This window comes from Haliotis rubra, unplaced genomic scaffold, assembly GCF_003918875.1.
Source record: "Haliotis rubra isolate DU_JTF1 unplaced genomic scaffold, ASM391887v1 Scf462, whole genome shotgun sequence".
In the NCBI taxonomy this organism is placed as follows: Eukaryota; Metazoa; Mollusca; class Gastropoda; order Lepetellida; family Haliotidae; genus Haliotis; species Haliotis rubra.
The window spans coordinates 84,546-145,493 of record NW_025767149.1 but is presented as its reverse complement, the minus strand read 5'-3'; the positions used below and the strand labels follow the sequence as shown (position 1 = coordinate 145,493).

At 42.1% G+C, this 60,948-nt stretch overlaps 2 protein-coding genes across 2 annotated transcripts; one reads left to right on the top strand and one right to left on the bottom strand.

Moving 5' to 3' along the window:
- Positions 1-1,482: 1,482 nt before the first annotated feature.
- LOC124290329 (N-lysine methyltransferase setd6-like) lies at positions 1,483-15,315 on the bottom strand. The gene is given in 12 exon segments (XM_046727038.1): positions 1,483-1,662; positions 1,952-1,997; positions 2,934-3,033; positions 4,092-4,169; positions 5,533-5,631; positions 7,058-7,156; positions 7,677-7,911; positions 9,411-9,539; positions 10,809-10,846; positions 10,848-10,957; positions 14,572-14,716; positions 15,154-15,315. Coding segments are annotated over 12 exon segments (1,368 nt in total). The 5' UTR covers positions 15,289-15,315; the 3' UTR covers positions 1,483-1,508.
- Positions 15,316-15,437: 122 nt separating this feature from the next.
- Positions 15,438-32,031, top strand: LOC124290325 (ketosamine-3-kinase-like). Its single transcript, XM_046727035.1, has 9 exons — positions 15,438-15,555; positions 18,936-19,118; positions 20,588-20,671; positions 21,646-21,746; positions 22,734-22,893; positions 26,474-26,524; positions 26,688-26,829; positions 28,199-28,373; positions 30,870-32,031. The coding sequence occupies exons 2-9, from the start codon at positions 18,978-18,980 to the stop codon at positions 30,946-30,948; spliced, it is 933 nt and encodes a 310-aa protein (XP_046582991.1). The 5' UTR covers positions 15,438-15,555; positions 18,936-18,977; the 3' UTR covers positions 30,949-32,031.
- Positions 32,032-60,948: the final 28,917 nt, after the last annotated feature.

Genomic DNA, 60,948 nt, shown 5'->3' with positions numbered 1-60,948 from the left:
ATCATTGCTTTCAAAGTCACAGTATTGCCTGGTTCTGACTATAGATCATGTACTGGTTGGTGTCAGGTAGCCAGAATATTACCTAGTGTGATGTTAGAACAAGTTAGGTTTGAGACAAAAATATATATTGTTTAGTCTTTGGCATTGGGACCGCCTCCGTGGTGTAGTGGTTAGAACGTCCGCCCGAAGTGCGGAAGGTCGCAGGTTTCGATCCCCGACCACGTCATACCAAAAGACGGTAAAATATGGTACTTGTTGGTCCCTGCCTGGTGCTGGGCATTAATGGGTACAACAAGGACTGGTCGGCTCAGAGTCAGTATAATGTGTCTGAGTAGGGTATTCATGCTTCACTGCGGCATGGTATCTCAGTGGGCTAGCACTACAAAACCAGCTTAAGTCTGGGCTAGTACAAGCAGCCGCACATACCCATACACACGCATGCACGTCGTCATATGAGCGAACTATTCTCAAGCACGACGTAAAACCCAATTTCACCTCACCTCACCTTTGGCATTGGACTTGTGAATGGCCTTTAGGAGTTATTAAATTAAAAAATATACTACAGGGATTTTATGGATACAGGACTTTGAAGTTTCCAATCCAAGCCCACAGAATGAATTACTGCCACTGAAAGCAAGCACTTGTCTGGTCCTGGCTCTTTTTACGCCATATAGCTTGAATACTGAGAAGTGTGGCCTTGAACAAACAATGGTTATTCATGGTTAGATTCTGCTTGCATCAGAAGTGCACTGCCCTTTACACTACTGTAAAATAAGAAAGTAATATGCTAGACAATCTAGTGATCAACAATATGAGCATCAATCTAGGCAAATGGTAAACGATGTGTCAACCTGACCACCCGATCCTATTCGTCACCACTTAAACAAGCATGGGTTGCTGAAGATCATTTCTAAACCAGATCTAACCATGCTTGAAACTGATGATGCCTCAGCAAAATAGAGGATGGGTGATCATGTAACTGTAGCCCATTGGTGTAGCATTCCGTCCAGTGAGTTTTAGGACCAAGACTACGACTCTGATCATTGGTTTATTAGTTCTATGTCTACGCTTGTAAGATTTACCCAGGTAATCCCTGCACTTTTTAAATGAACTCACCACTACAAACAGGCATGCTGATAACGCAAGGCCAAACTCTATCGCTTTGACCAAAAATTCAGGTGGGTATGAGGAGAAAATACGAAAAATCCAATTTTATTATTTCACAGCAGGGGACACCAGAAATGGGCTTCACACATTGTACCCATGTGGGGAATCAAATCCAGGTCTTCAGCGTGACAAGCGAACGCTTTAACCACTAGGCTACCCCACCGCTCCTCATCCAAAGTGTTAAATACTGGCTACATTTGTTTCTGGCCTAACCCAAATACAGCTCACTGCCATGTTACTCCCATCATATTGCTGATATTTGGCTGCAGTCATGAAGTATTTACTGAGAAACGTAAATGCCACAGACACTGAATATCTACATAAGATCAGTTTATTCTACATTATGTACAACATTCAATTATTTTCTGTACAAGTTTCATCTGGCCATGGCTGGTTAACAAGGCAAACCGGTGTATTGTGGGTAATGATGACGGTGTGGTCTTCTCATTCTCTTCAAGAGTTGTTGAGTAACGCTGCAAACAGGCACTTGCACAACTGAAATAAGACACAGAATTGTTTTTAAAGCTTCAACACTGGCAAGACAAGCTCTAAACAACACTGTACAGGGTTAAAGCCTTTAACTGAAATAAGACTGACTTTGAGCCACAGGAAATTAATCTTTTGACTAAGTCCTATTGACACCATATCACAAAGAAATTTCATTTCTATTTTGAAATACAGACTATAGCTCATAGTAGTGTGCGCTGAGACATCCCTGTTCATACATCCTGATCCAGAAACTGTTGAACTACAATACATAAATATAGAGAAATAAACCACATACCTCGATAAAATGGTCTTCCAGCTTTCTGGAAGGGTTTTCATCTTTTCTGTAAGTAAACAGAGAAATGTTTCACAGAAATCTTTACCGCCCATCTTGATTAGATGTACTGATTGCTCACTCTCCTACCCAGAGTTCCATGCGGCAAGCCAGCATAGTATCTCTGCCACAGGCCAGAAAAATGTGACGATTCGTCACATCTTGCACCGTCCATTCAATATAATTTACATATTTCTCAACTCTTTTATTTTTGACGAGTCTACACAACTAATTAAACATCTTTGATAGAATGGTTTAGTTTCATTGAGAAAATATCCTAAAACATGTAACACTAATTCGATTTGCGTAGCGATCCTTTGTTTACATAGGTTGTACGGCTCCACGTGCTGTCATCGAAGCTGATGGAGAGCAAACGATGCAGCCAGTTTGATATCTAAATATGTACTGTCATAGACATTACTGTCGCAGTTGTGGAAGAATATTTATGTAACAATGTAAAACATTATGAAGAGAGCGCCGAAAAGCTTTCGTGAGTCCAGTCTCTTCTTATTATGAATATGCGCGTTTGATTACAAACAAGAGAAAAGTCTGGTCACGTGATATGCAAATTAGCCTGTGGCAGTGATGTTATGTTAAATCATCGCTGTGCCGGAGTGTGCTGATTGCTGATATCTGACTCATGAAACAGGCCGTTTGATTGGCTCTTGTAGACAAGCTCCTAACCCATCAGTCAGATAACTGACAGTGATGTCAGGAGTTTCACTGTACTGAGTGTAAGCATACTGAGAACATATGTTGTATTAAATCAAGATCCCTGACATTATATTCATTCTTCAGGATAAGCAATCAAAACAGTAAGAGATAACTGTTCACATAGCATCATTGTTTAACCATCAAGAAAACGTTATTTGTTTCCACAGACCCCAGAATTACTTTTTAATGACAAGAACGAACACTGTCTACAAAATGGCTCAAATATACATACCAAATGAAAGAGATTCATCATCCTCGTCATCACTGTCATCATCACTCCATCCATCTTTCTCCTGGTATTCCTTGAACGTTGGCTCCGTCATTGACAACACCTTCAACACAACAAAGTGACACGCATCAATATTCTTTCCCATCTAGCACATTTCCAGGGTCCCAATCCATAAAGCGTGTGTAGACTTACAACCTGTTGCAACTCTATAGTTTATCGTAGGTTTAGGAATGTTGTAGCACTGAACATTTTGTGGACTGGGACCCAGGTCTCCAACTTCCTCTCAGGTGAGGTGAGGTGAAATTGGGTTTAACGTCGTGCTTGAGAATATTTCGCTCATATGACGACGTGCATGTGTGTGTATGTGTATGTGCGGCTGCTTGTACTAGCCCAGACTGAAGATTGTTTTATAGTGCTAGCCCACTGAGATACCGTGCCGCAGTGAAGCATGAATACCCCACCCAGACACATTATACTGACTCCGAGGCGACCAGTCCTTGTTGTACCCATTAATGCCGAACGCCAGGCAGGGACCAACAAGTACCATATTTTAACGTCTTTTGGTATGACGCGGTTGGGGATCGAACCTTCCGCTCTCCGGGCGGACGCTCCAACCACTACACCACGGAGGCGGTTCTTTTCATCCATGTACACTCTTAGACCACAGAAATAGTCAAGCCTTTTTTTCACCCTTAAGATCCACTCAGCAATATTGCAAACATTGAAAATGAAACCTGACCAGGGCCTCTTTTGACAAAGCAACCTTTACTAAGGTTAACCTTAACTCATATTATTTAACAAGCTCTTTTTTGGTATAACGCGGTCGAGGATCGAACCCGCAACCTTCCGCTCGCCAGGCGGACGCTCTAACCACTACACCACGGAGGCGGTCTCCTCTCAGGTGTTTGATCTTGTTAACTTTTTTACCAAGTGAACCACATTAGTGTTATCTTGCCATTAACATCTCACTCACTTCAAAACTTGAGCAATCATCACAATCTTCCTATACTATAATCATAACTAATATATCTCAGATGTATACCTATCCTGCACTAAAATATATACCATCTCTTGCAGTACACCTGAAACATAATCCCTATGGAGATCCCCCAATAAACGAATCACATGACCCAAGCTGTACAAACAACCTGTTGTACCCACCTTCAGTGTGCTGTACAGCTCCTCCTCGGTCAGGATACCGTCGACGCCCACCACAAAAACATCGTCCGATGCAAGGTCCTGTAGACAAAGACAGACATACATGCAGCGACACACCAACATTGCTTGACTATGAGAATAATGCTCATGATGTAATGGCATGTAATCATTCTGTCATAAATTTTCATCCGTGTGAGGTGAGGTGAAATTGGATTTTACGTCGTGCTTGAGAATATTTCGCTCATATGACGACGCATGCGTGTGTATGTGTATGCGGCTGCTTGTACTAGCCCAGACTTAAGCTGGTTTTATAGTGCTAGCCCACTGAGATACCATGCCGCAGTGAAGCATGAATACCCCACTCAGACACATTATACTGACTCCGAGGCGACCAGTCCTTGTTGTACCCATTAATGCCGAGCGCAAGGCAGGGACCAACAAGTACCATATTTTAACGTCTTTTGGTATGACGCGGTTGGGGATCGAACCTTCCGCTCTCCGGGCGGACGCTCCAACCACTACACCACGGAGGCGGTTCTTTTCATCCATGTACACTCTTAGACCACAGAAATAGTCAAGCCTTTTTTTCACCCTTAAGATCCACTCAGCAATATTGCCAACATTGAAAATGAAACCTGACCAGGGCCTCTTTTGACAAAGCAACCTTTACTAAGGTTAACCTTAACTCATATTATTTAACATTGTGCTAAGGTTACCGTAGTGACTTAGGATTACCTTAGTGCTTTGTGAAAGGAGGCCCAGATCATTATTATAAATTTGGATGATCAATAGTTGAGTTTAGTTGAGAGTATTGTTTGATGGCTCAGTGGAAGCTACTAGTAGGTTATATAACCCGGGTATGCATTTCCGTAAACCTACAATAAGTCCTGCGATACAATACATCACAATACTAAAATTTTAGTCAAGACGATATATTGCCAAAGTATTGTGCAATTACAATGCGATACGATACGAATCCTGATACCAGGGTGGCGATACGATACTAATCAATAATTCTAACACCAACTATAAAACACGTTAAGATCAAAACAAAGGCAATTTTAAAGTATTTCGTCAAATTCTACCAGCGTTGTTCAATGTCCATTCGGAAATCAGATAATTAAGTTGACACAGACTTTGTGAATGTTGATAACATGCAAGCTCTATGTTTGACAGTTCTTGACACAAGAATTTCCAAGAAAACGCTTACTTATGAAGGAAAAATATGTGTGCATATATTTTAATCATCAAGTTTTTTTTCTCGACAGATTTCACGATTCGGCAATATTCGAAGTAAAACATTGACATATTGTGGCCCATTTGAAGTATCGTATCGGGATATACAACAATGTACACTTTGTATCAATTCACTGTATCGGCGGCCCATGGATCGATGCATCGATGAATCATCACACCACTAGTGTCAGTAAGGAGTACATCTCACCATGGCCTGCAGGAAAGCCCACTTGTCCTGCAGAAGCTGAGGGGTGTTGTAGTCCAGTTGTTTAGCTGCATCTAGCACCAATCTCAGGGGGATGTCAACCTGTACAGGAACATGGCAGATGGTGTAATGTTGATATAAGGTATCTCACTGAGTAAGCTAAAGGATTTAGGCCAACTTGGCCTGTCACATTATTGCATTTACACAGCCAAACACATGATGTCTGTTTTGCTTGTTTGTTTGTTGTTAGGTGAGGTGAGGTGAAATTGGGTTTATCGTCGTGCTTGAGAATATTTCGCTCATATGACGACGTGCATGCGTGTGTATGTGTGTGTGCGGCTGCTTGTACTAGCCCAGACTGAAGCTGGTTTTATAGTGCTAGCCCACTGAGATACCATGCCGCAGTGAAGCATGAATACCCCACTCAGACTCCAAGCCGACCAGTCCTTGTTGTACCCATTAATGCCGAGCGCCAGACAGGGACCAACAAGTACCATATTTTAACGGCTTTTGGTATGACGCGGTCGGGGATGGAACCCGCGACCTTCCACTCTCCGGGCGGACGCTCTAACCACTACACCATGGAGGCGGACTTGTTCGTTGTTAACCCCCACACTCAGCAATAGTTCACCTATATGGCAGAGCTCTGTAAATAGTTGTGTCTAGACCAGACAATCCAGGGATCAACATCATGAGCATTGATCTAGGCAACTGGAGTACGATGACATGTGTCAACCAAGTCAGTGAGTCAGACCACCCCATCCTGATAATTGCCTCTTACGACAAGCATGGGTTGCTGAAGGCCAATTCTAACCTGGATCTTTATGGGTATCACATACACTAAGATATGTGAGTTTGTTGAAGACTGCTTGAACCAGCTCAGATTAATTAGGAGATAAACATACTGTGTTGGAAAATCTAAGGTATATAACGAAATTATAATAGCTGTTTTCATTGTTTTCATTGCTATTAGTGGCGGCCTAAGAGACAGCTGGCAGTTCCGGCAATTACTGATTTGTGCGAATAATTGAACGCACGATGTAGTCTAAACTGTCAATTCCAAAAAAGCTTCATATAACGGAAGCTGTCAATTCCGCGAATTTGCACCAAGCGAAAAAAAGTATGTTTACAGTACCTCTGAATGACTTTGATTAACCAATCACAATCCTGTATTTACTGAAGTCATGGTAGAATGTCAGTTCTATACTGCCATCCCACTCAGATACCATACCACTGTCTAAATATGGATTCCCAACTCTTAACAATATACTGACTCCAACCCTACCAGTCATTGTTTTAAACCCTTGATGCTGAACACAAGGCAGGTAACAACAAACACAGTCTTTTACTTTCTTTTGCTTTCTGTGGCCAGGGAATCAAAACAAACATTCCCTTTCTGAGTGATCTAAATCTTATCTGAGCTCTGACAGTCTTTTACCTTCTTTTTGCTTTCTGTGGCCAGGGAAACAAAACTATAAAGGATGCTATCATCAGTTACAGAGAGACAGTGACAGAGACAGTTACTCACAGTGTCGTAGTGGTTGTTTGGGTAGGGCTCAGCAAAGCCGTACATATGGAGAAGATGCCAGTTGGCCACCTGCCCGTATGTGTTGAATACTTCTTCGCCCTGCAAAACATTAGCAAAAAATGTCAGCACGTGGCACAATCGGCATGGTTCAGTGTGGTTAAATAAAAAATAAATTTGATGATAAATGATAATTGAAATGGTTTGTTTTTATTGTGAATATCATTATAGTTAATCACTTAGTTTGGTTGAAAAAAAAATCAGAATAACTGAGAAATAAATTTCTTTATCCGCATTCTAGAAGTTTGAGAGTCAATCATGAAGCATATCACTTTATGAATAACAACTTTAGTTTCTTGCATGGAGTGACGTTTTTATGTAGATTCTTACACCATAAGCAAAACTTTTAGCATGAAAACAATGTAAGAACCTACCCTGAAACACTGCTCTATGCAATAAACAAGAAGTTGTTATCCATATAGTTGTAATGCTTTACAAAGCTTTGTAACCGAGAAACCAGATTCCATATTTTCTCTTTCTTTAACTGCCTGTCATAGTCAAAGATGTTCTGATTTAGTTCAAATCAAATACATTTCCACCAAACCAAGTATGATTTGTTTACCTTTTTGATATCATTAATAGCAACCATCTTCAAGCAGTCCTTCTCAAACTCCAGATTTGCATTATTCTTTGCCACATGATTCAAGATGTCTGCCATGGGCACCATCATGGGAGGGGAGGTAACTGTGTCAGCTTCATCTTCCTCTTCACCGTCCATTTTGACAGGCTCGGTGAAGCTGTAGGCCATGACAAAGGCCACTATCTTCTTGTAGAACTCAATGTCATCGTATAATGGCCTGCATGGATAAAGTCATTGAAGATAAAAATCATATGACTGTTACACACACATTTCAATCTCTCGTGAAAACATTTTCATTTTACTTCACTCAGGTCTTAAATGAAAATATGCAGTGTGCAACAAAACAAACATATGTACACCCTATTGATGACAAGTATTATTGAGTCCAAGAACTTCTTTATTATAGACATCCAGGATGCATACACAACATTTCAGGTTACTTCTTTCCTCTTCATCTCCTCATGATCATCTCCTGATGAGGTGAGGTGAGGTGAGGTGAGGTGAGGTGAGGTGAAATTGGGTTTAACGTCGTGTTTGAGAATATTTCGCTCATATGACGACTTGCATGCATGCGTATGTGTATGTGCGGCTGCTTGTACTAGCCCAGACTTAAGCTGGTTTTATAGTGCTAGCCCACTGAGATACCATGCCGCAGTTAAGCATGACCCCACTCAGACACATTATACTGACTCCGAGCTGACCAGTCCTTGTTGTACCCACTAATGCTGAATGCCAGGCAGGGACCAACAAGTACCATATTTTAACGTCTTTTGGTATGACGCGGTCGGGGATCGAACCCGCGCGACCTTCCACTCCCCGGGCGGACTCTCTAACCACTACACCACAGAGGCGGTCCATCTCCTGATGAAGACACATTAACAATTCCAAATGTCAGTGTATGAAATAAGCCAAAACCCCTGCCAGACATCAGGGCTTGTAACTTCAAAATGTTACCAGTCCAAAATGGATTTAACCAGACCAGACACCAAGATATGACTCAGATGTATATAACATTGCAAGTTTTTATTAGACCATCCAGCTGGCTAGCTGTAAATCTAGACCGTCTGTCTAAAATCTAACCTGTCTCGGGCGGTCGGACGGACCTTATTTCATACACTGCTAATGTCATTGTGACATAATGATATATCTTCTTTCCAGTGGTCCTTTGTTTGGGGTTCATGTATCTACTAGCATATCTTATAAGAAGATTCACACTGGACAGATCTCACTTGATTTGTTTCCAATCTTGATTTTCCACTGTTACTTTCCTAAACCTATTGAGCAGTTAGGGTGATTTCTATCTCACATCATAGTAGGACATAAACGTTCATGCAGTCTCATCATTACTGTATGCATAGCATTTATTTCATTTTAAAAGAAAAAAATTCGCCCAGACCAGTGAAGCACTCATAGGTCAAGGACACAGGGCATGGAAAGTTACGTGCATTCATTGACTTTGAAATATGCAAAAAACTGAGTCCTATCTCAATTGAAAATCAACATTTTTAAGCTAGCTGCTTCAAACTAAATGTATGCTTGTCAAGCAAAGGACCCCTGTTTGATTCCAACCATGGACGTAATATTTGAAGTCCATTTCTGGTGTCCCATGCCAAAATATAGCTGGAATATTTTGTCAAAGTGAACTCATACTCACTAACTATAATATTTCACTGGAAAAACTGAACCAAAAACATTGGATATATGTATTTAACCCACCCAAACACATCCTTGTGTTTCTGGATGAAAGGCTGCACAAGCTTCTTGAAGTCATGAGTTATGTTGACAAGGTCACGGTCAACTGCCTCAATCACACCGGTGCCTTTCAGGAGCTCTTCTCGTTCAGACCTGCACAAATGAGTATCAGCACATTATATATCATTCATACAGGCATTGATAAACAACGCACCAAAGAGAATCTTAACAATTAAACAAAACCATAAATATTTCAGGGATGGCAACAGGAAAATCTATTTTTGGCTTTAAACTTGATATTGTGTCATCGAACGGTGGTTCAGGATTTCTCAAAGGATTTAGACGATTCACAGAACTGATCAATTTGGAATAAAATTGGTGGAAATCCGCAGATCAGCGGAAAATTGACATCCCTGATATTTGGATAAAATACTGTGATAACTTGCTACAACCAAATAGTCAAGTCTGTCCCAGACAGTCGAGTGATCAACATCATGAACATTGATCTACGCCTAGGAATACAGTTACATGTGTCAACTAGGGGTGGGTATTGGGGAGAATTTACACATTGCGATATATTGCGATGCGAAAGCATATATTGAGATATGTATTGCAATATATTGCAAGATTTTTTTTAACAAAACACTGCTAATAATCGAGTTACTGCTTGAATTTATAAAGCAAAAACACTACAAAATATCTCTGCTTGATTAAGCTTTAAGAATAAAAACCCTTTTAATCATGACAAAATAAAAATGGAAATAATATTTGGCACAAATGAAACAAGGAAAAGAACAATTTAACATCAACACAGTGGTTACTAGTTTGAACTAGTTCCTCTACTCTCAAAAGAGCCCTGAGGTGTTAGACAGCAAGTTGACCTGGACATATCAGAGATCACTGGTCATTAATGAGTAAATATTTAAAACATTTTGATCCAAAACATTGCAAAACACTTGAACAAAATTTAGAACACAACTTCAAACCGAACTTAACAATCCAGTTAAATGTAATTTTCACCACCATCAATCCCGCAACCACCATTACCACAATCATCAACATCTTCATCACCATCATTATCACTCCATTACAAAAATCATCATCATCATCATCACACACCATTGCCACAAACATGCATGTCAAAATACCGGTTTTTTGATCAGCGTATCGCAATGCATGTCGTTTTCATATCTGAACTGGTACATACCGGTAAACCGGTTATATTGCACAGCCCTAGTGTCAACCAAATCAGCAAGCCTGACAGTGACCACCTGATCCCCTTTTTACTAACAATTGCTACCCACTTGGGACAGAATATTTTGCCTTGGAGCTGATGTACATAAACTCGTGACAGAGCTGTATGAGATAAAGTCTATGTCACCACTCCGAGGTGTGACAAGTGTGAGGTGGATGATGACTTACTGAGACCAGAACATAGGGAGAGTGAGCTCCTTGAAGTCGGGGGCAGACGTCCAGGTATGTCCTCCATCTTGACTGAGGGTTGTTGTATTCATACATCAGCGCAATTAGAAGGGGAATCCAGCCACTGGAGCTCTGTAGCTCGGCCGACCCTGAAACATATAGGTCATGTTACCAGAGCTCCAGATAAGATTTAGCTCATGTGGGTTCTGTACCCACTATAGTTTTTTTGGAGTGGGTATTATGAATGTTGAGTTGGTATTTCATTTTCCGTTACCCACTGCTTTCAAATATGTTCCTTATTTCAGTCATGTTACTCACCTAAGTATTATGTCATTGAGTAAGTTTACTAAGCAGGTATGTTCTGCCTTATGTCATACCTAATCAAAACCAAGTTAAATATAATGGAAATGATTTCATAAAAAATCACTCATCCTATCCTGACAGTACAACACTTGTCCTATATTAACAGTACAATTTGACAGCAATCGGTGTCTTTTTCATTACGCAAGCTATTTTTATAAATATATTCCGTACGCATTTGTTTTGAACTTTTTGCATATCTAACATTTTAAATGCTAATTGGTACGCAACAATTATTTTTCAGTGCGTAATCGGAAATTTTCAATGCGTATTTTACCCAGATAGGCAGCTTATCTGGTCCTCTGTGTCACTTTAAAAATTAGTGATGGTCATTCATTAGTCTGTGTTTAGTAGGGAATTTGGAAACCAAGTTATATGGATAGTCAACTTCTTTATTGCAATGACTATGATGTTTCGACGTAGGTACTAACACTGTTTTCAAGCAAGTGATACAAAAGAGTTGTAACATGGAGAATATATACATTGCTGCATAGTGAGTATATACAATTAACAAGGTTGATGTACATTGGATATCTGATTAGTGATTTGACTTTGAGAAGTGTAGGGTGATGTACAGAGTGATTGGTTGTGATTAGATAGGACAGTCCATGGCAACAGATAGGACAGTCCATGGCAACAGATAAGACCAATCCGTGGCAACAGATAGGACAATCGAGTGCAACAGATAGGACAGTCCATGGCAACAGATAGGAACAATCCATGGCAACAGATAGGACAATCCATGGCAACAGATAGGACCAATCCATGGCAACAGATAGGACAATCCATGGCAACAGATAGGACAATCCATGGCAACAGATAGGACAATCCATGGCAACAGATAGGACAATCCATGGCAACAGATAGGACAATCCATGGCAACAGATAGGAACAATCCATGGCAACAGATAGGACAATCCATGGCAACAGATAGGACAATCCATGGCAACAGATAGGACAATCCATGGCAACAGATAGGACAATCCATAGCAACAGATAGGACAATCCATGGCAACAGATAGGACAATCCATGGCAACAGATAGGACAGTCCATGGCAACAGATAGGACAATACATGGCAACAGATAGGACAATCCATGGCAACAGATAGGACAATCCATGGCAACAGATAGGACAATCCATGGCAACAGATAGGACAATCCTTATGGCAACAGATAGGACAATCCATGGCAACAGATAGGACCAACTCCGTGGCAACAGATAGGACAATCGATGGCAAATAGATAGGACAATACATGGCAACAGATAGGACAATACATGGCAACAGATAGGACTGACTGACTGACTGAGTTTGGTTTTACGCCGCTTTTAGCAATATTCCAGCAACATCACGGCAGGGGACACCAGAAATGGGCTTCACACATGGTTGTGATTAGAGGTTCAGTTTATACAATGGTGAGTTTGATATACAATGATATGGTAATTAGTAAGTAGGTTGAAGTAATTTCTATTTGTTTTGTCACTTACATAAATTACTTACAAGGTGAAAAGTTTAAAATGCAATATGCCATTTTTTTTAGAACATACTGCCTGTGATAATTAACCAATAACTCAAAATCTTGACATCCATGAAGACTAACAAACACACATATTCATTATGTCTTTTAGCGGCATTTAGAAGTTGTTGATGACCAAGATAATTTATGGACTTAATCTTCTTTATTCTTTCCCACACAAACATTTCGGGATCATTACAGATCCCTTTATCAGGTAAAATGACAGAATATTCCATCTTTGGACACTGGTGTCTTTGCTGTAACTGTAAGCATTGTAACCAGAAAGACCAAGCTTGCAAGGGAAAAACTACCTTGGGATAAAGTAGCAGTTGTTTTGTGAATGTGTTCCAATTTTTAACAAGTCAGAATCCTGATGCTCTTTAGTAGTCCTGATACGATTCATTCACATATTCTGAACAATTTGTTATTCGTGGTCACTAAAATAAAAAAAAATTTACAAATATCTTCTAAAAAAGAGAACTTGGAACGGGTCTGATATTTATCAAAGTGTGATAAGCAAAATGGAACATATACAAGTATACTACTACTTTAGGGTACTGTCATTAGGCTATAAGCTGTATTGTAATGATGTACTAGTATTGTTTTTTTCATTTCACAAAAACATAACATATTCATGAACAAATATTTGTATCATTTACCCTATATTCGTGAAATATATCAAAATCGTCTCAAAGTGTATTCAATGCAGTTCTAGTCTTTAGGTATGTAGCAACTGTGTCTGAACCAGATATTTACTGCTAGCCACAGATAACTCTCATTTGTGAGTCTTTTCATCTGAGGCTGGGACATAAACTCACTTTGAAACAGCTTTGTATTGCATATGTATGGCTAAGGGAATTACAACAACTTAGTGAGATGTTATAACTACACACGCTAGTAGAAAGTTTAATATCCATCCTTTTAATGCCCAGTATTTGAATAAATTAATTAAGTTCCATGCTGATGGGTGCCTCATTTGACTATATTGATACTGCAAACAGCTTTTTGAATTGCATCTTGTACAGAACTGTAACCTAAATTCGTGGATAACCTTGATTCGTGGATCGTGGAAATAATCATGCTAGCTCGTAAATTAAGCCTCGACTGACGTCACGAAGCAATACTTCTGATGTACATACAATGCCACACCTCGCTGACAAAAAAGTTCCGAATCTCTGCATTTCATGCAAGTACACTTAATATAATTGTCCAGCATTGAGATAAATAGCCCCAGATCACTAATACCACCATTACCAAATTTTATTTTTTAAAAATGTCAAGTTAAAAAGATCCCATTAGCTCCAACATTCTCACTTCTCGTCTGCTTTCCTTGGTGTCAATGCTTACTGCAGTTGTATGTCGTACATAGTGATATAAAGTAAACGACTACGTAATCCATGAAACAAGGTGACGTCACATTTTGTGGGCACACGAATGGGTGATGATTGCAATGGCTTCTGTAAACAAACGTTTTATTCACCAGGGTCTGAAATAACTTTAAAATTGCTAGTGTACTCCGGTACAGTGGCACATGTGAAATCACTTGCCCTGATAATTTTTCCACTATACCAGCTGTTTTTTTCTTGAATTTTTTTAAATAAACAACATAATTAACATTGGAAAGTCAAATGGACATCGGTACAGTGTGATATACGAATTTGCTTGCCCGACACTGGACTCGGACGTCGAGCAATGGGTTATTTCCACCCCTGTTCACAGTGGAATATTCGGCATTTTCAATTTGCTGAATCAATGAATAAAATAATCAGTGCGTATACAAAATGAAATCATGCATTTAAAATATGAATTTTGCCGCACTTCCCTTATATCCACGAATCAAGGTTATGCGAGTGTAATTAATTATAAATAATAAACATTGCTTTTTACCTTCTTCCAACAATTTGGCAATGCCACATGTGCTTGGTGTCAGTAACATCTTTCTGGGGATGACGAAGAGTGTCTCTCCCTTCTCAATGTCAGTTATAGCAACCATGCCATTTTGTGCACATGATCCTTCTTTACCAACTTTCACCTAAAACATAAACATGATGAGACATTTAAAACTACAGTTCTAACATAAACAAAGAATGAGAAAACAACAAACACCCGAGAACTAAACGTGGATGCCATAAACGTTATTTTATATGGTCTAAAAATATGGCAAAATACACACACTTGAATTCATTTCGTACAACCATGATCTCATACCTTTTGTCTCGTTGAACGATTGACATAAAATCAATATATTGACAAATTCAGATATTACTTCAAAAACACATGATAAAGCAAAATTGGGTAATCCTACTGGAAGTTCACTTTCGATGTATCAACTGACATGGAAAGGAAAGCAACAGTTGATCAAATAATGTCTGAAAGAACCAAAGAAATTTGAATATCGTTTGTTTACTTTGTCCAAACAATGGTGACATGTAAACAGCGATTCGTGATAATCTGTGCACGCATTTTCACCTTTTTCGAGACACAAAATCCGTTGTCATCACACCACTTTAGAAATATCAGTAGTTTTTCACTTTGGACGGAGTCAGTGGATGTTTTTGCCGGCACTTCGTCTTCTCCATCACCCACGTGTTTCCTGGTCGCCATGTTTTGATATATCGCATTCGGTACGCCCGCAGTTACCCCCCTTGTTATGTCCACAACGAGCTCCATCCCAGCGCGATATGTTCCTTCCTGTGTTGATAATTGATAGAAATATCGCTATAGGGAGCTTGTTTTCAGGGCGGCTTTAGAACGTTGCTTCTTCACGTTTAGCTTGCATCCGGATCAGCTTGCGACAGCTTTGTCTCTTGTCGGTGTATATTTTGGTCAGCTGTTTTTTGTGTCCCTGTCAATGACAACATCTGTCATTAGGTGAGACCTTCACAGACAGACGTCTTAGCACACGGGGAATATAATGATATGCAATGATACGGTTTCTCGATGTTTTTAGCTGTATTTCGAAAGGTTAATGTTCACAAGTCACAACTGTCATATTCAATATTGTGATAAAAGTTTCCAAGCTGACTAAACTGTCTATCATGGCCGTAAAAATAGGAGATCGCATAAGACAGAACAGATTATGTTGTTAATCTCGTCACCTTGTTAAGAAATATTTGTAGCTCCTTTTGACCAATGTTGGCCCGCCCCCAACTAATTTTTAAAACACCTTAAAATCATATCTTTTCACTGTTGTTATATAACTAACTACAGAACATATTGCTGTTCATTCAAACTTCATTCCAACATGTCCCAGAGTGTTTTAGGTTGAATCCCAAGGTTTGCTGAATGCATGCTTATTTATAGCTGCAGTAGTTGGCCATAATTAAGTGATTCATCATTAGTCCTGCCCAAGGCATACATGACGTTTAGCGTCCGAACCCAATTTTATGAGTAGAGCACTTTCCCGGCGATTTTCAACGGGAACGTTTCTGACTCCAGAGACATTGAAAAACGAATCATCGCATGTATATTGATACACGGATCGAAAGATCAATCCTTTAGGTACAGGAACACGACGTTTAGCTTGCTGAACTATAGTTGGCCATAATTAAGTGATTCATCATTAGTCAAATTTCCATAGACTTACATGTTAATTAACTGTTGCAAGAATAATTTTCATAAATTTAGTAGAAGTCATTTTATTTTGATATTTTGCAGAAATCTTAGAAATCATCTTCAGCTATGTGTACATAATTTTCTTTCATATTTCCTTTGATTAGTTATCGAATGACACCTGATTAAGCACCATAAGTACAACTTAATTTTGATCTATCCCATAGACAGCCATGTTAAACCTGATTGGTTTGTCTATTATATGTTGTTTAAATAGTTACAGTTTTCTTAATAATCATCGGAAAATTGAACGGAATTATGTGTATGTAGCTGAGAAGATTTCCCAGCTGGTAGATAAGTATTGAAAGCAATTCGACTGAAACTAAATTTATGAAAATTATTCTTGGAAGGGTTACCAGTAATTAACATGCAAGTCTGTGGGAATTTCGCAAATGATGACTCACTTATGGCCAACTACTGTATACTGGCTAGCGAACAGTTATTGCCGCATAAGAGTTATCGCCAATACATCAGTATCACACGTGCGCAGTTTCGGTCAATTACAATTCCAGTATTTTTCCCTAATGGTATTTGACAACAATAAAGGACAGCAAAAGAAAATCCTTTACAGTAACATAAGAGAAAATAACAGATAAAGTTATGAACCCTAAAAAATTATGAACCCTATAAAATTTTTGTAACTTAGTCAGGGGAATGTCACACGATCTGTAATAGCAAGTTCAAGATCATAAGTCATTAATTGTTTCCATCCCTATCAATCTACTGTAAAAGAAACACTCAAATAGTCACACAATCAATTATTCAAGATTACTGTATGATATAAATATATGTATTATTTCAGGAATGGCACTCCAAATACACTCCGAAACGTCGTGTTATTCACAATAAAGAAGTTGACATCCATAAATCTTTCTTTTCTTATGATTAATTTTGTTTCATAATTTAACGAATGCCGGAGTAATTTTGTAAATACCGCTAAAATATGGCGATAACTGTTTGGTAGCCAGAAGTGGAACTTTTCTGCTTTGGTTGTATTACTCCAGACTCAGATTTGACGATAAAATGATTCATCGGCAGATCATTACACAATAAATGTAGGACAGTTAGTATTTGCTCTTTTGACATCGTGAAACTCTTTACTTTAGAGCGTCCGCCCGGAGAGCGGAAGGTCGCGGGTTCGATCCCCGACTGCGTCATACCAAAAAGACGTTAAAATATGGTACTTGTTGGTCCCTGCCTGGCGCTCGGCATTAATGGGTACAACAAGGACTGGTCGGCTCGGAGTCAGTATAATGTGTCTGAGTGGGGTATCCATGCTTCACTGCCGCATGGTATCTCAGTGGGCTAGCACTATAAAACCAGCTTAAGTCTGGGCTAGTACAAGCAGCCGCACATACACATACACACGCATGTACGTCGTCATATGAGCGAAATATTCTCAAGCACGACGTAAAACCCAATTTCACCTCACCTCACCTCACTTCAGAAACCACTGTACAAATTTTCAGGCTATGTTCCTCAAGGCATTCCTTTCATGGAAGGTTTTATTTTTGAAAAAATTATTCATTATTGTCATTGGTTGTTTCTGATCAACTGAATGCTATCGTGTATTGAACTGCTGAAACATGTTTCTGTGAATTCAGAAGATGTATAGATGTGAAGAAATTAGACCTTTCTTACTTGTTAATTTGTGCATCACTATCTATGGAACCCTGCAATTTCTATGTATTTTGGAGGAACTATACAAGAGAGATCTTGAGCTTATGTTTGTTTAATGAAATGATTACTTGATGCACAATCTTCTCAGAAAACTTTGCTTGTCACACCAAAGTCATGGATTCGATTCTCCATATTGTACAATGTGTGAAGCCCATTTCTGGTGTCCCCCATTGGGATATTGCTGGAATATTGCTAGAGGTGGCATAAAACTAAACTCACTCACTCTTAGAAAACAACATCCATATTTCAAACTGCTGTCCCACAGTTACATAGAGAAGTGGATATTAAATATACTGTTAAATGTCGTCATAATTTCAGTCTGAGATTCCTTTAAATAACTGGTTTTTCACTGTTTGAATTCTTAGAAAAGCCCTTCAATTCACAGTCGTTTTGATATAAATATATTCTGATGCTGTGGAAAATGGCGTAGAACTGGAGCTTTTCGTAATTTGACCTGATAACTTGTCATCATATATCATTTGGTGGAACAATGCTCAGGATTTCCATCACTGGATCATCTAGTCCAGATTCAGTTGTTTACAGACCAAAGTGATATACTTTGAATATTGCTGAGTGCACTGCTAAACAAACAAATCTATGCTACATCCTTTCGATAAGAATGAGTGAGTTGGCTTTTACACCGCTTTAAACAGTATGCATGTAATATTCCTGCAACCTTTGAACATACAGGTTAGAATTGGTCACCAGCAACTCATGCTTGTTATAAAAGGTGACTATGTGGTCAGGATCGCTGACTTGGTTGACACGCCATCATATCCCAATTGCCTAAGTCGATGCTCATGATGTTGATCACTGGATTGTCTGGTCCAGACTCAATTAGTTACAGACCATTGCCATGAAGCTGGAATGATGCAGAGTGTGGCATTAAACAACAAACAAACAACAGGACTCTGACATGGAAAATGTTTTTACCAAAAAGTTGCTTTGTATAATTTCAGCATTGACTGGAAGAACAGGAATCCTGAACGCCTGTGTTGAGTATGGAGGAGATGCTGAAGCAGGAACTGGGCACCTCGGTGCTGAAGAGAACCAGGATGGGAGGGGGAGGTTGCATCAGCGAGGGTGTGGCATATGAGACTGATGAGGGTCTAGTCTTCGTCAAGATGAACAGTGGATCCGAGGTGAATACAAAATAAGCTTGTTAGTTTACTTGCTGCGAAAATCATGTGCAAAGGTTGCAATATGTAATTGATGATGCCAGAAGCGAAAGGTCCCTGATTGTTAATAACTGACTGTGATAGTAAGCTGATTGACTAACCAATGTTTTTATGACTTAAATGACTGCCACAACAATCCATTCTGTCACTTACATTGACAGGAACTTGTGAACTAGAATTAGGTTTTTTGCACATTGGGTTGGTCTCTCCTGTTTGGCAGGTCACTCCTATTTTGGAGGTCACACCCGATGGGCAGGTCACTCCTTAGGGAAAGTCACACCCTTTGGTAGGTCACTCCAATTCATTTTGGAGTCACAACCAATAGTCAGGTCACTCCCATCCTGGAGATCACACCTGATGGGAAGGTCACTGTTTGATAAGTGACACCCTTTTAGCAGGTCACTCCAATTCACTTTGATGTCACACCCAATGGGCAGGTCTATCTTTGGGAAAGTCACACCCTTTTGGCAGGTCACCCCTATTCATTTTGGAGTAAAAACCAATGGTCAGCTCACTCCTGTTTAGCAAGTCACACCCTTTGATAGGTCACTCCTATTTTGGAGGTCATACCCTTCCGGCAAGTCACTTCAATCTTGGAGGTCACACCTGATGGGAAGGTCACACCTTTTGGGCAAGTCACACCTGATGAGGAGGTCAATCCCATTGCACAAGTCACACCCCTTTGGCAGTAGTGGTGGTCCGATTAATTGAATCAATCGAAGGTTGGTCGCAATGACCAAACAACCAAGCAATCAATCATGTTTTCTCATAATCGAACACAAGCAATTTTGGAACACCTGTTTGCATCAGCAACATTTTTCACAAGGTTGGTTTTGTCTGTTACATTTCATAAGCACTACAAACTCATTCCTTGTCATGATTGAATTTATCTTAAAGACTCCAAGAAATTTATGTTCCTAACATACTATAGTCACCCTTTAAGATGTGAAATTTGTAAATGCATTTTGTGCAGTTTGCAAAAAAAAACCCAGAAAAAACTACATGTTTTTCTATATTTTTTGTGCATTAACAAACATAACCATGAGAATTTGATAAATGACCCTAACAAATTATTTTCGATGATTGATCGGTTGTAATGAACCAATCATCAATTGTGAGATTTTAACCAATTCCCACCACTAGTTGACAGGTTACTTCCATTCATTCATTTTGGAGGTGACAACAGATGGGCAGATCACTACCATTCCCTCCCTCATTGAGGCAGGTCACAGCCCTGTGGCAGATCACTACCATTCCCTCCCTCATGAGGCTGGTCACAGCCCTTTGGCAGATCACTACCATTCCCTCCCTCATGAGGCTGGTCACAGCCCTTTGGCAGATCACTCACATTCACTTTGTAAGTGTTCCACCTGCTGTCACACCTGAGACATCAGTCAGTGTGTCACTATCCAGCACTTCTTCTACTGTTCCAGGCACGGAAGATGTTTGATGGAGAGTTTGCAAGCCTTGTTGCTCTGTACAAAGCTGATGAAGTGAAAGTACCAAAACCCATCAAGGTAAGAAGCTGCTCATGTTCATCAGCAAGTATTTAGGGCTAAAATCCTAAATGGCTTGTTATGGACATGGCCAGATAGTTCCCTTTGACCTTATATAGATACAGTGGATATAGCATCTGCCCGGAGAGCAGGGTGCTGTTTTTACGAATCAGCCAGAAATAGCAGTTACGCCAGTCGTGAAGTCTATGTTAAGATATGGGAGTTACGATATGGGAGTTATGGTCACTTTTGGCCCCCCAAAAATATATGTCCGTTTCCTATTACATGCTTTTTAAAAATAAGGTAGCTGGGTCGATTTTATCCTCTCTTTTTTTACTTTTATTTTTATTTTTTAGCAGCACTAGCTGGGCACCTGAGAATGTCTTCAAGGATACCATATCATGTTGTGACAATGCCTTGTGATGAAACATTGAAAGATTCATTATTCATGTTATTTATCTGTCAGTGAGAGCCCATTATGCCAATTCAATGCAATCCATTTTAGCCACTGAAAAACATGAAAATATCATACTCGATTTGGATGAAAATGATGAGTTGAAATGCACTCCAGTCATGACTTTGACTTGGTTAAAAAAATATTTAGGATCAGGGGGGTTTAGGATAGGGTCGGTCGGGTAGCCAGAAACGGAGATATTTTTGTTGTTGGCCTTAGCGCTAAGATCGATTTGTACAATGGCACCCTGGACTTTGTCAGCCATCGTGTCTAAAGATGGTAAAAGACGATACTTGATTTTACCTTGCCTGGTACTTAGCATTAAAGTGATAAAACAAGTAGTCATCACCATGGAAACAGTGTACTGTGTCTGAGTGTAGTATATTGGCTAAACGATTTGGCCTTGCTATCAAAGAGTTATCATTCTTAACTTTATCTGTCTCCTCATTAAGAATCTGTTTCTCAGAGGGAAAGTTTGTTGAAGATGTATGAATGTGTTTGTCTTATGTTAATGATGTTAGTTTGTGTTGCTGTGTTTGAGGCGCTGACAAACCCTGAGGGCGGCGCCGTCTTGGTAATGGAGTATCTGGACATGAACAGTCTCTCCTCCTACTCTGCAGCGCTCGGCCAGCAACTAGCGAGGTATATCTTAGACAGAATCAACCTCTGTCCCCACTTTGTGATGCTGAGCCAACAAACCCATGAAGATCTGTGTTAGAATTGATCTTCAGTAACCCATGCTTGTCATAAGAGGCGAGTAATGGGATTGGGTGGTCAGGCTTGGTTGACACCTGTCATCATATCCAAATTGTGTAGAACACTGCTCATGTTATTGATCACTGGATTGTCTGGTCCAGACTCGATTACTTATATGATGTTTTGTGAATACTGGGTTAATTAACTTCCCAGACATCTGGATTGAACTCCACATGTGATGTGGGAGAAAAGTACATGTATGGCTCAGAAGTAGACAGGCTGAATATCATTATCAGTGGAAATCTGATTAAATTGTATGCATGTTTTACCTCAATCTTTTGTGAGGTAAAACCATGCATATGGAACCCATCAGGATGGATCTCTAGTTCAGTAACTGAAGTATTGCACTACCTCTTTTATTGTCCCCCGCTGCAACACGGAACGGGGGACTATGTATTCAGCTGCGTCCGTACGTACGTCCCGATTCTTGTTAACGCGAACTCATGAACCGTTGTACCCAATGTCTTCAAATTTGGTGACAGTCTACATTGGGGGATTACGCAGACACCATTTGATTTGGGTGACCTTGACCTTATCTTCAAGGTCACCACGACACTTTGACCACTTCTCAAACTTACGTAAACGCGATATCTCATAAACCATTACACCCAATGTCTTCAATTATGTCGACAGCCTAAATTGGGTGATTATGCAGACACCAGTCATTTCAGGCATCTTGTATGTGACCAAAAAATAAAAAGTAGTAAATATGTTATCAATATTTCATTCTTCTTTAGCGGAGGTGGACATTGCCATATTAGTGGCAAACACTTGTTAATGACTTGTTACCTTGTAAACTAGCAACAGATTGTTTACTTTATACCTGGATGAAATATTGATGTAAGTGATGAATACTGTGTGTTTGTTGTTCAGACTTCACCAACAGAATGCTGAGATAGGTCGGCAGAGGTTGAAGGAACTTCAGTCTGTACACAAAGACCTGGATCTCATCTACGTGGACAAGTTCGGTTTTGATGTGGAGACATGTTGTGGTTCTATTCCTCAAAATAACAAGTGGACAGATAGCTGGGTGGTGAGTAACCCTTAGATAGACAGGTGGGTGGTGAGTAACACTGTGATAGACAGGTGGGTGGTGAGTAACACTTGGATAGATAGTATGGTGGTGAGCAACACTTGGATAGATAGCTGGGTGGTGAGTAACACTTGGATAGACAGGTGAGTAGTGAGTAACACGTGGATAGATAGTATGGTGGTGAGTAACACTTGGATAGATAGATGGGTGGAAAGTAGCACTTGGATAGATAGATGGGTGGTGAGTAACACTTGGATAGATAGCTGGGTGGTGAGTAACACTAGGATAGATAGATGGGTGGTGAGATGCACTTGGATAGCTGGGTGGTGAGTAACACTTGGATAGATAGCTGGTTGGTGAGTAACACTAGGATAGATAGATGGGTGGTGAGTAACACTTGGATAGTATGGTGGTGAGTAACACTTGGATAGATAGCTGGGTGGTGAGTAACACTTGGATAGCTGGGTGGTGAGTAACACTTGGATAGATAGCTGGGTGGTGAGTAACACTTGATAGATAGATGGGTGGTGAGTAACACTTGGATAGATAGATGGGTGGTGAGTAACACTTGGATAGATAGCTGGGTGGTGAGTAACACTTGGATAGATAGCTGGGTGGTGAGTAACACTTGGATAGATAAATGGGTGGTGAGTAACACTTGGATAGATAGCTGGGTGGTGAGTAACACTTGGATAGATAGCTGGATGGTGAGTAACACTTGGATAGATCGATGGGTGGTGAGTAACACTAGCATAGACAGCTGGGTGGTGAGTAACACTAGGATAGACAGATGGGTGGTGAGTAACACTTGTATAGATAGATGAGTGGTGAGTAGCACTTGGATAGCTGGGTGGTGAGTAACACTAGGATAGATAGATGGGTGGTGAGTAACACTTGGATAGATAGATGGCTGGTGAGTAGCACTTGGATAGCTGGGTGGTGAGTAACACATGGATAGATAGATGGGTGGTGAGTAACACTAGGATAGACAGCTGGGTGGTGAGTAGCACTTGAATAGCTGGGTGGTGAGTAACACTTGGATAGATAGATGGGTGGTGAGTAACACTTGGATAGATAGCTGGGTGGTGAGTAACACTTGGATAGACAGCTGGGTGGTGAGTAGCACTTGGATAGCTGGGTGGTGAGTAACACTTGGATAGATAGCTGGGTGGTGAGTAACACGTGAATAGATAAATGGATGGTGAGTAACACTTGGATAGATAGTATGGTGGTGAGTAACACTTGGATAGATAGCTGGGTGGTGAGAAGCGCTTGCATAGCTGGGTGGTGAGTAACACTTGGATAGCTGGGTGGTGAGTAACACTTGGATAGATAGCTGGGTGGTGAGTAACACTTGGATGGATAGCTGGGTGGTGAGTAGCACTTGGATAGATAGAGTGTGGTGAGTAACACTTGGATAGATATTGTGGTGGTGAGTAACACTTGGATAGATAGATGGGTGGTGAGTAACACTTGGATGGATAGATGGGTGGTGAGTAGCACTTGGATAGATAGAGTGTGGTGAGTAACACTTGGATAGATAGCGTGGTGGTGAGTAACACTTGGATAGATAGATGGGTGGTGAGTAACACTTGGATAGACAGATGGGTGGTGAGTAACAGTTGGATAGATAGATGGGTGGTGAGTAACACTTGGATAGATAGATGGGTGGTGAGTAACACTTGGATAGACAGGTGGGTGGTGAGTAACACTTGGATAGATAGATGGGTGGTGAGTAACACTTGGATAGATAGCTGGGTGGTGAGTAGCACTTGGATAGCTGGTAGTGGTGAGTAACACTTGAATAGATAGATGGGTGGTGAGTAACACTTGGATAGATAGCTGGGTGGTGAGTAACACTTGGATAGATAGAGTAACACTTGGATAGATAGCTGGGTGGTGAGTAACACTTGGATAGATAGATGGGTGGTGAGTAACGCTTGGATAGATGGGTGGTGAGTAACACTTGGATAGATAGCTGGGTGGTGAGTAACACTTGGATAGATAGATGGGTGGTGAGTAACACTTGGATAGATAGATGGGTGGTGAGTAACACTTGGATAGATAGATGGGTGGTGAGTAACACTTGGATAGATAGATGGGTGGTGAGTAACACTTGGATAGATAGCTGGGTGGTGAGTAACACTTGGATAGATAGATGGGTGGTGAGTAACACTTGGATAGATAGATGGGTGGTGAGTAACACTTGGATAGCTGAATGGTGAGTAACACTTGGATAGATAGCTGGGTGGTGAGTAACACTTGGATAGATAGATGGGTGGTGAGTAACACTTGGATAGATAGCTGGGTGGTGAGTAACACTTGGATAGATAGATAGGTGGTGAGAAACGCTTGGATAGCTGGGTGGTGAGTAACACTTGGATAGCTGGGTGGTGAGTAACACTTGAATAGATAGCTGGGTGGTGAGTAACACTTGGATAGATAGCTGGGTGGTGAGTAACACTTGGATAGATAGATGGGTGGTGAGTAACACTTGGATAGACAGCTGGGTGGTGAGTAACACTTGGATAGATAGATCGGTGGTGAGTAACGCTTGGATAGATGGGTGGTGAGTAACACTTGGATAGATAGCTGGGTGGTGAGTAACACTTGGATAGATAGCTGGGTGGTGAGTAACACTTGGATAGATAGCTGGGTGGTGAGTAACACTTGGATAGATAGATGGGTGGTGAGTAACACTTGGATAGATAGCTGGGTGGTGAGTAACACTTGGATAGATAGCTGGGTGGTGAGTAACACTTGGATAGATAGATGGGTGGTGAGTAACACTTGGATAGATAGATGGGTGGTGAGTAACACTTGGATAGATAGCTGGGTGGTGAGTAACACTTGGATAGATAGCTGGGTGGTGAGTTACACTTGGATAGATAGATGGGTGGTGAGTAACAGTTGGATAGATAGATGGATGGTTAGTAATGTTTGGATATACAGGTGTTTGGTAACATTTGTATAGATAGATGGGTGGTGGATAGATATCTGGATAGCAAAGATGAGTAAAGTCACATTTTGTAGTAAAACACCACATACAAAACAGGCCATGTGTTGTTGATCTCATCTCTACTGAACTGTTCAGTTATCTCTCTGCTGGTTGTTTCATGTTTTGTTGTGTGAAAATAATTTCTGCGAAACATTGTAAAATTCGTCCAGTATATCTCCAGGGCTCATGTTTCGGTGAACCAACACTAACCCCTGATTTTCATCATTCTCATGATCAGAAATTACCCGCCCTTGATTTTCATCAACATTGGACCAACCAATGAAATGTCGATGTAAGGGAAAGGGTAAGGGAGGTAACTTGTATTACTGTGAAATCCTTTCCATCAGAAAGACTTTTGAGGGCATTCTTTTATGTGTTTTTCAATATTGATTCTTTTGTAAACGCAATAATAATCAGTGGGACTGTGTGTAACATTGGTATGTTAGACCTAGTAGCAAAGCCAATCAAACATGCAAAAAGAAATCAAGGGCAGGTAATCTGAGACTGTGAGAACCATGGAAATGGACCCTGGGGGAAGTGATTGGCTGCGGAAATACAAAACTTGTTTTTGTTTACTTTCAGCAATTTTATGCCCAGAAAATCGAAGAGCAAATCCAGAGGCTTGAATCTGAGGTGAGAACTACTGGATAGATTTGTGTGAGAGAGGGAGAGGAATAAATATCAATCAAAACTATTTCATTTTCAACAATGACACATTTCATGGAGGAAATAGTCTTTGATTTTCTAACCCTTATCATATAGGCATCCAAATGATGTACCTCTTGATTGTTTTCAGTATAGAGACAAAGGTGCTCGGGAACTGTGGTCACAGATACTTCCCAGCATGCCTAAGCTGTTTGATGGCCTTGACATTCAGCCTGCTTTGCTGCATGGGGATCTGTGGGCTGGAAATGTTGGGCAGCTGTCAGACAGACCGGGTATGCTGTGTAACTGACATCTACATCCTTGCGTTAGGTGTATACTTGTGTGGACATCATCACATTCATCTGACAAATGATGCAGTATTCAAGAAAGTGAAGAACCACCCAATTCTTTCACATTACTGTAGTCTGTCCAGAGCTACAGATAACGTTTTTGGTCATTGAGTTATGTACTCGCTTGTGTTCATCTCAATTGGGTATCCTAATTTTCCTTTGAGTAACCACATAAATTGTACCCATCTCACACAAACTCAATTGGGTATTTTGCCATTTTCCATTAATTTTAAAAATATAATAAAGTTTAAATGTTAGTGTTTGTTATTTATATTTGATCTGTAATATGAGAAATGATAAGAAAGACTGCAAGCTGCCAAGTTCATGTCCTGAAATAGAACCTCTCAGTATACCTCAGTTATTTCATCTGTGCACCGGTACGCAAGCTAAGATTTGACATTTTTGTGTGTACACATTTAAGATCAAATTTATTGACTATTTACACAAATTCAAGCGTACTTGTACGCAGTAGACTTAATAAGAATTGAGTTTTCACGTAAATATTTGCATAATTTAAGCAGATACGCAGCTTATCTGTACTTCTGTCTGTCTTGTCATTGGAGCCAGGGATTGCCCAGTCATCCAGAGTGCCACTATTTACTGTGCAGAGTTGTGTCCCTTAGATATTCCATAAGCCTATGCCAGTTTGTTTCAATCCTGATTCGCCCTAGTATGTGTCTTGGTTGTCAGCATCAGTTTCAGCTTTCTTCCCACATAAATCTGCAAAACTGTTCAAAGCATCACTCACTCACTCACTCACTCACTCACTCACTCACTCACTCACTCACTCACTCACTCACTCACTCACTCACTCACTCACTCACTCACTCACTCACTCACTCACTCACTCACTCACTCACTCACTCACTCACTCACTCACTCACTCACTCACTCACTCACTCACTCACTCACTCACTCACTCACTCACTCACTCACTCACTCACTCACTCACTCACTCACTCACTCACTCACTCACTCACTCACTCACTCACTCACTCACTCACTCACTCACTCACTCACTCACTCACTCACTCACTCACTCACTCACTCACTCACTCACTCACTCACTCACTCACTCACTTTCAGAGGTGTGATTACTTTGAAATTTCATTCAATGTAATAATGTAAATTTAAGCATTGAAGAACCTTATTGTTACTTTGTTCACTTCTGCAAACTGTCACTTTGGTTATGACCATAGTAACATATATTTTAATTTCTATTTTTACAATTTGCATATTTTAGTGACATCTGGCAGTATGTCGGCCACTGGGCAGGTCCATATGAGTGACTGTCTGTCTTCTTTATCTCCAGTGATATTCGACCCCAGCAGTTTCTATGGGCATGCTGAATTTGACCTGGGAATAGCCAACATGTTTGGAGGGTTTAATTCTGCATTCTTCAATAACTACTTCAAGGTCCTGCCCAAACAGCCAGGCTACGAGACAAGACTGCAGCTGTATCTGCTCTTCCATAAACTCAACCACTGGTATGTGTAAATTTACAGCTAGCCAGCTCGATGGTGTGGTGAATATTTTAGATGACATGTTCCATACATCTGAGTAAATACACAATATCTTAAAATATATTTTTTCAAATTGAGCGTGACATTAAGACTTGAAATTAGTTGACAATTACAGTTTTAACATTGAACTATCGTATCGCAAGCTCAAACACTTTGTTGACATATATTATCCCTAAAACAGCGACACCTACCGATGCATGGAGTTCTGCAAACTCAAAGTCTGATTTCTTTGAAAATGACTGGTGTGAATAGGCTGTTAGACAGTAAATACATGTCTCAGGTTCATTAAATTATTCATTGTAACTAAAAAAAAAAATGAGATATTTTCTTTAGATTGTCTGGTCTGGTTAAATCCATTTTGGGACAGTTACCAGCCCTGATGTCTGTCTGGGATTTTGGCCTATTTCACTATTTCATACACTGCAAATGTCATCATATCCCAACTGCGTAAATCGATGCTGACGATGTTGATCACTGGATTATCTGGTTCAGATTTGATTATTTACAGATGCCATATAGTTGAAATATTGAAATAAGCAGTGAGTGAGTGAGTTTAGCTTTATCCCCCTTTTTGCAATATTCCAGCCATATCACAGTGAGGAACACCAGAAATGGTCTTCACACATTGTACCCAATCGAATCAAATCCGGGTCTTCTAGCAAACATTTTAACCACTAGGCTACCCCACCTCCCCTTAAACAACAAACAAACAAACATAACCTCAACCTTTCTGCTCAGTTTGTGATGCCATGAGGACCTTGATTGGTATAGGTTCCAAAGCACTTATTCGAGTCCCCACATGGGTACAATGTGTGAAGCCCATTTCTGGTGTACCCCGCCGTGATATTGCTGGAATATTGCTAAAAGCGGCGCAAAACCAAACTCACTCAGTCACTTCTATTGTTACAGTCCCAGTTGAGAGGCACAACTTGTCCATGTAGTATACAAAGTTCTATATGCAGTATGATGATTTAATCCTCTATCGTGTCAGTTCCATTTGACAGGCACAACTTGTCCATGTAGTATGCAAAGTTCGTCTTTTCATATTTCAGTTGTGTTTGAGAGGCACTAAACTCACTAACTCACTCCAAAGCACTCAAATACTTGTAGTAAGCCTCAACTTTGTTGCGTCAATGACTTGATTTCCTGTCTGGACAGGTTGCAAAGTTACTTATTACATCAACCACTCTTTACCAAACTTGGTTGTTCAAGGCTATCAGACCGCCTCCGTGGTGTGGTTGTTTATAGCGTCCGCCCGGAGAGCAGAAGGTCGCGGGTTCGATCCCCAACCGCGTCATACCAAAAGACGTTAAAATATGGTACTTGTTGGTCCCTGTCTGGCGCTCTGCAAAAATGGGTACAACAAGGACTGGTCGGCTCGGAGTCAGTTTAATGTGTCTGGTAGTCATGCTTCACTGCGGCATGGTATCTCAGTGGGCTAGCACTATAAAACCAGCTTCAGTCTGGGATAGTACAAGCAGCCACACATACACATGCACACGCAGGTACGTCGTCATATGAGCGAAAGATTCTCAAGTACGACGTTCAACCCAGTTTCACCTCACCTCACCTCAAGGCTATCATGGAACAATCCTTCTCACTAAAGTTTTAAGCATGTGACTAACTAACTGAGTGAGGTGTTAAGACAACAGACACTAGAAATAGTGTCATAATAGACATACAGGGAATCAAACCAAGGTCTAACACATGAATAGCTAACACTTGAACCACAAGGCTAACCCACCATTTAGGGGTGGCTAACCACCATAGGTGCCCTGGACTATAAAATGGGGGTCCCAGACACTTAAATGTATTTTTAATAATACTGTTATTGTATTGTTTGTCATGATCATCACATTATTTGTTACAGTAATTAAATTGCAAATGATACCATAACCCAGCTAGCTTGATTGAAATTTTTTACAAAAAAGTATTTAGACTTTCCTGCGTCCATGTGGATGTGCTAATCAATTTCGTTATGAGTATTGGACGCAGGAATTTGTGTCCGTAAATCCCTGTATCTGTAATGTACATCATAATTATAAAATTTATCAAGACAGTAAGAACAACAGCAATGATGATAAAATAAATATCATTAATGTGTTGTGGCACAAACATTATTATTACTATGGTCAGTTTCTTCAGTGTGTACTCAACTGTAAGCTTCAGTTCCCTATACATCTCATACTTTACTACCCCATAAATATGTTTTACTGCAAATTAATTTCAAAGTCCTCTGGATTTAATTTACATCAATTACACATCAGTTTAAACAGTTAATCAGTTAACAAATGCCTACGACACCACACTTCACCAACAGAAAGTACAAAACATCACACGAGAACAACATTTATCGATAACCTAGTCAAACACTAACAAACTGGGGGATTTTCTCAAGGGGAGTAACTCTGTACACCCTAACTTGTCTGAGGGTTATTTTGTCTGTTGTTTTCTCTGCAGGAATCATTTTGGAAGCTCTTACAGAGGCTCCTCCATGGGAATACTGAAACACTTAGTCAAAAAGTTGCAGGAACGCTGAAGTGCAATCCAGTCTACAGTCTCAAAGTGTTACAGGAACGTTGAAGTGCCATCCAGTCTACAGACTTCGGTTTCAGCAGTATTGATTTGTGAAGATTTTTGCCGTGGGACATTAATTTGATTTATACTTTATTTATAGTTCTCATTTATGGTCAGAATAATTTTGTGGAGTTGACAATGTATCGATAATAGTCACTAATGCCTACCTCCATGCATTTTACATAATTTTGTTTTAATTGGCTGAAGAGAATTGTTGATACATTAATTTAGTTTTGTTGAAAGGCGTTATTTGTTTGCATGCTGTTATTAGTGTAAACATATCTGTTTGACTGTATACTAGATATTTGTGTAACTAAATACTATGGAGGTGTACCAGTGGCACAGTTTAAAGTATGATACATATACATAGATGATACTTTCATCAAAGTAGGGGCGGTGGGGTAGCCTAATGGTTAAAGCATTGGCTCGTCACGTCGAAGACCAGGGTTCGAATCCCCACATGGGTACAATGTGTGAAGCCCATTTCTGGTGTCCCCCGAACGTGATGATGCTGGAATATTGCTAAAGGCGACGTAAAACCAAACTCAGTCAGTCAGTTCATCAAAGTAGATGATACTAAGCGATTATTGATGACAGTTTTCCTTTGGCCAGTCATATCAGGCCGAGACTACCAGGACACTAATACTTTTTCATACTTGCTGATAGAAATGTATTATGAAGATGGCAACTTTACAGATACTATTACGTTAGGGGATGCTTTATTGCAAATGCTTGATAAAAAAAAATATGATGATAAAAAAGAAGGACAAACTTGCGCAACCACATTTTCATTTAATTTTTTTTTTAAAGATTTTTTAAATTGCATCGCACGACTTTATGGGCTGCTCATATGTTTGATTATCACGCCCTGAACTTATGGGAAAACATTGTCTTGAAAAGGCTAGATACACCATGTACAGAAATGTGTGTGAGGTGATGGTGGTGTCTGTCTGTGTAGGTGGTGTCCTTGGTGTGTTTCATGTGTGTGGGGGGTAGGTGGGGGGTGCTTGAATATGTGTGTGTGCATGCATGATAGGTGTGTGCATGTGTGGGAGATTGGATGTGTGTGTGTATGGATACATTTGTTTGTTGTGTTCATGCATGGATACTAGTGGTGCAACGATTCATCGATAGTATCGATGTTTGCATCGTCAACTACGAGATACGAGTGCATCGATGCAAAACGTTTAGGCAATATGTCAGGATATTTATATCGCGAGGGTCTGCGATACATCGATGTATCGCCACAAGAGACGATATATCCCAATACTACTTAAGTACTACTTAAAGGTGTAAGGAGTATTGCATTAGGAATAGGAAGGGAGCATCTTTGAAATTCTTCTGAATTTTAAAAACAAATTGAACCTTGTAGGAATTTGTTTGTCTTTGCTATAAAGTTACATGAACAAAGGAGTTGATGTATAAGTGAAAGAATGTGAACATTTCCAAACTCTGTGAACTGTAAAATACTTGTCTTCAAGTAATTGAAATATGTTTTTAGTTGTCAAATAACACCATTTATTAACAACTATGAATGATTCCTTAGCTTTGTTAAGAAAGAGAACAAAGAGAAGATAAACTTTAGAAAGCATACTTAAGAGTGTTTTTTCAGTGATTCTGAATTCTGGTATAAATTACATTGAATTGTTTGTGAAAGCATTGGTGTAGAAACACAACTTTCCAAGGGAAACTTCAGTTTCAAATTTATATATATTAGATCAAGGTATACTGAATATGTTTGACTGTACTTTCTTAAGCATTAAATGTTCAAACTTTATTAGATGAATAGCCTTTTAAGTGTATGTGTGTGAACGTAACACAAGTTCTGCTGTATAACAAATAAAGTTTCAGTCATTTTATCTACCATATATGTTCTGTTATGGGAAATTGTAAAGTATCGGGATATATATCGTATCGTCACCACTGTATTGTGATAATAATCGTCTCGCATGTTCCTTGCCAATACTTTCATGATATATAGCCTCATCTTTCCTCATTAAACTGGTATCGGGATATACCATCTCGCTACTTAGGCAACGATACTCAGCTCTAATGGATACATGTGCGAGCTTGGGTGTTTGTGAAATCTGGTTATGCCAAATGTATCAATAAATATCATTGCTAGGGACATCCAATGTCTCTTGTGGCCTTCTGTAAGGCCTTTTATTTGTGAGAGAGCTGTGAATCCACTCCAGGCAAAGAAAATATGTCCCCTGTATAGAAGCAGCATTTTAACCTGTATTTATTGTAATTATTAACAGTTAAACTTATTGAACTAGCAGTAATAGTTAATGTAACCTGACCACCAAGCCATGAATATATTACCTGAATCCTTCATTCTGTGTTTACCACTTGGACCTAGTCTTGTTAAGATGTTTAGTCTGAGTTGATGTAAGAGTGTCAACTGGTCAAATTATTAGCATATTCTGTGACACCAAAACATGCTTCTCCTAGCTGTTGGAGCCCTGTGGGTGTGATATGGGTAGTTATAGCAATATATGAGTTATGCTTTATGTGCTCAGGTTTTGTTTTTATGTTGTTAATGATGATACTGCGTATTTGTTGGCATTATTTTCAGGTTGTTACAAAACCAGAAAGAATAAAGCTAAATAAAAACGACATTGAAGGGAAACAACTCTTGATATCTTCCTACAGCCTGAAGACTGGCCCAAACCAAATATTCTCTACCAATGATTCAAGCTTTGAATAAGTGAGGATGGTTCAACATCACTTTGAACTGTATTGCGTATTTTATAGAGTGTTTTATATTACCTACGTGGCTGAACTAGAGGTGCGGCAGTTCTATCAGGATGAACATGGGATTCGACTCACAGTTCATGGGACTCACTGTCAAGGATTCAATCCTTGACAGCGAATTTCTATATGTTAGCAGGGATACTCTACAACATATACCGGTAGTCTCCCTGATGTTAGCTAAGGGATCGTTCATAAGTTATGGATAGTGGGGTGATGATGATTTTTTATGGAGAAGCATGTCCAGTGTGAGTGACCCCCCTAAGATTTATATACAAAGTAAGTGACCTGCCTGCATGTACAAAATCAATGCCGCCCAAGCATCACCCCCACCCCCACCATAATTTTAAAGCATTTTATGTTAACATTTGTTTATACATGTACAATATCAGTGCCACAACGCCCCCCCCTATTTTTAAAGCAGTATAATTTAACATTTTTATGTACAAAATTACTGACACCCCGTCAGTACATGTGTATGAAATTGCTTCCCCACACACACACACTTCCCAGAACAAATCCCCCCACCCCCTTAAAATCATCATCTTTCTCACACACACAAATACACACTAACACACACCAGGGAGACTATATAACGTTGTAGATTATCCCTGCACACACAATCATCACGCACACACTAACACACACCAGGGAGACTATATAACATCATCCCTGCACACACAATCATCATACGCACACACACCAGGAGACTATATAACGTTGTAGATTATCCCTGCAAACACAAATCATCACGCACACACTAACACACACCAGGGAGACTATATAACGTTGTAGATTATCCCTGCACACACAATCATCACGCACACACTAACACACACCAGGGAGACTATATAACGTTGTAGATTATCCCTGCACACACAATCATCACGCACACACTAACACACACCAGGGAGACTATATAACGTTGTAGATTATCCCTGCACACACAATCATCACGCACACACTAACACACACCAGGGAGACTATATAACGTTGTAGATTATCCCTGCACACACAATCATCACGCACACACTAACACACACCAGGGAGACTATATAACGTTGTAGATTATCCCTGCACACACAATCATCACGCACACACTAACACACACCAGGGAGACTATATAACGTTGTAGATTATCCCTGCACACACAATCATCACGCACACACTAACACACACCAGGAGACTATATAACGTTGTAGATTATCCCTGCACACACAATCATCACGCACACACTAACACACACCAGGGAGACTATATAACGTTGTAGATTATCCCTGCACACACAATCATCACGCACACACTAACACACACCAGGAGACTATATAACGTTGTAGATTATCCCTGCACACACAATCATCACGCACACACTAACACACACCAGGGAGACTATATAACGTTGTAGATTATCCCTGCACACACAATCATCACGCACACACTAACACACACCAGGGAGACTATATAACGTTGTAGATTATCCCTGCACACACATCACGCACACACTAACACACACCAGGGAGACTATATAACGTTGTAGATTATCCCTGCACACACAATCATCACGCACACACTAACACACACCAGGGAGACTATATAACGTTGTAGATTATCCCTGCACACGAAACCATCACGCACACACTAACACACACCAGGGAGACTATATAACGTTGTAGATTATCCCTGCACACACAATCATCACGCACACACTAACTCCAGTGAACCACTTTCAACATTCCTTAAACCATGCGTCTAACGGACTGGCAATTCCGCAGATTGAACGAATTAAACACTTTACTTAATACGATTCTCAGTAATGACTGGGCTATATCACATTAACTCCTTGTTGTCTGTGTATCTGACATCTGTTTCGTCTAACTGAGTTTACACCAGTTTATCTCACCGAATACGCACCAAACGCCATTTCTCCGGCGACTCGCCTTTGCCTGCCTGACTTAATGAAACACGAGGCTGTGCTGATGCTGTACCGTGTGTATATACCACTCAAAGGATGCTAAGGAACACCTGATTTCTCACGTTGCTATAACAAGTTCACCTTACATACTTGGACTGACTGACTGAGTTTAGTTTTACGCCGCTTTTAGCAATATTCCAGCAATATCACGGCGGGGGACACCAGAAATGGGCTTAACACATTGTGCCCATGTGGGGAATCGAACCCGGGTCTTCGGCGTGACAAGCCAACGCTTTAACCACTAGGCTACCCCACCGCCCCTACATACTTGGAGGATAAACTATATATAGGGCGTTCTTTAACTTCTTTTGACTAGTATATATAGGGCTCTTTGTTTAGTCAGTCTAAGTAAACTTAGGCTCAGTATTATTCGTTACACTGTCAGTATAGCAGTGTAACGAATAATACCATAGGCGGATCCAGAGGGGAGAGGTGCAGGGTGCGCATCCCCACTTTTTGTGCTGAAAGTTTGTTAAATGACCATTGAAACTTGGGTAAAAAAGATGTAGTGTGCACCCCTCCTTTTCTCCTTAGTGTGCACACACACACACACACACCCCTTTCTCAAAAAGCGGTATCCGCCCCTGTAATACTGAGCCTAACTTAATTTAGACTGTTTAGTCTGCACTGTCCCGATCCACAAAACGTTCGTAGCGCTACGGGGCGGTGGGGAAGTCTAGTGGTTAAAGCGTTGGCCCGTCACGCCGAAGACCCGGGTTCGAATCCCCACATGGGTACAATGAGTGAAGCCCATTTCCGGTGTCCCCCGTCGTGATATTGCTGGAATATTGCTAAAAGCGGCGTAAAACCAAACTCAGTCAGTCAGTCAGTCAGTCCAAGTGTTACTCACTGCCCATCTAGTCAATCAGTCGTAGAGCTACATTTGTAAGCCTGTGATAAACTATAGAGTTGCGACAGGTCGTAACGTTACGAACGCTTTGTGGATCGGGGTCCGGTATTCTAGCTATATGACAGCTATCTGAAAATAATCGACACTAAACCTCATAATCAAGTGACTGACATCATGAGTATCGACCCACAATTTGGATACCATGGTTTGCCTTCAAACAAGTCAGCGAATCGTGCACCGGACGCTTTACGTCACAGATCCATTACAGATCCGGAGGTCGGTGTGCGGTTCCCGTTTTCTAAGTATAACATCGCAGTGAAGATCTGAGGTTTTGTCAGCAACCCATGTGGTAAGAGACAACTAACAGGATCGGGTTGTCAGGCCCGCAGACTTGGTTGACACGTGTCATCGAATCGATGCTCATGCTATCAGTTACTGTTTGGCAAACAGATTGACTTCTGAACTTCAGAGTCGAGGCTCATAATACAAACATTTACATTTGCAAAGGTTATGAAGATGGTGTGCTGAATATCATTCACCGGCTTATCTGGTCCAGTCGCGATTGTTTACAGATTGCCGTTATATTGCTGGAATATGACTTTATGTCCTTCATAATGTGTACAAATTCTAAGGTATAGTGCATTGACCGAAATTTTCTCCTCTTTCACTGAAACGTAACATTTTATTGCTTTGAATTTCTGTCCAGAACAATATTATGAACCATATTTGTTAAAATGTCTTGTGGACATTCACATGATATTAGATACAGTTATCTTGAATCAATTCCGATTCTCAAGATACCCTCGAATATCCAGATTACTATTAGATTTCTATTCCATTACAAGATACGTAATGTAAACAAGATAATTCGATGGGTCATCGAGGGTGGATCTTCCCTTCTCAGCTTTTATGGTCAATGTACACATCTTAAGCTAGAATCACCAGAAACAATTAAGTTAGGATAACATAAACTGGGTTTTCGATCAGCAGACGCTTGCATACACTCAGCAGACGTCCGCCAGTGGGTCCACATTACAATCATATGGTTTCCCACGTGAACAGTGCGCCATACAACGAAGTGTGATACTAAACACCCATGTATCCTGTTCCTAACGATTTAAAGCCAGGCACAATCTACGTACGTTCAAAACAGCAAAACAGCTTCTTAAAGGAAATTATGTGAAACTCAGCTCTTATTGTGATGTCTTAATGCCTACCGGGCGGTGGGGTAGCCAAGCGGTTAAAGCGTTCGCTCATCACGCCGAAAATCCGGGTTCGATTCCCCACATGGGTACGATGTGAGAAGCCCATTTGTGGTGTCCGCCGCCGTGATGTTGCTGGAATGGTGCTGAAAGCGGCATAAAACTAAACTCACTCACTCACTCAGTCAGCTCACGTCATTTGAATAATCTGCGAATTTTAAAAAAATGAGCGTGAGTTTAGTTTTACACCGCTTTTAGCAATATGGCGACGGGGTACATCAGAAAAGAAATTGACTAGTTAAGTTTTAGAGTTGGTTGCACAACACTATATTTTGGTGTTATGGATTTGACTGAAAATGTCATCCGCACTACCTGAAAACAGCATCTTGTTTTACCCTATCCATATATCATCGATAAGTCAATTGAAAAGGTACGCGTCCATGTATATATAATAATACCAGCCGAAGGGGTATGCAGTTCTACTTCATGTACGCAGTATTCCGGCGACTGTTTTCAACGTAGCAATGTGTTGATAATGTTTAGAATTCTTTAATTCTGTCAAAGCATTAAGTGAACACTTTCTTTTGTTTGAGTTCTAACTACCATCAAACATCTGTCATACACATTCTTTTCCCGTAGGGGTTATTTTAAAAAACCAATCATTCCACACGATACCAGTCAATAATTTCTAAGCTGTGTGCTGTCGAAAATATGTGACCAACTACTTCAAGTATTTATGTTTAACGATTGATGTCAGTCTCATAAGTACTATTCAACATCCAAATAAAACAAGGGAGGCTATCGAACAATGATATCAGTTCTTGAAAATGTTGCTGATGAACTCGAAGTATTATTATTTTAGTAATGAACGGTTGGAATCGAAACACTGCGTGTTATGAAATCCTAGAAGGGACATACGTTGTCGCATTGTCGAGCTATTTAAGGCTTTTTTACACATCTAGATGGCGCGACAATGTGACATGTTTTGACCTTGAAAATTGTCGCACTGTTGCCCTTTTGTCGCATTTTGCCACTTTTTCTTTCTTTTCTTTTAAGAACAAACAAACAAACTAAATAGCAAAAGAAACTAAACAACTCAAGCAATATCACGGCGGGGGACACCAGAAATTGGCTTCACACATTGAACACATGTAGGGAATCGAACCCGGGTCTTAGGCGTGACGAGTGAGCACTTACACCACTGGGCTACCCCACCGCCCCGCGACTACAGCAGGACATGATTACTTGTCGCGAACACCTTGTGGCATCACTGGTTTTCAGTGATCCATTCTTACTCTCTGCAGATGAATGAGATACCATTTCAACATTTTGTAATGAAAGTATTTAAAATATCTGTATGGCTAGTAATTGAATAAAACAAGCCGACTGATTTCGTCGGGTTTTGGGGGTGTTTTTTTAAAATTTCATTTTTTTAGTCTGGGGATTCTACACCAAGCTTTCAAAACAAAAAGATTGTACGTATAACTGGTCCTTTAGGCAATGTATGCTCAGCCTTAAATGTGTTTTAACAGGCGTCATATGCATGTACACGCTACCCCCTTTCATGACAAGAGCCGATCGATGTTCACAGTGAGAGCTGCCCCGCCAAATGAGTGCGATACGTTCAAGTGTTACAGCTCATCACAAGAGATGAAGAATGGCAAACTTCATCAAATGCAGCGGCAGATTTCATTGACTATATGTCTCTCAGAATTATCCCTGAGCTCTGCCTCGAACAGTGTCCTGTAGGGCAACAGGTTTAGCTATTTATCAAACAAACAGTTCTTCACAATTGTTGTTTACTTTGAAGCTCTGTGATCACTGTTCCCAACTCACACAGCATTGCTCGGGACAGACTTGCTCCAAGACATGTTTATAAATGTACTGTATAAGTAGGGTTGGTATTGCAGAGAATTTTCATATTGCAATATATTGCATGAAGTATTTTAAAACAAAATCTACTTATAATCGAGTTACTTCTTGATTTATAGAGCAAAAACACAACAAAATCACTAGGCTTGATTTAATTTAATAACAACGTTTAATCATGATAAAATAAAAATGTGAATAATATTTGGCACAAATGAAACAAGGACATATCCGAACATTTCCGAGTGTTACGAAGTTTTCCGAATGCAAGTCAAAATTACCGGTTTTCGATCAGCGTATCGCAATACGTATCGTTTCCATGTCTGAACCGGTAAATACCGGTAAACCGGTTATATTGCGCAGCCCTATGTATAAGCTAGTCAATCTACGTGAAAAATTACCTAATTTCAAACTAATTGCAACAGAAATGGTTTATGTGTTTTTGTCACTAATGGGGTGTCCTTTATGTCATACAAAAATATCGGACGCCGGGAAAATTTGGGAAATGCCATTTTTTCAAGGTCAAAGGTCAAAGGTCAAAGGTCGAGATATCAAACAAAGGTCGACTTGCACGTCGCAAACGTAAAACACAACTACAAGAGTGACATTTGATGTTTTATTTGCACATAATGCAAATTGGAAATGGGTTTCACACATTGTGCCCATCGAACCCATCTTCAGCATGACGAGCGGACGATTTAACCATTGGGCTACCCAACCGCTCCGTGTTCTATCAGAACAATGTGTTCTGTAATCTAGGAGTCTAGGGTTTTAACTTAAATCCTTTTCATAAAGGCTTGTGCATATTTATACTCGGAACTGAAATTGTGTTTAACTTGGTGTATTGGCGTGTTTCCCACTCTTGACATTCCTTCAAGTTCTGTCTGCTGTTGTTTTACAATGAAGGCAACTGTTTTAGTCTGGAGACTCGAGTGAGTTTAGTTTGGCACTGCTTTTAACAATATCACTGCGGGGGAAAACCAGAAATGGGCTTCACACATGTGGGGGATCGAACCCGGGTCTTCAGCGTGACGAGCGGACGCTTTAACCATTAGGCTACCCCACCGCCCCTCTGAGATGTGAGTGGGGTCTCTGTGGGTCAAACGGTGGCTGAGTGAGTATGGTTTTACTCCGCTTTTTAGCAAATCTCCAGCAATACCACAACTGGGAACACCACAAAGGACCTAAACAAACTTTAGATTCGAACTCGGGTCTTCGACGCGACGCGCTAACGCTTTAGCCACAAAGGCTATCCCCGTCGCCCCTCATATTAAACGTGGAGGAATGAGACCATAGCAAAGGAACTGCATTGTGTTAATTTTACTGACAGCTAATGCTAGACTGGTTCACGCCTTCTAAAACTGTTCGATATTCCCCGTTGTTCTGTTGTCTGTAGGTAGCTGAGGATCAAAAGTAGCATGATGAATTGGCCAGTCGTACAGACACCGCCGAGTCTTAATTGCAATTCATCCCCAGTAATACATTACCTCAACGTTTAATTTGGTGTTCTGTTGAGCAGGAATACGTTTTGGCATTTACAAGTCTTTGAGCTTCAGAAACAATTTGGCCAGACTCCCATAGGGTTTGGCCCTGGCTATACAAACATTTCTCATTGAAAATCAAACTGCTCGAGATTGTATGACAAGAAGGATGGCTTCAACTTTCGAAATGTCAGCGTTCCCTTTAAGTCGTTTTATATTTCACCTCATCAGCCTTTGGTGTCTGCATTCCAAAACTTTTTGAGGCACATCGAGTATATTCTATTTCAAAGTGATATACAACTCTTGCTCGAACGTTAGTTGCTCAAGGTTGCAACAAGGCCTCAGTAAATTGTTGCTGACAGTTCACAATTTGACGCATCAGTGACTGAAATAGTGAGTGTGTTGGTTTTACGCCGCTTTTAGCAATTTTCCAGCAATATCACGGCGGGGACTGCAGAAATGGGCTTCACGCACTGTACCCACGTGGGGAGTCGAACCCGGGTCTTCGGTGTGGCTAATCAACCGCCCCCAGTGACGGAAACAGTGCCCGCAATTCCCTATCTCGACATGTACCCTATGTCCTCATATTTTTCATGTGAACACTTGCCCTGCCTTTGCATGCGGTTGTGATTCTTGGTTTGAGTCCCAAAGTTGCTATAATTTTAGTCATTTGTTGTCAGTTTCGTGGATTGCAGAAACGTTGTGATTATCTGTGTTTGGTATGATAACTGAAATACTGTTTAATGCTGTTAACTTTCCTCACTCAAAATTTGTAAAACCCAATGATCTTGAACTGAAATCGATGTTCGATTTTTTTCAGACATCCTTACACTGGCCGTCACCAGTTGTAGTAGGCGGCGGCGACTGGGACCAATCAATGGTGACGTTAGCTATCAACTTTCATTATATACCTCTCAGTTTACTGACTGGTCCCGTGAACATCCGGGTTAGAATTGGTCTTCAGCTACCCATGCTTGTCGTAAGAGGCGACAAACGGGATCGGGTCGTCGGGCTTGCTGATTTGGTTGACACAACATGGCGTCGTGTCCCAACTGCGCTGATCGACTGATCACTGGACTGTCTGGTCCAGACTCAGTTATGTGCAGACAGCCATTATATAGCTATATTGGTCCTGACCTTAACTTCACCTGCTTCATGACCTCTACTCTGTACAAATTACGTTTGTCATCAACTGTGCCAACATAAGAGTACGTTCTAAGTTGCACTCTGAAAATACACTACTATTTGTTACAAACATTCTGATATAATTGAAATTATGTATGATGCTTGCAAATCAACTGATCAAGGATCTTAATTTCATACCTTCGATCAGCAGATCCTGGAACGGCAAAGGTACGCAATCAGTAAGAAATTGAAATCTGTTTGCATCATCGGCGGTGTACCAATGACGAACCTATCCTTTACCTTACGAAGAACATACAAAGAGAAGGTATTGGTCATGTTGTTTAATTTGACTAAATTTGATTCAAGTCTAACTTCCTCAAACCGAGTGTATTGGACATTTACAACTTTTAGTGAAACCCACGAGGTCTGGTATGTTAAAAACAAGATCGGGGCGAACCTAGATTCGCGATAATATTAGGTTTTACCAGAGGGGACGTTTTTACTGCACGGCGAATAGCAACGTCTTTACGACTGGGCCGTCCGTGCCTCAAGTTCCTCACAATTTTTACTAAAATACCGTTTCTTTCAGTTGTTCATTTGTGGAGATCATTCAAACGGGCAGGAAAACGTGATTGAAATGTCCATGTAGACATTTTAAGGAAAATATCTATTCAAACGTTAAACAGCAAGGTGGCAGCTGGCATGCATTTCATTAATTTTAACGGAAACGTTGTACTTGGGAGCATTCATGGAGAAGAGAGATTAGCCACGACTTAAAATCGATGACGGATTTGGTTAACTGAGTTAGGTGTCACCCTCCATTGTAGTTCGTTGTTAGCATGTAGCTGTCTAACTGGCTACAGTGTAGAGCAGAAGGAACGACTGTCTGTTGACTGTCTGTCTAACTGGCTACAGTATAGAGCAGGAGGAACGACTGTCTGTTGACTGTCTGTCTAACTGGCTACAGTATAGAGCAGAAGGAACGACTGTCTGTTGACTGTCTGTCTAACTGGCTACAGTATAGAGCAGAAGGAACGACTGTCTGTTGACTGTCTGTCTAACTGGCTACAGTATAGAGCAGAAGGAACGACTGTCTGTTGACTGTCTGTCTAACTGGCTACAGTATAGAGCAGGAGGAACGGCTGTCTGTTGACTGTCTGTCTAACTGGCTACAGTATAGAGCAGAAGGAACGGCTGTCTGTTGACTGTCTGTCTAACTGGCTACAGTATAGAGCAGAAGGAACGGCTGTCTGTTGACTGTCTGTCTAACTGGCTACAGTATAGAGCAGGAGGAACGGCTGTCTGTTGACTGTCTGTCTAACTGGCTACAGTATAGAGCAGAAGGAACGGCCGTCTGTTGACTGTCTGTCTAACTGGCTACAGTATAGAGCAGGAGGAACGGCCGTCTGTTGACTGTCTGTCTAACTGGCTACAGTATAGAGCAGAAGGAACGGCTGTCTGTTGACTGTCTGTCTAACTGGCTACAGTATAGAGCAGAAGGAACGGCTGTCTGTTGACTGTCTGTCTAACTGGCTACAGTATAGAGCAGAAGGAACGGCTGTCTGTTGACTGTCTGTCTAACTGGCTACAGTATAGAGCAGGAGGAACGGCTGTCTGTTGACTGTCTGTCTAACTGGCTACAGTGTAGAGCAGAAGGAACGGCTGTCTGTTGACTGTCTGTCTAACTGGCTACAGTATAGAGCAGAAGGAACGGCTGTCTGTTGACTGTCTGTCTAACTGGCTACAGTATAGAGCAGAAGGAACGGCTGTCTGTTGACTGTCTGTCTAACTGGCTACAGTATAGAGCAGGAGGAACGGCTGTCTGTTGACTGTCTGTCTAACTGGCTACAGTATAGAGCAGGAGGAACGGCTATCTGTTGACTGTCTGTCTAACTGGCTACAGTATAGAGCAGGAGGAACGGCTGTCTGTTGACTGTCTGTCTAACTGGCTACAGTATAGAGCAGAAGGAACGACTGTCTGTTGACTGTCTGTAACCTCCTGCAGGTGGCAAACCAATGTTTACCTGAATTTAAATCTGATCCTAATCTCGTTTAAAATATTGAGATTAAGAAACTTTTGGTTTTTGGAAACAAGGCTGGCATTATGTGATTGTTTGTTTTCCGCCAACAAATTCCAACTGTATGGCGGCGTTTAGGAACAATCGTCTTGACCAGACAATCAGTGATTGACATCATGAGCATCGATCAACGAAACTGTGAAATGATTATATGCGAGTCTGACCTCCCGATATTATTTGTCGCGTGAGTGATGAGCAGTGATGGACCGGATCTTGATTCTTGGTGTTTGAAATGGGTTTTTTAAGTTAGAAAACTTAATTTAAAGTTAAAGCTGGTATGTTTTCTATTTCGTATCCGTGGGGATTCTGAGTTTGACTTGTTCCCTAGCAGCGACTGTTAGTCGTTAGCGGTGGTGCATAGGCTTAACAAGGCCGCCGTGCTATCGTCCGTATCCCAGTTACGTGAATCTACGCTCATAATGTCAATCACTGGATTGTCTGGACCAGACTCCATGAACTACAAGACACCGTTATATATTTGGAATACTATTGTCGTTGCACAACAAGCAATCAGACAAACAAACAAATACATTTGTCCTTTAAAGTTAGCCCATAGTTGATATAACGCACGCACATGTATATGCATTTCAATATTCCAAGTATACCACGTTACAAAGATGAGATTAGTCCATATAATGGCATTCTCCCGATAAAAACTGTCAGGGTAAAGAAAGCGCACATCTATGTTTAACAGTGGATAAAATGACATAGACAAGAAAAGGTTATTCCATACTGATATATTTGATATGATACGTATTATAATTAATACCTTAATTGTGAGACGTTTGGGCGATTGTTTTCAGCCTACTGACGCTTTGATAATACATGTATCTGGTTAAAATCCAATCTTCAAGAACTTCTTTTACGTGGCAGTTTACATGATTGAGTGGAATTATGTCAGTGGGTTAGTTTAGTTTTAAGCCACTTTTAGCAATATTCCAGCAATATCACATCTGGGGACACCAGATATGGGCCTCACACACTGTACCCATGTTGGGAATCGAACCTGGGTCTTATGTGTGAGGAGCGAACGCTTTAACCATTACGCCATCCCACTGCCCAGAGTGTAATGGTTGCTGTTCAATTGAATTAAGACTTTTCCGGCTCTGTAACCGCTTCTAAATACTCAACTCTGATGAGGTAAACCAGTGGTCGATAGCATGAGTAACGTCGACTCACTCCGACTGGTCACGTTGACAATTAACGAACTTACATAGTTTGATCGCTATCTTCTGATATAAGTTTGTAATTGAGAACAATTTACTTGGAAATGAGGTGAGGTGAAATGGGTTTATCAGTCGTGTTTGAGAATATTTCGCTCATATGACGACCTGCATGCATGTGTATGTGTATGTGCGGCTGCTTGTACTAGCCCAGACTTAAGCTGGTTTTATAGTGCTAGCCCACTGAGATACCATGCCGCAGTGAAGCATGAATACCCCACTCAGACACATTATACAGACTCCGAGCCGACCAGTCCTTGTTGTACCCATTAATGCCGAGAGCCAGGCAGGGACCAACACGTACCATATTTTAACGTCCTTTGGTATGACGCTGTCGGGGATCGAACCGGCGACCTTCCGCTCTCCGGGCGGACGCTCTAACCACTACACCACGGAGGCGGTTTCTTACTTGGACGTTATCTGTTTCAAAATGAGAAGAGTAAAGATGATGTACCTTACTTATTTCAGTTTGACTTTTTAAAACTTGGTTTAATATTTTTGGGAGTTTGTGAATATATTATCGTTAACACCGTGGTGCGAACTGTATAAATCAGTTCAAGTATATAAGTTAACAATGATAACTTCAGAAACTTTTTTTTTTCCAGTCATCAAATTCTTGAAAATTCTTGACAACAATACGACATCAGTGACAAGACCAGCTCAGTCTGTTTGTCAACCAATCAGTGATCTGACGTTGTCTATTTATGACCCCCAAAACATTACTTGGTTAGTTAGTGTAGTGCAACAGAATTACTTGCCTTTTGTTTATTGAGTAAATTAGTTAAATGGTGGTAACAAACTCGGATATAATACGCATGAGGACTCTTTTTTGGAACCCTTGGATATTAGGTCAGTTAGGGATGCAACTCATGAATCGAAACAGCCTTGGATTTTTTCCTAAAAGAACACGCAAGTAAAGTGAGTGAGTGAGTTTGGTTTATGCCGCTTTTAGCAATATTCGAGCAATATCAGGGCGGGGACACCAGAAATGGGCTTAACATTGTACCAATGTGGGGAATCGAACCCGGTCTTCGGCGTGACGAGCGAACATATAACCACTAGGCTACCCCACCGCCCCGCAAGTAAAGACCATGACAAGGACAATACGTGTAGATGGTCATGTTATGTCATAAACTATTATCAGACGCATATAAAAATGATCAAAACAACGAAATCGATTCACAAAACAAATCAGTTGGATTTATTTTTACTTTCAATTCTGTTCAAGTAAAGGCAAGTAAGGGAACATTTTTCGAGCAACGTCGGCTGGCCTCGGGTACTCACAACCTTCTGCATTTAGTTTAATGTTGTTTCAAGGATATTTGAACTCGCCATGCAATGGGAATTTGTTTGGCCGAAGGGCATAATTTGAGTCCTATTGCAAATGATTTTGTCAAAGTGATATGCTGTTCGTTTGTTAATAGGATGAGATAGAGATACTCGTAAAAGCAACAGCTGGTCATCAAACCCAGAAGAGTCCATTGGTGGAACTGAAGGTTTTTTGCTACGGCTGAGAATGTGTACGTAGCAAGAACTTTTATTGGGCGTCACAGGGGCGGATATAGTTTTTTGAGAAAGTGGGGGTGCACACTTCATTTTCACGAGAGTTTCAATGGTCATTTAATAAAATTTCAGGACAAAAGGGAGGGTGCGCACCCCTGCAAACCCCCTCTGGATTCGCCTATGGGTCATGACCATGATATATTTTTCTTTTTTGTTTAACGCCGCCCTCAGCAATATTCCTGCTAGATGGCGGCGGTCTGTAAATAATAGAGCCAGACAAATACCATGCAGTCCAGTGATCAACAGCATGAGCATCAATATAGAGCTTCAGACGTATCTAGGCCGTGTCCTTTCTGATAAATCCACTAAGAATCATTTATATCCTGAAATTCTCTGTCACTTTTGACTGTGAGTGACAAGATTTAAGAAATACGTGTCAAATATGCAGACCTCGCTCACGAAATGTCACGCTTGCATCTTAGGTATCAAGTTGTCCAGCTCCCATTGCCAGCGCCTTAAGGTTTGTTACCTCCCAATCTGCTGTCTGACATTGGGAGAGTCGTGTATTGCTACAACCACAGGCCATCTGGGTAATACAGAACGATGGCTTCGAGTGAAGAGCACGTACTACCAGGCGCGTAGCAAGCGAATTTTTTCGTGTAAGCCGGATAGGTTGCGAAGCTTTATATCTAGATACCACTGAGGGCTTACCCCACCTTTTTCAGCAACAATCGTGTGTAAGCCCTGGCTTTTTTTATAATGGTAGCTACGCCCCTGACTACCCTCGGTTGGGCTGCTTGACATGGGCACTGTGCTGATAACACACCTTACCAGCCTGATTTGTTTCCAGCACAATAATATTTTGTATTTCCGGTAGGATGTGGTCTTGACAGATCTGTGGTCGAAGGAAGGAATGTTTATTCTGTAAACGGGTGTTTTTTGTTGTGTATACCTGATCTTTTTCAGCTATACGGTAGGCATTACTCATTGTATGCCCGTGTTTTACAGGAAAATTATTTTACATTCATTGAGCAGAGCGACTTTGAAAATAAACGCCTTTCCTTGCAACTGATATCTCGAGTATTCGTGTTATCGAGCGTCTACAGCGTTGTATCCAAAGGCGTAACATATACGCATGCACGCACGTACCTACGTATGCACATCGAAAATTGCTAGCATGTCATTATCGTGGGAAAACCATTTTGTTACACAAAGTTCCTCTTCATGCAACACACAATAAACAACCTGAACATTCAAATCCAAACTGAAGACATACCTTTTTAAGAAAACATACATTGTCTAACTTTTCTTTCTTAAGCTGTTCGGAGAGCGCAACTGAGCAGTACTTTTGGACTGGAATTGGTTCTATATAAATGTTTTCATGATGATGATGATGATGATGATGCAACACAGTGAGTGAGTGAGTATGTTTATGCTCTGCTTTTAGTAATATTCAAGCAATATCACGGCGGGGGACACCAGATTGGCTTCACATATTGTACCCATGTGGGGAATCGAACCCGGGTCTTCAGCCTCACGAACGAACGCCTTAACCACTAGACTACCCCACCGCTCCCTTGCAACACAGAGACATCTTCTAATTTCATAAAGATGATTAAAAAGCCTTCAGAGGTACGTGTCTTGAAACTAGGTTATAAGGCCACCGATAAGATGAAGTCTGTAATAATGTCTTCATTCAACCAGGAAGCTTCAATCTTTTTTCAAATTGGCAGAAGGGTCTTATTTCATTTCGTTCTCAGGAAATTTGGCATTCGTGGAACACTCAAGTGAGGGTGTTTTAAAGTAGATTATTTTCGGTTTAACTTCGTTACACACATTCCTTATTGATTTGAACTATCAACTTCCACAACATGGGTCTCACTCGTATGTCCTGTCTAGTTTCAGCATCTCCCAGTCTGTGGGATGCAGAAATTATATAATTGTAAGTTACAGAATCCTAGAGGTAACCTCAACAGTATTTTGCAGTGAGGATTCTGGCAGTACGCTTATGCACGAAAGCGCTGTATAATGTCATTGAGCCATTTATTCATGCTCATGTCAAGACTATCTGGGAACACATGTACAAAGGTCCCCGTAAAGATCCGGGTCTTCAGCAACCCATGATTGTCGTAAGTGGCGACTAACGGGATCGGGTGGTCAGGAGCTGCTGACTAGGTTGACACATGTCATCGTATCCCAATTGCGTATATTGATGCTCGTGCTGTTGATCACTGGATTGTCTGATTTAGACTAGATTATTTACATACCGCCGCAATATAGCTGGAAAACAGCTGACTGCGGCGTTAAACAGTAAATAGAAAAACAACTGTTACAACAAACAAATTTACAAAGGCTAACTTGTGCCATATGATGCGTCTCTCCCTGTTGGTCTCACCCTGTTGGTCTCACCCTGTTGGTCTCACCCTGTTGGTCTCACCCTCAGCTGTTCAAAGTATGATGCCTGGGGTGCTCCATAAATGCGATGACTTTAATGAATCACCATGAATCGAATCTCAGAATCTCAAGGCGTGTGTAATACTTTTCCTCGTGGGGATTGGATGGTAGCAATGTGTGCTAAAGGCACAGAGCACATTGACGCATTGTTATTGCTCGTTTAATTAACCATTGTTGTTTGCTTCTAACACATAGTCGTAATGCTGCAGTTATGTGTAGATGTAATGTTGTCGTGACACATAGTCGTAATATTGCTGAGATGTATAGCTGTAATGTTGTTATGACACAGTCGTAATATTGCTGAGATGTATAGATGTAATGTTGTTGTGACACATAGTCGTAATATTGCTGAGATGTATAGATGTAACATTGGCGCTACGTATAGATAATTAATGTTGCTGTGACATATTATTGTATTATTGCAGTAATATATAGGTGTGACACATACTCGCTATATTGTAATATTACTGCGGCACAGTCGTAATATTGCTGTAACACATAGATGTAATATTGCAGTAGGGTATAATTGTATGGTTTTGATGTGACATAGAGATGTAATGTTGCTGTGACACAGAGATGTAATGTTGCTGTAACACATAGTAGTATATACAATGGGGGTTCTGGACCACTTTCAACCAAAGCCTCTGCAAAGCCTTATTTCACAAGTAAGGCTTTGGTCGGGCCCTTAGCTCTTGCTACCATTACCCCTACTATGAAAAAGTTTGGGGCGATAGCGGGGCCTCCTAGCCGCGCCGGGGGCATGGCTGGAGTGTGTTGGTATCCTGAGGTTGCACCATCCAATACTGGGCTGCGTCTAACGTGCCGCTATGGCACTATTGTGCCGCTATACCATGTTTACCTCGATGAAACAGTTTAATGTGAATCGCCTATGATCTCTTTGGTGTTTGTAATAAAGGCTTGCCGGGCTTTTTTCACCCCTTGTTCTATGTACTTTTTTTTCTCGTCCTCGCTGATAGTAGACTTACGAGACTTGGATCGAATCTCTTGTTTCATTTTGTTATATTTTGTGAGTTCAGAGAGTATTGAACTAAACTCATCCTCTGAGATCTTACTGTCAGTAAGTGCCGTGGAAATACGCTCACTTACTGTGTTCAGTTTTGCTTCGCCAGAACCCTGATCTCGTCGTGTGTTTCAATGCCTTACGATGCAGTCTACGTGATGCCAACTTAAGCACCAACCCTAACACCCCCTGCCACCCCAGCTGTTATTTCAATACCTAGTACTATAGAGTGCAGCCACGATGGTAGCTAACAACCCAACACCTGCCGCTCCCAGCCCCATGCTGGTTGCCATAAGGGCAGCGTCAGCCCCGTCCACGATATTGAAAGCTCTATGGTACTTTTTACATAGTGCTTTACGTGTGTCGCGGTCTTGCTCTAGTTGACGTTTTACATCACATAACTGCCTCAAGCGGAACCGTCTTCACGGTTTCCAGGGTCTTCGCTACTTCCTCTCGATGACTGGGTATAGCCCCATCCTATAATATATATTTCAAAAGATATTTTAATTGGGTTTCATTTAATCTTCGAGCAACGTACTTGAGGCTTATAAGGCGTAAATCCTTATGTAGGAAAATAGGTGAGAGTGTAATAGGTGACGCTGTATCCACATGAAACTCCTCAAAGTGGCGGCTTATTATCCACCCATGGTAGGGGCTTATTAAGGGGATTGTATGACCCGTTAAGAGGTCCGGTTGTATGATGATACGGAAACGTCTCCACCTGGCCTGGGAACTCCAGTGTACAGTCACCCCGGGTAAAAGTTGTTGTTCTGCAGGACCATTCTCTATGAAGACGTCTATGATGAGTGTGGAGCCTGGTGCTATAGATGTAATCCCTGCGTACCCGTAGCAGTCATACCTTAACTCACCCTCGGGGGATGCATATAACTTATTGGGGTTCACGCTTAGTGAAATCGTTGTATTAGGGGCCGGAATGAAACACCCGGGCTGGGTACCGCTATTCTTAACTTCAGAGATATCATTATATTCCTTGAATGTGATATAAGGTGAGGTGAGGGTTAAGTTGATTAGCCATTCGGGTTCTTTAAAATCTGATAACGGTATCCGCCTATACACGTTGTCTTTGAAGTGTAGGATGTATAAGGTGTCTTCCTCACCAGGCTGATCGAATCCCTCCGTGTCCCCTAGGCCCTCGAGTGTGGGCTTGGGTAGATGATCTGCCATTGCTGCCCGCCTATACACGTTGTCTTTCAAGTGTAGGATGTATGAGCCTTCCTCACCAGGCTGATCGAATCCCTCCGTGTCCCCTAGGTCGTTAAGCGTAGTGTTGGGGTGATGACTGGTCATTGCTATAATACTATTACGATATAATTTCCAACTGGTTTTCTGATAATAGTTCAGGGGTTAACTTCACCCCCATGAAGTGTATGTTGTCAGGTAGGAAGATCTTGGTTAGTGATATAGTGTTTTCCACGATCACGGTGACACCCTGCAGACTGGTGTTGGAGCCGACACCCACCCGCATCGTAAACTGTGCAAGCGTGATACTGGTGTCGTTTCACCCACCCAAGTTTGATCCCCTTCACGATCTCGACATCATTCCCCGATGGTTCCCCTAGGTAGACTTTGATGATCAGTGTTGAGTTCGCCGGTAGACTCTCTAGTATCCTGACCACGCCTTCAAATTCAGACACCAACTGCAATGTCACGTTTTGCATGCCCGCTTTACTCGATAGCATGTGGGCTGCCATACTGGCGACTGGGCTGATGACTACGCTACGTCTCTGAGTCGGGACGTAAGCCACGAGCAGGGGTTCCGTTGTTAACGACTTTGTTTAGGTGGTTGTCTTTGTTATCCGTGAACACATAGGGGAGCCGAGCCTAATATTGAGAAACCAGTCGTCTTTATCTGGTAACAACACCCACTTGTCATCTTCGGTGAAGACGAAAGCGTATATGGCTTGTTTAGGGCGACGGTAGTGCTCTCAACATCGTCTAAGTCGAACAGTTTGCCCCGAACGATGGGTATATTATCCAATTATCATTACCGGTGGTGACTAGGGTGTACTTAGTGTTGACTACCGCTCTTGAGGTATCTACTATATCACCTAGGGCTCCACGGAGGGGACTTCAACGCGTTTGTAAATGTTGTTTTTCAGTTGCAAAGGCATGCACAATTTACCATCTACTCCGAGTGCGTCGAAGCCGGCGATGGTGTCCCCTCGAGGTCGGAGATCCCCACATTGACGATGTTTTCACCCGGGCCCTTGTGCTGGTCATTTTATGTGAAGCGTTAAGCTGAGGTATCCTATATTCAGGGATTATGATTTATATCTAACACCCGATATTATCAGCTCAGGTATGTTTCCCTGAGTCAACCTCTTATACTGCCGCGGTGAAAACGACTCGGTTCTACCGTCGTTGTATTTCTCCGTTTTCACCGGCACGGCTCTCAGTATAGTGGAAGGGTGACCCCTTGAATGTTGTACGTTGTGCTCACCTGACCTAGATGAATGTACAGCTCTCGTGCGGTACTAGGTCGGGTAACTTCGTGCCTGTGGCGGTTGTTGTTGGTTTTATCTCGTCAGGTGACATACCGTGTCTTCGCCAATGGCCGGCCCGAGCCTCAAGGAGTTTCTTCCGTTGTTGATTAACACCACTGTGCCGTTTGAGTCGTTCATCTTGAGTTAGGCTCCCAGGGGTTTGAAGACCTCATCGCTTAGCGAGCACACGCTGTAGTAGCCGTCAGTTATCTGGCTGGCGAGTTCCACTAACGAACAGCTTATTGTTGCTGGCGTTGATGTTAGTCCATTCGCGGTAGGTAGGTGATATCGCAGAGTCGCGACTTCGAGTTGACAGGACGTATTATCGATCGCGTGCGTCAGCTGAATGGCCTCACCGCTCGTTATTCCTGGAAGTGTTATGTACATGTTAGAGTATATATGCTCATTATATAATAGTTTTAAAATGTATTCCCAAGTAGGAGCATCCTCGCAAGGAGTGTCTTACTCCCCTGGAGTGTTTTACCCTAAACTGGACATAGATTTCTCACCCATGAAGATCGCGGTTGCTGATGGGATGTATTTCAACGCCCAGCTTTTAGATGTGTTCAGCCTGTATAAATTTTCGGTGACTAACGCTAAGGTAGTTCATGCTTGGTTCAACAACCCGATGCAGTTCTGGCAGAATCAACTCAACTTCGCCGTGTGAAGTGCTACTAACGAGTGTGGTGTGACATTGACCGACACGCACGGCGTGGACCGCTGAGTCAGTCTGTGTTCAAGTTCCACGTGTACTACCAGGTCAGGGTATCCTTAAAGAAATCAGCGTCCCGCTCCCACAGGACAATGCATGGAACCCATTAAACAACAAGTACGATAGGCGGCCTACCTGAACGATATTTGCAACGAATTCGAACTAAACCCGAAGACGGATTGGCGCTTTGCGGGGCGAACCACGGTTGGGTATCCCCATCGTTCACCAAATGCCCCTTGTGGAAGCCAGCAAACTGCTGGTGAAAGATTGGGGATACAAGTCGTATCATCTCTTCACAACCAACGAGTGGGATGACCGTTACATGGCTTTCAATGCCAACAAGGAGTACAGAGTCTGGAGGTTTGATCAGGGGAGGGGCAGCGGATGACTGGAAAAGTTTATGTTGGACACGCGTCGAAGGGTTTACTCGTGCGGCACTGAACGCTTAAACGACTCGATTCGAACGTACGTGTGGGCGGTGTTGGGTGCGCAGACGCAAACGCGTTCCAGTATTATCGGTAAGGGGACTGCTTACGACGGCAGAAACAGTTCGTTGCCAACGTTGAGGATGCTATCAATGCTCCAGTTGATCTCCCGAGTGCCATCAAACGCTACCAAGACGTGTTGGAATATGCCAGGTCGAAAGTCGACTACGTCTTCGACGTGGGGCTGTACATGGCTCCGAGTGATATGCAACTGAGGGTAAAAAAAGTAGTGGGCTACAACAACAAAATAGTTGTAGCCACGGCGGATCAAAAGTTGGGCATCAACCTCGATGTCAACGTCCCCCACGTCCCACCACCCACAACCGGTGAAACGGGTATAGTAGCGCCACCCCCGGAGCCTAGGGTTCAACCAACACCCCCTGTGGGGTCACCCCCACAGCCTGAACACGTTCCGGCGTCCAATCAGCAGCACATCGATCGTTAAACAGCCCTGGTGGTTGGTGGGGTAGCTTTGGGGCTTATTTGGTTAAAAATTTCTTAGCCGCTACGTACACCAAACCCACCATGGCGACAATGGCTGCCCACAGGTTTTGACTCAAGCCACGGCAGTTTTAGCCAGAGCACCCAGCAGCCACGAGACGATGCTACCCAGGATGCGGGTAGGGCCGGCAGCCTTACCAGCCAGTTTAGCCAGGGCCTCCCCGAGTTTTTTTATCCACTCTTTGACACCACCTGTGGGTGTTGGTGTGGGGGTACCCCCGCTGCCGGCAGGCGTCAATGACACCACCAGGGTTGATATGATGAAGCCCAATGCAGTCAGAATGCTGGCGATGGTGATGCCTTGCTCTCGGAACAGGATCCGAATCCTGTCAGCTAGCGTGGTGTCTTCATTTAGGACTCGATCGATGGTTTCCGTGCTCTACTGATCTGTGATCGGACGCTTCCCGTTAGAGGAAGCGGATTCCAACCGAGTCCGTCCTCTCGTCTTCCAAGTTTTTATTCTATCCTCGATCACGACGTTTCATATCACCATCCGCTTCGGTGAGTTTTATTTTCTCGCGAGGGATGTGCTCATCGATTTCATTAAGTTTCCCCATGTTGTTCACGAGTTCTCCGCGTACATGTTTCAAGGCTTCGTCTAGGCCTCGCAGTTCCCTCAGGGGAAATTCGAGACCCGGCAAGGGTTTGTCATGGTACGTGGTCAATAGTTTTTCGATACTGTCCGACGTTTCTTTAGCATCCCCAGTATTGGCCCTGGCTGCTTGCAGATCTTGGACGGCCTTCGGGGGAAGCTTTGGCCGCGCGCCACCGTAATCTATGAAGCCTAGTTCATCACGGATCAGCTGACCCCCATGGCGACTGGTGAGTGTTGACAAAGCATACGGCTTCCCGTCTTTTTTTATGATATCGACCCCCGGGTGAGCCTTCAATCGCAGCGTGCCCTTCTTATCGACGGTAAACTTGGCATAGTCCCTTCCCAACGGCTTGATGTTGTCTCTATTTTCAACTGCGTTGTAATAATCGTCGACAGCAGGCTGTACAAGTTCAGTACTTAAGGGGGTAGTGAATGTGGTGTCATCCTCGAATGCCTGGGCACTATCATCCCACATATCATCCATAGGTATGTACTCTGCCATTATTTAGTATTAAAATATATTTCATTTATATAACAATGTACGGTAGAAAACTAGATCCTTTCAGAAGATCAAGAGAGCCTCTCTAGGTGCCAGAGCCGTGCGCCAGTCGGTGACCATCACCAACAATCCCAGCAAGATAGACCAGAATCAAACTCTGCTGGTTAGATTTCCAAACCTTGGTGAGAATGACCTCATTGTACCAGGCACGGTTCGACTTGCGTTCAACCTCACGTTGACCTCCACCAACGACAAACGTGAGCTAGTGCGGAACGTGGGTCGAGCCATCATCAAGAAAACCACCATCAAGATCAGCGGTAACGAGGTGCTGAGCATCGACGACAGCTTACGTGTTTCACTGCTACGGGATCTCTGGAAAAGCGAGGAGAACGTGTCAATGACGTGTACCAGGGTATCAGCAAATCGACCAGGTCGGCGCGATAGGGTATGCCTTCACGCAAGACCAGCTAGACAAGATCACGGACGGTGAAAGGCCATCGCTCAAGCGTCACGGGGAACCGGTTCTGCGTGCCGCTTGACTTCGAGTTGCTCACGGGCCACGCACCGTTTTACCAGGCCGCGCTGGGTGATAGGCTTGAATACGAGCTAACGTTTAACGACTATAGCAAAGTAGTGCGTACGCCGAACGGTGATGAGGCCAGTTACGCCATAGACAACATCTCTCTGGAGTTTGACATGGTCACTAGCCCGGAGCTGGCCAGGCAGGTTTCGAAGCCAGTACTCGGGGAAGATGGCCATCCTGTACGACCGCATACTGAGGCATAGATCAGTCGTGCGAGATAAGAGCGACACTGTGTGGAATATCAACCTGAACGTGCCGGCGCGATCGATGAAAGGCATCCTGGTCGTCCCCGTGGAGGATTACGAACCGTTCCGGAGGGACAGTGAGAAGTTTTTCAACCCCGAGATTGAAAAGGTGGAAGTGACCATCGAGGGCGTGCCCAACCAGCTGTTCAGTCATGGTATGAGGCCATACCAGCAGTGGGATGAGATAAAAAAGCTACCAGCCAAACAACACCACATAACCAAGGACCTGGACCTATCCTCCGTGAAGATCGGTGAATACCTGACCACCAAGTACGCCCTATGGTTGGACATGCGATCCACAGATGATGATAAACTGCATGGTAGCGGCCGTCGCATAGACAATGGCAGCGAGGGGATAACCATCCAGATTACCAAGAAGGCTCAACCCGCTGGCAAGTTGAAATTATATCTGTCAGCGTGATTATGGACGCGCAACTTAATATAGACAATGGGAGATTCGTGCAAGCCATCTACTAGGCCACTGCCTGCCAGCAAGCTATTGCTACCCCGCGACCCACACTGTGCCATAGTGTGCGGGCAGACTGGTTGTGGGAAGACCGTTTTCGTGTTGGATATGTTGGAGGGGTACTACAGGGATGTGTTTGATAACATCGTTATCATGTGCCCTACTCTGAGCATGAATAAAACGTACACGGAAAGACCTTGGTTGATGACGGACCCGGACGTACACAGAGTCGACCCGGGACCACGTCTGCAGGACTGGTTGAAAGCTTACCATATGAAATTTAAAGGGGAGCCGACGCTGTTCATACTGGATGACTGCAGCGCTAATCGCGAGATAACAAAAAAGAGAGACATGCTATCGTACCTGGCCTTCTCCGGCCAGGTACGACAGAAGAAGAAGTTCAACTCGGTGTTGAAAGACCTCAGGGAGCAGACGCGATGGGTGGCCTTATTTCACTGCAAGGACAGGGATTCGTTCGAAGAGTGTTTGAGAGAGAACGATGTGATGAGTAAATTAGAACGGGAACGGGTGAAGAAACAGCTCGCTGAAACTAAACATGCTAAGCTCGTGCTCAAGACCGATCAACCAGTAGCCTATAGGGTGTTTTAGCTTAGCAATGCTTAGTAATGCTTAGCAAATGCTTAGCAAAGCTTAGCAAATGCTTAGCAGTGCTTAGTATAATGCTTAGCATTTAGTTATAGCTATGATATTTGAAGTGTTCGTCGTGTGCAACTTAACCTTTATTTCGCTGTGTTTTGCCTGCATCGGGTATTATATTGTTAAAACTAAAACTTACTTGTTACATTATAAGATGGAGTGTGAGGAATTGCTTGAACAATTGTTGGTACCCCAGTCACCCCAGGTGGATGATGATAAGCGAGAGAAACTGGTGGCGTTGGCTGTTGGCGGCAAAGCCAAACATTACTTTGGGGAGTACACTCCAGATAAAATTCACAAAATGTCAGCCGAAGAAATCGATAAGCTATACGCTAGATACGAGTCCCGGCTCGGAGCAGAGATGACAAAGACAATAGGATCGGCTATGACCCAGATATACACTGGTATTGCGTCGTACTTCCTTCCCATCCCCCCAGGAACGCCGATTGTGGGAAGACCTCGAGAAAGACCCTTTTATCGAACACGCCTTGAGCTCTATTAGCTGCCAGCTGTACCACAAATACGGTATGTTGTTAGCCCCGGTGACGGCGGCGATTATCACGGCAAAGCATTGTCAATTTGAGAGGAAAAATAATAATAATAGTATAGATGGATGCTGCACAGGAGGAGATGGGGGGAAACCCCCAAGGAGGAGACCCCACCCCAGACCCCTTCAGAGGTGACGGGGAAACCCCAACAACTGGGGGAAACCCCCAGGGAGGTGACCCCTACAGTAACCAGGCAGAAGAATCCTAAGAGAGTAGCTGCCGGTAAAAAACGGTGGTGTAACCAACATAAAATTATCACGGTGACTCACCCGACTCGACTCTTGTTGGCTGTAGGTGTAACTGCTGCCGTGGTTATCTCGTGGTTATATACACGACACAGGAATCCCAGGGAGGGAGGCCCTCACAGTGAGGGAACCCCTCACAGGGAGGGAAACCCTCACCCACAATTAGAGATCGACCCGCATATCATGTTATAATTTAATATTTTTATATCATATACATAATGTCTGAGGGGAAAACGTTCGTCAACGACGCATACCACGCCACCGTGGTCGCCAGTCTAGCTGTAGGATACGCTCGGTTGACCAAAACGGTGCTTAAACAACCAACTATCAAGCTAGATTTCAACCTGCAGGATATGGGTATGCTCATAATGAACCTTGGTATGGCGATGGCTACAAAAGACATCCTAGTAAAACAAGGGATACTACCTGAAAATATTATGAAGTAAAGATGGCCACGATAGCTATGATGGTCGGTGGGGCGTTAGTAGATGCCCTGGCATTTTCAGGAGTAATTTCCTCTTCTCCCGAAACTACGAGAGTCACACGCGGCTGAAATACAGGAAGAAAGAAAACGGCATGATCTCGCTATTGAGAACTTACAAACAGCACAGGCTGAGTACGCTAAAAAACGCCTCCAGAGGATCGATTACATTAACGAACAACTCAGGCGTGAAAACCATGCCGTTCAAACATTCCACGATGTTGACGACGCAGCGAAAGAATACTACTTACTAACTGGTAAACGGTTGCAACCGCTCAATAAACCCACACTCGCTCAGTACTACACACCATCCAAGGGGCAAATGGACCGTGAACTGGGCTTCATAGCGCTGGGTATAGCAGCGACTGTGTTGGTTGCGAAACAATTAGACTAAATACCCATATAAGTATGCTAAACATGAGACCTGCTCCATACCGATGCGAATACATACTTATGGGGGAAGACCGAGGCCTGTGGTAGGAAATGCAGGACTCAGGGGTACTGTTGTTTCCACATGGGAAGCCCTAACTACGTGTGTTCTGTGTGTGGTATAGGGGTTAAAGGGCACTACTGTCTATGTAAAGCTCACGGGGCGAACGTAGTCAGACATCACCTCATCTACGAGAATAAAAAGGCCTACATAAAAGAACGTAGGCGACTTCTCAAGATAGCAGTGTAGTGCCCCAATTAGAGATTATACACACCTACGTATAGCTATGTTTGTGGAAATTGAGCCCAGGGAAGGTTGCCTGAGCAGCTGGCAGATGGATGTGGGGAAAAGTATAGATATTAGTGCCCTCAAACCCATGATTGTTAGTGAACTATATAAGGGGTGCTCGTTTACAATCATTGTAAAAGTAGGGTTTGATGTGCCATGGGCTGGGCACACTTGGAATTACTTTGATGGTGGGCGAGTAGATGTGCATGGGGATATAGATATACTTGTTGACGACTCGTTGCAAGTAATACAAAACACCCTACTATGCTGCGCATATTCCGGGTGGGTTGAGGGAATAATCGATAAGGTGTATCTTGATTTTTTACCTTACGGTGGGCCAATTAGACATTGGTTCTCTTAGGTGTGTACGCAACTATGACTACTGTTGGTGAACTTAAGCGGGTCGCCAGGCAGCGAGGTGTGATCGGGTATTCTCGAATGCGGAAGCCAGCATTGTTGAGATTACTAGGTTTAGAAACCCCTCCCACGGTAAAACAATTAAAAGCTCAAGCAAAACAGCTTGGATTCACGGGTTATTCAAACCTGGGGAGAGCCGGGTTAGTCGCATTGTTATCACATGACCCCGTGGCAAAACCTCCCACTGTAAAAGAACTGAAAGTTCAGGCACGTGATTTGGGGTTAGGGGGATATTCGCGAATGAGAAAGCCACAGCTTGTAGAACTATTACGGCAGAATAGAGCTATTGACCTACAGTTCGTACCCACTGAGCGCGCTGTAGGCAACTATTTGAGAGGCTGGCGCATGCATATTGATAGGAATATAAACATTACTGATATCAAGCCTCTGATAGCTGATAAAATAAACCAGGAACTAAACAGTCTGGGAAGTATCAAATTTCAAATCACAGTGAAAATGTCGCTCGATAAGCAGAGTGGGAGTGGGGGGAACCCCCACTGGGGTCACTGAGTACGTTCAGCCTTACTTCCGTGGTAAACAACAGGTCGTGACCCATATAGAGACCATTGACGCATCAATCGATACCAGTTTTGAGCAGATACGGGAATACCTAGAACGCTACACACACCTGGGGTCCGGGTGGACTGTAGATAAAATCGATAATGTCTATCTAGACATAGCTAACTACGTGCCGTTCAGAGGCGGGTCATACCTAGACTTGCCTCCCTACTATAGGAAAAAACATGCCATGGTCAATGTCAAGAATAGAGGAGA

What these genes read in the sequence shown, in the direction of transcription:
- LOC124290325 (XM_046727035.1), top strand. Translation starts at nt 18,978, where the DNA reads ATGGAGGAGATGCTGAAGCAGGAACTGGGCACCTCGGTGCTGAAGAGA. An exon ending in AGATGAACAGTGGATCCGAG is followed by an intron (nt 19,119 to 20,587) that starts GTGAATACAAAA and finishes CTACTGTTCCAG; the next exon opens with GCACGGAAGATGTTTGATGG. An exon ending in TTCCATAAACTCAACCACTG is followed by an intron (nt 28,374 to 30,869) that starts GTATGTGTAAAT and finishes TTTTCTCTGCAG; the next exon opens with GAATCATTTTGGAAGCTCTT.